Source organism: Aplidium turbinatum, chromosome 2 (genome assembly GCF_918807975.1).
Source record: "Aplidium turbinatum chromosome 2, kaAplTurb1.1, whole genome shotgun sequence".
In the NCBI taxonomy this organism is placed as follows: domain Eukaryota; kingdom Metazoa; phylum Chordata; class Ascidiacea; order Aplousobranchia; family Polyclinidae; genus Aplidium; species Aplidium turbinatum.
In genome coordinates, this window is record NC_137473.1 from 31,369,547 (window position 1) to 31,441,635 (window position 72,089).

The 72,089-nt window shown below is 37.8% G+C and overlaps 2 protein-coding genes across 2 annotated transcripts in view; one reads left to right on the forward strand and one right to left on the reverse strand.

The window, feature by feature from the left end:
• Positions 1–27,676: 27,676 nt before the first annotated feature.
• On the forward strand, positions 27,677–58,152 carry LOC145764747 (histidine ammonia-lyase-like). Its single transcript, XM_082576411.1, has 14 exons — positions 27,677–27,856; positions 28,009–28,102; positions 36,971–37,058; positions 38,037–38,061; positions 38,472–38,549; positions 39,797–39,869; positions 40,241–40,471; positions 40,609–40,797; positions 45,192–45,434; positions 45,726–45,865; positions 48,058–48,202; positions 48,560–48,750; positions 55,851–55,990; positions 57,419–58,152. The coding sequence occupies exons 1-14, from the start codon at positions 27,725–27,727 to the stop codon at positions 57,600–57,602; spliced, it is 1,953 nt and encodes a 650-aa protein (XP_082432537.1). The 5' UTR covers positions 27,677–27,724; the 3' UTR covers positions 57,603–58,152.
• Positions 58,153–68,812: 10,660 nt separating this feature from the next.
• The window catches only part of LOC145785947 (ras and EF-hand domain-containing protein-like), a 20,012-nt gene continuing 16,735 nt past the window's right edge, over positions 68,813–72,089 (reverse strand). Inside the window, exon 6 of the mRNA XM_082597644.1 lies at positions 68,813–68,902. Within this exon, the coding sequence (XP_082453770.1) occupies positions 68,822–68,902 (81 nt within the window). The 3' untranslated portion in view covers positions 68,813–68,821. The remainder of the gene's footprint in view (positions 68,903–72,089) is intronic.

Here is a 72,089-nt window from a genome sequence, read left to right on the forward strand (position 1 = left end):
TGTAAACAGACCAGAGTAGGCCTACATAAATTGCACAATCACTAAATGCCATATAAATGACAGCAGATTACGAATTAACAGTTTGCAGTTCACGTTTCTTTGCCAGTCTTTGTTGAACAATTACATCATTTTCCTTGCAACAAAAATTATTGAGTAAAGAATTTGTGGATGCCCAGCAAGTCATGTTTGTTATTGTTGACACGCTGTGACCATTTTCACAAGTGTTTGTTGACAAGTAATCAACATCGCAATCCAAAATAGCACATAACGTTGTTTGTAAAACCACCTGCTGTTGGTTCTTTGAGAATAGAAATTATTTAGTTGCAGATAGTTGCTCCACAATAAGATAATTTATTTGAACAATCTTTATAATCTTATCATCAAGGTATAATAATCCTCCTCTAGTGATTGCACTAATACTTGTACCATTTACATTCGACATTGCACAAGTCATGCGTTCTTTGCATTCCTCATATTTCATTTTTTACTAGCGGTATCACAACAATATCCAGCAAGGTAGGTAATGACAGGCAACACAGTTTCACATTTCACACAAATAAGGACAAAATATTAAAAAGTCTGGTGGACAAACCGGTAGCTTTTGTGTCATTAAAATTAGCTGTTGACAATTAAACCAAATAGCATTTTCATAATATAAACAACCTTTAATAGACATTAAAATACTAATAACAAGCTTGCACTTTAATGCAAAATCACTTTTACTTGGTAAGGTACAATTTTCAGAAGACAATAACAACAATTGTAATACACTCTCCAATGTGGATATGGAATTTACATGCAATGATAAAACGTAATCACTAATGTTTAGGCAAATTTACTGAGCTTCTGTATACGGTCATGCTCAATTGTTCATCTAAAACCGCTGCACTGGTAACAACAGGCACAGCTATAACATGGCTCTTTATTTCACAAATCAATATTTTATCACGTTCGTCCACAATCTGCCATGAAGAATTGAATTTGAACTTTTTCCTCACAGATCTTTAATTGAAGTCAAACTGTCTTTTTCCAGAGCAATGGTAAACTCTTCTTTGCTGTTTGCAATTGCTTGAGAGAGCTGAACGTTATCTATTGTCTCAAGTTTGTCATCATGATTTGCTCTTTTGGATGTGGAAGGTTTGCTCAAATATGATGCGCGATTTGGTAATTGAGATGGTATGGCGCCAGGTACTAATGTCGAAACTTTCAAATCATAGGACAGCTGTTTTCCTGTTCTTACCAAATGCAGAAACAGCCTTTTTGATGTCATGTTTGTAAAAGAAGTTCACATACCTAAAAATTAAAAATATTTTTAAACAAAACCGAAATTGCATTCAGACTCATTAATTTGCATTTACTTGCTTTTGTACATATTCCTCATTTTGCAGCTCAGCCATTTCCCAGACTGCAAATCAGACGTTTTTTCATTGATTCAACGTCCACAGACGTTAAATCGAAGTAAAGAAACGAGTGATTTGCTGTCTGGGTTGTGAAAGCTGTAATCTAGCTAACAGCTCAGCAGTCTGCCAAGAGTAAGCAGCTAGCAAGCATCTAACAATGTAAAAATGCTGTTAAAAGGAAACATTTGCTGGCTCAAAAAGGCATCACACTGTTTCGAACAATTAATCTATATCTAAACAAGCAGAACAACGCTATTCAAGCGTAAACTTAAAGTGGTTGTTTCTTTTGCCAAGTTGCCCGCTTGAAAAGCTATTTCTGTGTTGGCCTACAGAGAACATTACAATACATCGAAAACACGTTAGAGTCTAGAGAGGATTACTAGAAAATTTCGTGAGAGCAGAGAAATCAGAGCAGAGAAAGCAATGCCATTATTTATGAATAGGATTTATTTGAAACAGTCAAACTAAACTAAATGGTTCAGCAGTCAGACATTACTTCCCAGACAGAAAATCGATCGTTTTTTCACATTGATTCACCGTCTGCAGACAATTCAAAAAAGGACTGATTTTCTGTTATGATTGAAACAATTAAGTTGACAAAATAAGTTGAGAGTACATACTCGACTTGACTTTGTTGGAACAAAATCCTTTTTGATAACATAGAGCCACTTCTTTTTTAATTCCTCATCTTTTGGAAAGCTGAAAACTTGCACTTTTAATCCACCATGATAATTTCCATTGCAGTTGGGAACACAGCACATATAAGGCATTGCAAACTTTTTGTTGTTTTCTCACCAGAGTTACAGAGTTTATTTAAAGATACATTCTAGCAACTAAAACACACCAAAAAACCAGAGCAAAAACTAATTAACCAGCAAAATTTAGAAAATTTCTACAAATTTTAATTTTTCAACACAAAGATAGTTTGGTCATCCATCGCTGCCTTTCCTTTTAGTTTGCATTTATAACTAAGTTATCCAGCATTCACAATACCTTGCAATAAGGTAACAAAAAGAGCCTGAATAAATGTGTGAAATACTCTAATTATTTAGTTTTCAGAATTATTAACCTGCTAAGTAAATACTGCTATAATTTCAGATTTCTGTTAGATATTAACTTCTCAAATCTCATCCACTGATCAACAGTCAACACATTACACTGCATTGCGCCTTGCGGGTCTTGCGAATTGCGATGCGGTTAGGAAAAGAAAGCTTACTTAGTGAGGCGTAACGATCTACCAGTGATGACGTCAATACGCAATGAAACGGCCTTCTACCTCTAGGTGGCGTTGGTTACACCCAATGATGACCAAATTTGAGATATTTAGCATAAATACTTTAAAGAATACACACAAAATTTGTGTTCGATCTTAACGCTAGTCCGCTAGCCAATGGCTAGTGAAAATTTGCGCGGACAAGTAGAAATGTTGCAGTAGGCTATCTAGTCCGATTGGCTAGTAAAAATATTTGCCGGTGAAAAGTTTTGGTTTACAAAATGGCGGTTGGTGACGTCACTCTGAAATACTGCAAAAATTTGCTTGCCAGAGGCGAAATTGCACGAAAAAGGCTGTAAAGTGGGTCAATGAGCACGTGACTACTTTCTTCTCGCAACTTTGCTAGACACGACACGTGTTGAGCACTCCTGTACAGAGGTCAGAGAAGCCAGCAAGCCAAAACACTTATCTTAAATACGTCATCAGACAAGTGAAAAGTCAGCAGGCTAAACTGGTCGGACAAGTGAAAAAAAGTTAAGATCGACCCCTTGAAATTTTCAAATGAATATGAAAAGTGTTTAAAGTAGCTATGAGCGTAGCCTACCGTACCTTAAGGTAGGCTTGCATTTTGTCGGCTTACATTTGATGAGTATGGAGTTCTTAGACTACACTACCTGAGAGATTGTGAGTAATATTGCGTTTTTGACAATATATTTGCAAAGGCCAATTTTGGGCAAATTTTTTCGCCCCCCCAAAAATGTTTTACTCTCCTGCGGCTATGATTTCAGGGCTCTCTATGTCAAGGAAATTCAGTTCTATTCCGAAATTTTAAGGACTTTTAACACTCACTAACGCCATTGGCTGTCATTTTAGATTTAAGCTTTGTCTGTCTCCTGATTTATATTTTAGTGAAAAATTGCTCATGCGTCTGAATATCAACCTGGTGCATCAAAACGTGGAGCTGCTGCTTGCCTGCTACTTCAGAAAGTGAGTTAATGGTACATTACAGATGTTCATGTTTTTTTTCCGCTTTGCAGGTGGTAACTACGTCGGCAAATCATACTTAAAAAACATTAGAACCTTCTAATTATTCAACTGCTCAGTTTTAATTTTTAAAACTTCTTTGCTTTGCTCTAAACGCTTCCACATACATTTTGTGTGCAGAAATAGTTTAGTTTGTAAAATAGAATCATGTTTATTAGACCAATTTATGATGATTTTTAAAGCATAACCTAATGCAGGGTTTCCCAAACTTGTTTGGGCCATGGACCACTATTTGTGAATCTGTTTATTCGCGGACCCCCAATTCCAATACAAAGGTAAAAATGAATAAAACCGAATTTTGTTTATTTAAAAAACTGACAACATCAGTGGGACGGATGGAATTACTTCTTATTGCATGAGTCATCAATTCTGGGAGTTATTTGTGAAAGGCAGACTCATAAGTCAGGGTCCACGGAAAGTCTGAACCTGTAGGCGATTTTGTCTTCATGTTGGTAAGAGCTGAAAATGCTGTCTCACACATGTAGATCGTGGCAAAAGGCAATAAAATTTTAGTTGCCTTTTGCAATAGCAATAGGTATTCCTCCACAACACTCAACCACAAAGATGCAATAGCTGTTTGATTGAAACTAAGCATTAAAGTTTGACCAGATGATAATTCGTCTAATTCTTCTTCTTCGCGTCCTGACAGATCAGTCTTTGTAACAACAAAAGGGTTTAAAATCCAGTCAAAATTCTCATATGTCTCTTTTAAAAAGTACCGGTAGCCTACTTTTTGAAATGTGCAGAAAGCAATTCCAAATGTTGTATAACGTCAGAGAAAATCAACTTTGTATTAATTAAGAACTGCGGCAATTATCTTTGACAGGGTACGTAGGCTACTGTACAACGTATATGGGTGACTTTTTAATTTCTTGTCATATCGCCACGGACCACCTGTGCAGTCGTCGCGGACCACAGATTGGGAAACCCTGACCTAATGATTAACCAATATATAGAACGTGTAGTTGTTTGGTTTAAGTTCACGATCTAGACTTGGCTTGTTACCTTGTTCAGTTTTAAACTGACTATTGAGTAACGTGTGGATGTTCATTTAACAGCTCGATGGAAAATAAGAACGGTTGGAGGAAACGATTGTACCGAAACTGTGTGGAGAGTTATGCGACCTTTTGTGAATGACGATCTGGCCGCTCAGTTTAATTGGACTGGAAAAAATGTAAAAACTGCCTTTCTTGATCTGAAAATAAAAAAGTGTTATTTGGTAAGTTTGTATTTATATAATTGTATATTTACGTAGTTTTACGAGCTATCGTCAGTAGGCTAATAAGTGCTGCCAATGCTAACACCATGTATACTACGTACGATGGTGGAAAATGCCAGGCCTCTTTGTTTTTATGAATGTAAGTTAAATATAAATCAAATCAACTGAGGATTAACAAATTGGAAGTTTTATCAGGGAATGGAATATTTTTCTGTAATATAAAGGGTAAAATGTGACAACGTCCAGTATTAGATCAGCTTCTACTATTTAGCCCTCCCTTTCCAATATCACATGCGTGGTTGTTGTTGCAGGATAAAACACGGGTTTCGGCAGCACCTTATCACAAAAGATGTTTCAATAATGCTGAGTTTATTACTGATGAATTACTGGTATATACTGTATATATCACTTATATTATCGAAAGCGTTACGTAACGTTTGGCTTGAACCTCCTCTCCCCAATATGACGCTAACGTAACGCTTTGCATTACCCCCCCGTCGAAGGCGTTACGTAATATTTGAACGTTCCCTAATTACAATTTTTTGACGTATTTTTTATATTACTACCCGTCTTGCATTGGAGGTTTATACCAATATACAGTAGCCTACATTTAATTGTAGTGAACCCCGCTCATGTCCACATTAAGGACACTTGCCATCGGTTCGATCCCTAATAATGAGGTAATAGTGTAATTACGTTGTGGTGAGCGAAATTGTTTTCACAGAGAGCTCATTTTGTATTATTACAGATGTGATTCGAAGGCAAGCCAAGGCGACGGACAAAGATATCGAATCTGCAATGAAGCAATATTTGAAAGCGGCTGGTGACAGAAACAAAAAAAAACAAAACCGGGCAAACAAAACTTCCGGCGCAAATAAAAATTCCGACAATGGCTTACATGAACGCTATCTGTTTTTTGATTGTTTGTTGACCTTTTAGTGTTCACTTTTAATTTGTTTACTGTTGTTATTCAAACGTGTTTTCGAAGGGGTGTTTTTCCGCCAGTCCTAATCCCTAACATTGCCCCGAACCCAAGCTCTTTGGCGTCAAAACGACCTGTTCCCAGTTTTTTTTCATATTTACCTAATGGATGTCGAAACGCAATAATCACTCATGATTGTTGATATACTGCATATATCCTACGTGAGTTTACGTTTTTTTCATGCAATGGTAGACTATGTTATGAGGGTTTGAATTTTGTGTTATCTGGCTTTGAAGGTTGCCAGCATGACAGCCACAACAAATGTGCAAACGAAAATGCGTTGTGGTCGTCGTTCAGGCGGCTCTTCCCCATAATTGTGGTTACTAAAAACTTATTAATTTGAATTTCTCTGCTGGCTATGTCTTTCTTTATTACATCATAGAGTACAGTGGAAGCAATAAGTGTTCTTGATGTTGCTGTGTATTCTCTTCCAGTGCTGTGATTTTGACGTATTGGAATACCTACGATATATGCTTATTGCTTATTTGTAAAAACCCCACAGCTGTTAAGTGAATTTTGACAGTTTTCGCGCAAACAATAATTTTTAAGGAAGAAATTCTATTAAACAAAACTTCCTTGGGTTTTCGAAACTAGTTATATAACTTTACAGTTATATATGACTATGTATAGTCATATATAACGACATATAACTAAATATAACTATATGCACTTATAGTTATACAGTATAACTATAGTTATGATAGTGTAGTATGTAGTACACAATTGGTTTCTAATCGGGAGTAAACTTTACTTACCCTTACCCTAGGGTAAATCTTGCAAGCAAAAATTTGAATCACACCCATTGTAGTTTCGAAAACCAAGAAAGTTTTTTTTAATAGAATTTCTTCCTTAAAAATTATTGTTTGCCCGATAACTGTCAAAATTCACTTAACAGCTGTTGGGCTTTTATTAAATAACCTCATGTTTATAGTCTAGCTTTGCTCTCACATGGCTTGGACGTGTAAATTGTTTTGTTATTTGTATTACAAATGATCGTATAAACCGCCATTCATTAATTACTGAATCATTTTTTAGCATTGTAGGCTATCACGAAAATGGAGCTGTGGGAAGACTGTGTATTAAAAATCTTCATTGTTTTTGTTGTTTTACATTCTTGAATTGCGTCTCGCTTTAACCACAAAAAGACAATTAATACACAAAATGCTACCAAAACTTTTACTGTTTTGTTTTGGTAATTTCGCAAAACAACAGCTGCTGATGGTGGCCGAAAAAAAGGGCTTCAGCAGGGCGGCATTCGTCAGCCAAGCGAAAGCGCGCGCAGCCAGAAAAACGTGCCAGTAAGTTTAGCGAAATTCGTTGACGTACAGACAGCGCGCCGTTAACTGACTTGAGCGACTTTCACGTTCGGGGCGCCTACGCGCCGCTGACTTTATTGTCGATTTTCGTCAGCGTTACGCCGGTTAAACGATGAGCAGATCGGTGGCGGCTGGCTGGCGATTATCGCTGGCGCGTCGCCAATAACTTCGCTAGCGTGTAGCTGGCTAGACGCCAATCTTTGCTACTTGGGGCGTTGATTAATGATTTTATTTGGGAAAGAAAGCCAGAAGTAGACATTTTTTTATTCAGGTTAAAGTGAAACCACTCTACGTTGGACTGAAATTCAAACTAACTATCAAGTTGCCTTGCAAAGCGGAAGATCAAAGTTTGCAAAACCGGTCGTAAAGTTGATTTTGCCCAAAAATTAGGTCGTTGAAATCAATGCTTAATTACTCGTAACTTTCACGTGATATAGGCCTAATTTTTTTTTGTAGTCAGAGTGTAAAGATGGAGGTTTGATATTATTGAAATGAATCGCCGGGTTAATACTTACCGCCGGTTAAATCTCTAAATTGATGGACCGTGCATTATCGTAAAAACTGTCCGTCCGCGCATTTGCCACTTTGACTATAAGCCTATATGATAATATATGACTTTGTTTTAGAGCATCAAATTTATGCTATCTCCGTAATTAATAACTCGTATGTAAGTTTTTACATGTATTTTGAACATAGGCGCCTAAGCCGTGGGGGCAACTTTTTATGCTGTATTGATACATAAAACAATAGATGAAATAGCGATCGGCAGCAGGAAAACATTCTTTGAATGCAAACCGCAACAGCTTCGCAATAAATAATCACTAGAACGAGTAGCGATGCTACAATCCCACACCAGACAACAAAATCTGTCATTTTTACATTGATTTAACGTCTGCTGAATCAATGTAAATATGATTGATTTTGCTGCCTGGGACATAGCAAAAATCTACCATTTTGTGTCGATTCAATGTCATCAGATGTTGAATGCACCCAAAAAAAACAACATAATTTGCCACGTAGACGGAGCGGGCGTTTAGCTTTATGAGCTTGCAAACAGACTTGATGTCGCTTTCGAAAGTCGAAACCTTTGCACTGCAGTGAATTGCGCGGTGCCCAGGAATCGCTCGCTGTGAAAATGAACTTGAAGTCTCGGCCCGAGGTAACCACTAACCAACGCAACAAGGGCTGGTACAAACCGCATTGCGCACACGCCGCATAATCAACGCAGTAACGGACTCACGCAAACTGAATGGCGCACACACGACCGTTGCCATAGAATCCCGATCAAAGGCGAATATGCGCATCATTTGTTTCATCTGCAACGCGAAAACGGGCGTTTTACAGCGGTCAGTCATAAGTTGCGATATTGTAGTGAAAAGGGAGCAATGTCAAGTCGAAAACTTAACCAAACGTCTCTCCGTAACTATTTTTCAAGGGCTGCTTACGGATGTCAGCAACTATATATATTTTCAAGCGTATATTTTCAAGCGTATGATCAAGTTAGTATTTGCATTCCATTTTCAAAACATTTTCATTCCATTTACAGTGTGCCTTTTAGTAAACCTTTTCGTCTCTTGTTTCATGCTAATAAATCTAGTTCGTTGCTAAAATTTATGTTGTGCTTAGCTTAAAGAGTCGCAGTCCATCAACCGCTAGCTAACGCAGATGCATGTCATGTGTTTGCTTAACCGAAGTGGTCGAGTTTTGTTTATAATAATTAACGGTAGGTCGAACGTAGCGATAACTCCGAGTGTGGCAATAAAAGCAATCCTAGTGTGACGGCATAATTACGTCATCCATCTGCGTGACATTTGCTGAATTTACGTTGCTGCTAGTGAAACACGCTTTCGCCCCCACGGCCAAAAAAATAGTTGGGCGCCTATGATTTTGAACAATAACACACTCGAACAACTAACAAAACACTTCTGTTTATCTCATTAACCTGTATTGTTAATCATGAAAAATGTTGTTTTGATGTAAAACACATATTTTGAACGAACCCAGACAACAAAAATGACGGATTTTGCCGTCTGCGAAGGCACTCAAAGGTAAACACTGGATAAAATGCAAGAATGCAAAAGAAACGATAGCCTATTGTGAAATAAAATACAAAACTCTAAATAAACAGAAGGATTTTGTTGGATTAAAGAAGGATTATCGTTGGATTTTCAAAAAATTGCCGAATAGGGAACTAACTGATAAAGACTGTATCCAAATAGGGAACTAGCCCAATCGGACTAGCCAAATAGGACTAGCCGAATCGGGCTGTAGCCGAATAGGGTAATAGCCGAATCGGACTAGCCGAATCGGACTAGCCCAATCGGACTATCCGAAACGGGCCATTCCGCACAACAGATGCTCATCACATGTGGTGGACAGCGTTGAAAGAGATGGGTAGCCTACATGAAAGCAATATTACAATCAAGGAAAACAAATTCCTAGGTTCCAGTCGAAACAAGGTTTTATGATTCATTAGACTTCAGCCAGAACTAAATTTGAGCAATAATCTGGGGAACTAGCTAAAAGACCTTGTAGTTTGTTGTATTTTTGACACAATTTCGTTTTTTTTGTTTTTTTTGACACAAGTTCTTTTTTATCGTTACATTGCTGTCAAACAAAGTTTACTTTTGTATGTGGTTCTGTAGTAGCCTATCAAGTGAACGTTTAATGGTTTGTAAATGACAAATTTGTGCAAACAAAATCATGATAACAATTCACGTGAAACTGTACAGTACATTCCATTTACGGAACCTGCAAATCATATTGCTTTTATTCTGAAGTAAATTATAGGTTGCGTTTTATAGCTGCAACTGATCAAACGTAACCTACTATTGCTTTTAATTTAAGCAAGACTACGTCTTATAGTTTGTCAGTTCGTATCATCCTGCAAAGTTAGTGGACAGAACATAAATGAGCATACAGCGTTAACACCATCTCGTTAACACCACGATTTTTGACTGGGGGGGGGGTAGGGTTATGAAAAAAGGGCACTTTTGTTGCTGAAAGGCCAATTTTTTTTAAGTTTTAAGATTAGATATAGCGACAATGCACATCTATCGGCTCATTATGGAGTAATGATACAATAAGTGTCCGGTATACAAATAACAATGGCTCGGAAGGGCATCATGCTATGTCAGGGCTTCCCAGAATTTTTTGCTCGCAACCCTTTTTAATTTTCTAAAATGTTTTGCGGCCCCTTACGAAACGACGAACAGTGCGAAATATACATTTATGATATTTATTGAAAAGCTTAAAGGCATACTAAATGAAAAATTCAAACCGGAATTAAGCATTAAAATGAATAAACTGAACATTCAAGAATATATTTCAAAAACAGTTACCGAAAAAAAATTGTTTTCAATGGCGCTGGCAAGGCCCAAAGTCCAGTGTTTCATTTATTTTCCTTTTTCTCAAAATGACCAAAACGTGCAAACACTGCTCGAGAATACGTAATAAAAGACAGCAATAACAAAAGCCACGTTACCCAATCTGAGGTTTTGAGCAAACTGTCTGCTGTTTTGATGTTGAAATGTGCTGTTTTGATGTAGCCTACATACATACATAGCCTACAGTCAAATCGCCCGCAGTAACAATTATTGCGTGATCGGTTGATTGCTAGTCTTTTGTTACGTTTTTGTTTTGTTTTGTTTTTCATATGTTTACCCTGCATTGTGGGAAAGCGGACTTCCGACATACACCTGACCCACGCTGCAGCCGACTGCAATGTCTGTTTCCGGTTGTCTACTCTACTTGTGACTTAAATGTGGTACTACCCATTACTCGAAATCGATCACTGGGTAGAGGCAATTATCGTAAAGTTTCTTGCCCAGAGAAACAACACCAAGTGCGGGTGGCTGGAGTCGAACATGCAGGCTCTCGACTGCGAGCCCAACGCGCTAACCACTCGGCCATTGCTGCCGATGTACAGTCGCACGCTTCGTTGCTCAGGCCCAATCTCGCTTTGAAAGCTCTGACAAAAGCACGCGCACAATGGTGGTCAGACCGCAATGGGGCAAAATTTTATTGAAAATCGTTTTATGGTAGCATGTTAAACACAAAGAACGTGGAAAATCGCCAAGTCAGGTTTTTCCTTTACTATCCCTTTAAAATTAAATCTAACGAAAACCAAAAACAATTTATTGTTCTCAGTTCAGTTTGTTTTTATTTATTTCTGATTATAACAACGAAGCCTATGGGCAACCTACTGGAAACAAAACAAAAAAGCAAACACATTTGTTCAGTGTGATGGGTGTGATTGCCTTCTGCTACAAAGCAAGTCCACCCGTGACTCAATGTTAGTTAAAGCTGGTCTGAAAACGGTTTCAATGTTGCTTAGGTTGAAACGGTAGGCGAAGTGAGAACATTTCAGATAAATGATTTTGAAATTTTGGTTTCCAGATGTTCAATTTTTTGATGAACGCATCAATTTTAGATTTCAATGCAAAATATTAATGTTTTCTCCTAGGAGGGACAAATTAAATTCGTTTAGTTTTTCAAGCAAATTTGACATAATTTCAAAAGCTAGATGTAGTAGTAGTCTAGGATTTTTTGGTGCATGTTTTTCTACTGGGAGCATGCCCTTGCTTAACCCCAACCTCCATTTAAAGACTGGAGTGGTGTTGATGACCGGCTGCCTCTGCACGACAACTAACGAGTTCGGCCGACCCGGGTTTGACTGAAGTTTTCCTTCTTGAAGGATGTTGCCGTTGTATAGCCGTTGTAGCTTGTAGCTATCCTCCGTCTACGCCGCCAACCTACCTGGTACGGGCATCAGTGTCAGAAGTGAGGGCCAGAACTACCAGCAGGACGTGTTCCGGTGCCAACGGGCCCACACCTGGGGTAAGGTGCTACCTCTCCTCCTGACATCGAAGATTCGAAGATGTAGTTTAATGTCATACCCAGGACATTCTCAGGATGCAGTTTAATGTCATTAGATGTGATTGAGAAAATGGTGGACCAAGACTGAATTTTATTCTGTTCGAAAGATCACGATTTCGGTTTTCAACGTTAATTGGCTAGCCTAGCCATTTTAAAGCTTTGACTTTTGAAAGCCACCTCACTTCATCATCATCATCATTTTCAGCCTGTGAGAGCCTACTGCAGAGCGTAAGCCTTCCCCTTTTCATGCCAATTTACATGATTATGTGCTAGTTGGTACCAATTGGTTGTATAGCATTGTTTGTCAATGTCGTCCCTCCATCTCACTTTTGGTTTTCCTTTCTTTCTTTTGGTTTCTCATGGTGTCCATGTTGTTAATTTTTTAGTCCATCTATTGTCCTGATATCTTGCTATATGACCTGCCCAGGCCATTTTAGTTTCTTGATTGTGCTTAATATATCTCGTAATTTCGTTTGATTTCTGATCCATTCGGCAGTCTTTTTATTTCGCCATGTTAAACCCATCATGATTCGTTCATGTGCTCTCTGCATAGTTCTTAGTTTAAGTGTTAATTTCTTTGTAAGGTTCCAAGTTTCTGCACCATATGTAGCGGTTGGAAGGATGCATTGATCGTAGACTTGTTTCATGAGAGAAAGAGGCAGTTTTGACTTAAATATCGAACTTTCTCTTCCGAAGGCTTGCCATCCAAGTGATATTCTTCTTTTGATTTCATCTTCTTTATTGGAGTTGGTTGTAATTTTTTGGTCAAGATATATTATAGTGATCAACTTTTTCGATAGTCGCTCCGTCCAAAGAATATTGCTGCCGATGTCTGCCAGTTTGTTAAACCTCACTTCACCTCACTTCACGATGCAGTAAAAGAGTTTTTAACTCCGATTCCATTTCACATCATAAATTTTCAAAAATACGAGCAGCCTATATTGAGTACTTATAATAACGTTAATAACTGTCACAGCATCTATCTCGCACAGAAGTGTTAATATGCACTACCTTGTGCAAATTGGTATACTCTCTGCGACCCTTGAGGGGTCGTGACCTCCAGTTTGGGAAACCCTGTGCTATGTTATAATGATGCAACTAACTGTGATACAAAATTTTGTGTCGTGAATATTATTTTGAGGCAAAAATGAAGTAGCCTACAATTAGGCTAAAAGCGAATAGCAGAAATTATTATGGGCCTATTGCAAAATGTGCTGTAACTTATGTGACCTTAAAATGACATCACTGCCCTCCCGTTTCCGGCGCCCCTGGCAGCTCCCACAGGACAAAAATTCAAAATCGCCAAAAATTGATATTTTATACCTCATTAGAAAGATAATTTTATGCTTTCATAAAAGAACTGTGGTCCAAAAGTGCCCACTTTTGCTGTTATGATTCATGGAACTGTCATAAGTTAAGATTTAAATTTTTAGCGAAAAAGCATGTTTTATCATTAATTAAGTGACGTCTATCAATTCTGTACCAGCTACACAGGATCGTTTTCTTCCGAATGAACCCAACAAAGCTTAATTTATTGATCTGATTTATGAGAGTTCGAAGAAATGGACAGCAATGAGCAAGTAACTACGATACCGTAGCGGTGATGGTGATGCTGACACTGAAATTGTGGAAACAGCGATCTTTCTGCAAGCAGACGAAATCCTATTGTTGTAGCCGACGACACAGACATCATTGTTATGTTACTCGATCATTGGAGGGAAGATTTTCAAGATGTTGTGTGTTTCCAAGAAAGGGCTCAGAAGGGATGGAGGCTGGAGCATGACAACTGTTTCACCAACACTGGAGACAACCAGAGAGCATCTTCTATCTATTCATGCATGGTCCATTGGTCCGGCTGTAATACTGTTTCGGCTCCATTTGGAAAAGGAAAAGCAAGCTTTCTCAACCTTGTGAAAAAATCTGATGAACTGAAAGATTTATCCACAGAAATGAGCGATGTTTGGGCAGACCAATCTAAAATTGCAATGTTAGCATAACCAATCTTTGTAACAATGTAGCCTACAGTATGGTGGAAAGAAATTTGACACCTTAACAAAACCACATTAGTTTTAAAAGTAGCCTATTGGCTAAGTCAGTTATTGTATAAATGTATATTTCTCACTGAAGATCACTCTATATTACTCTAGTACAGAAAATTAACGAACCACATGTATTAACAAATCAGTATTTTAGCACGAATCTCAAAAACATTGCATTTGTGCATAAGAATGTAACACTTTAACTAACGCAGAAGAAAGGCAATTTAAGATAATTTCCCTGGTCTTTTAAACATCTCTGTAATAAGTTATTAGTTCATATACGGTACCTTCCATTATTAATTTTACTTTAGACATAGAAAGTTCGGTATATGGAGATGGCAACCAAAGGCGTGTTGGAACCAGAAAAAATGCCACCAACAAGCAGAGCAGCTTATTACCATGCTCTTCGCTCTTCTTCATCAAGTAATCATACGGAAATTGTTAAGCAATAGGTAGAGGAGTCAAAAATCGTCAGATTCTTAAAAAAATCGTCAGATTCTAAAATCAGTTTGAGGAGTAACTTCGGAAGGAAAATTGTTATCACTTTGAAAATTATTCACTAGGGGGCAAGATATCGCGCTGTCCCTTCGGTTCCCGTGTCCCATCGGTCCCGCACTTCCCATACTAATATTTTGTTGCAATTTCTGACGTAATAAGCCATTTCTGAGGTAATAATTTTGTTTCGCCCACTATTGACAATTCAATATTAGCCAACTACCCTGCTGTTGATGAGTTGGTTGCCAGGGTTAAAGCAGTGACCATTAAAAACAGGTCAAGAAGAGCTAGTTTTACTTCCATTGGCCAACTTCCGCAGCCAATTGTAACTAGATGGGGCACTTGGTTGAAAGCTGCTTTCTATTATTCAAGAAATCTACCAGAAGTAAAAAAATTTGTGGAAGGCTTTCATGATGGTGGTGTCTTGCTGCGGCGTGCTCAAGATGCTGTAAAAGCTCACAATTTTGCTACTCACCTTGTAGAAATAGAGGAGCTGTAGGCTACAGTGCACTGTTTGATATATTTCAGAAGATGGAAGACAGCCGTTACACCATTCAAGAAGCTTACAAGAAAACAGGGATGTTGTTCTAGATATCCCTGACAAGAAAATGACATCCTTAACTTTGGTGTTGATGGCTGCCAAATTGGAAAATATATTCAAGCAAGAATCTCAAGGAATGACATCAAGTGCATTGTGAAAATGGGACGAGATGATATTTCACCACATTTATATAGCCTGCTGAGGAACTCCCAAGCAACTTCTGTACCAGTAGAGAGAAGCTTCTCTATTTTAGGAAAAATTTTTGGCCAGAGACTTCAAAGGCGATAATGTGAAACATTACTTGATGTTGAAGTATAATACTGCGGAACCCTCTCACTAATATTTAAGGACACTTCATATTTATCTTTTGCAGTTTTTTGAGTGACTTTCATTATCTGTTCGTTAGCTGTGGTGTCATTGAGTCTTCCACATTTTTCTTATATTTCATTCAAAGAAGAAGATATCCTTACCTAACGGTTTGATTTCTAATGTGCTTTGTATTTCGCATTTGAATTGCAAACGCAGAAAGCTATTAGTCAAAATTAAATCAAAATTTGTAAATTATAAAGTCAAAATTTCAAGTTTTTAGGTCAAAAAATTGGTTGCCTTAGTTATGACAAAACCTACCCATTCTTGGCAAAGCAAGCAGTTATTGTTTTGTTACCATTCATAACGACTTAACCTTTGCGAGGCAGGATTCTCAGCTCTTGTTACAATAAAAACAACATCGAAATCGCATGGACGTTGAAGATGACATGCGTGTTGCATTGTCAAAAACTCAACCACAGTTCAGTCGTTTAGTTCAGGAAAGGCAACAACAACCATCTCTTTAAATTTGCTTACGTTGAAAAAGTTTCGGCATGGCACTTTGGGTCACCTTAATATTCAAATACTGCTGACATTTCTTGAACAAACCATTCATTTTCTTATTTGAGCAACTGTTTAACCTGTTATTTGCCCAAGGAGTCACAGCGGCAATGCAATATCACACCGCACAGTAGTTGAGTACGGTAGCCTAGCATAATTATTACAATAGTCAATTATAGTACTGTGATTGAACTGACTCGTGCGAAAATAAATTTTCTTGCAATAGTCAATAGTATGTTAATTGAGTTTCAGGAAAAATTTAGGTAGGGATCCGCAGAATTAATAATTTGTCTAAAGGGGTCCGTGACAACAAAAAGGTTGGGAACCACTGGTCTAGAGTCTAGATAGACAAATAACAAAGACAAATAATAAAGAACAATAAACAAACTTTTTTTAAAGCAGCCTAAGGTTTATGCCGGAAGAAAAACTTCATTGTTATTTGCAAGTAGTCTTCTTGCATAGGCTACTTTTCAAAAAAATACTAAGTTATCTTGTTGACGAAGCATCGGAGCGGATATAAATGCAATAATGTTGGTTTGCAGTTATGAGCACCAAAATTCTTCCACAGTTTTTGAATGAAACTCAATGCGTAATAACTCTTTTGATCTCAAATCAATTAGGTCATCTTTACCGAGATCGTCATCGCTAATGTTGTTCAAGTCAAAAAGAAAAGGATTTTGAATCCATGTATCAACTTCGTTCGGCAGGTGTTCTAAATTAAAATAACGTTGAAATGAGATTTGCAGGGTTTCAAGTGTGCACAACATTTTTCGCTCGTAGAGATCAAAAGAGTAGACTACATTCTTTTTGAGTTCCATCCATCAAGATAAGATCTTCTAACATTGGAAAGTTAGCGTAATTATCTGCTTCCAATCTGCGTTTCCAAACCGGCAACTTGGCTAAAAGCGCTTTCAGTTTTTCAGCTGCATCAATTATTGTCACACCTGGTCCTTGAATGCCACGATTAACATTATTAATATGACCGAAAATATTGGCTAAGTAGGCCATGTCGTATAGAAAACTTTTCCTCTCGAACAATTTTGAGAGGGGACTTCCTCTTGCTTTCAAAAGAGTTGATACCTCATTTTTTAGCTGCTGCAGTTGTTTTAAAACTCCTCTAGATAACCAACGTATCTCAGAATGATACAAAAGTACTCCGTAATCTGACCCTACTTCTTGACAGAGCGCTTTAAAAGTACAGTGGTTTACAGCTCTGCTTTTGATGAAATTAACGACTTTCACGCAATTTGTCAGAATTTCTTTGAGACTTGCTAGTAAAGTTTTTGCTGCTAAGGCGTACCTGTGCAAGAAGCAATGGGTAACAACCACGCGAGGAGCTTCGTTTTTTATTAAAGCAGCAAATCCGGATTTGTTCCCGAACATAGCTGGTGCTCCATCCGTGCATACTGCATATAGACCAAAGTTTTTTTTTCCAAAATTCATCAAGGTAATCAGGACCCCCAAATGCTTTCTCACAGACCCCCAAGGGGTCTGCGAACCTCAGGTTGGAAACCACTGCTCTAGACATACTTCGTGTTCGTGGCCAGCCCGATAGGCTAACCAACAAAACAAACTGAAGTACGGTAGCCTAAGGCATTTTGAATAAATTTATACAAAAACGTTTAAATGGTTGGTGCGGTCCATATTTCAAAGAAGGGGTGACTTGGGAAGATCGTTAGAAGAACCATCGTTAGTTTAGAACTAATAGTAGTAGGCAGTGGCGTACGCAGGGGAGGGGCCATTGGGCCATGGCCCCCCTCTCCTTTAAAAATGTTTTAGTAGTTAACGACGTAGATTAAGGCATTTAATATGTTTTGCATTGCTCTGTCAAAGCAATTACTGTAACAATGTTGTTTTATAGACTAAGCCAATATGAAATACATGGTCCAATCCACCTACCCCACCCCAGGTATGCCAATGTGGCATAGTGTTCTGTAAGCCTATTATAGTGATTAGTGAGAGAGAAGTAGATGAAGTCTAAACTAAAACCATACTGGGATATCATGAAGACGTCTGGGATATCAATGGCCAGTGGCGTAGCCAAGGGGGGGGGGGGGGGTTGGGGGTTACAACCCCACTTTGGCACGCGTGTGACGTCACGATATTGAGAATGATGCTTTCAGTCTCTTTATGCTTGGGAATGATGCTTTCAGTCTAAAAAAAACTTGCCTAATTTTAAACAAAACTGCATTAAAAGAGCGAGTTTTTCCAATACCAAACATTCAAACATCTCAGCCAGGAATTAACAACAAGAAAACATAGAGACTTGGCTTTGTTTCCGAAAAATGCCAAAGAAAACATGATCTTATCCTTTTGCTATGCCACCTGACAGCACCGTTTTACAGGAATATTCATACCCACATTTTTGTTGAAAATGCTCTCAGAATGCACCAAATTCAAAGTAATTCTTTAAAAATTTCTGGGGGAGGCCCCCCAGACCTCCCGCCGCTGGGTGTCGTCTTAAGCAAAAACGCCGTCGGGCTTCGCCGCCGGTCGTCAAAACCCCTCCTTTTAAAATTCCTGGCTACGCTTCTCTCAATGCCCCCCCCCCCTTGAGAAAATCCTGCGTACGCCACTGGTAGTAGGTCTACCTTAGAGGCTTAGATGATCTGCTTTCTTGACAAAATGGTCAGCTCCGCACCGTTTTGTCGCTTCTACTCTTTTATGGATCTCTGGTATGTTTGCCATATATTATTTTTCGTTGTGATGGTCAGAATAAAAACAAACTGCAAGCCCAGGCTACTTTTATTTCAGCGATGTTGGGAAATACAATTGGCCCATTTGTAAAATTTCATTTGGAATCTTGTGTTAACTTCCCCACTTCTCTTACAAGTTTTATGCTTTGCCCTTAACCAAGACGGTCTTGCCTTAACATATTGTCCAAAAAGTATAGGCTGTGGATGACATCAGATGCTCTGCAAACATCAACAGTCATACAAGACTGGCAATACAGGCTACAGCTACACGCGTCGGCACTTGTTTGCTCTATATAATAAAACAGTTTAACGTATTTGGGCCAGTCATAAAAATACCTGCTGATGCTTGCAATGCATCTGAGCTGATCTAGATACAAAACCCAACAGAATTTTTTGTCAAGCAGACACCTGCTTTAATGTCTAATGTGGCCAATGAAATAATATTAACATTAATCTTCAAGTAACAAAAAACAAATAACCTACGGTCTGGTATGTATATAAAGCTGGGAAGTTCGGGTTTATAAAAACAACACATGCTTCGGTATCTATATAGCCTACCAAGCAGCTGCTCCGATACATAGGCTACAGTAAAGCATGACCCAACTGCGATATCTTTGATTGCAAAGCTCCGATAACTGATCTGGAGATGAAACAAAAATTACGCACACAATCTGTGGGCCACGTCTCACGTGTATCTGGAGCATCCATATTATTTTCTTTTTGGTTTTACAAATTGCTAAGATGGGGATTCATGCTTGGATATAATGAGGCAAGTGTATTGTGTCGTCGTCACCAAGCAGTAATCTATGTTATATGTAGGCCCGAGCCTACAGTAGCTGCTAATATGGAGTTGCTACAATCAGGCCCGGATTTAGGGGGGGGCAGAGGGGGCAGTTGCCCCGGGCCCCCCGACTTTTGAAGGGCCCCCCTATTTGGTTAAATTGTGATTTTGTGCTATTTTTTTTTCCTTTTGGCCTTTAAAGTTTCTGCAAAATGCTGTGCAGTACTGGAGTGATGCTACTGTAGACGTAGAGATAATTTTTCGCGCCGTAGGCGCGAAAAATTTTTGTGCATGGGGGCCCCCCGATCTAAAAGTGTCCCGGGCCCCCCATCAGCTAAATCCGGCCCTGGCTACAATACAAGTGTGGCTCTTTGCCGTTTACAAAAAAAACAAAAAACGGAGCGATTGGCCTCTGACTGGTTGGCCACCCCTGTTGTAGAGCCTTTGAACCAATGATGCAGGCCGGTCACCCAGGTTGACAGTGAAGTTTCCGCTTGCTGTTGAAGTGTTGTTGTCTGCGAAAATCTGTCTTCAAAAGGAAGTAAACTTTTGGTAGCCTATATTGCTTTAATTATGATTACAAATAACGTGTTTTCAGCAATCCACTGCATGCAATTCTTTGTTTTTCAGAATTAATTGGTTTCTGTGGTGGCATGAAAACCACTTATTAGGAGCGCTCGCCTTCATGACACAACTTGTTTTTTTTGCGTAAAGCCCTTCAGGCTAAACTTTCATAGAAGAGATTTGGACAATTCGGCCAATCCAACTCATCGTGCTGCTCCACAGGTTGTTTTTTACTTCGTACCTGCGTGAAATCCGTTCCTATTGGTCAATTTTATGTTGATATGGTGGGCGTGATGAATAAAAACATGTTCCAATGTTTGTATGCAAACTACCATTGGACTACATTTTTACACAAGTTTAGTTCGTCTTTTGAAGCATTGCGCATTTTGAAGAACTAAGCAGTTGTGGTGAGTCTACGGCTTAATTTTTTGAAGTACTCATCACATTTATTTATTTTAAAAGTTTTAAGCTATTCAGAAACCATTAAGGCTAATGGGATAAATGGTGCAGACATAAGACGATTGCTGGAGCTTCGTTACTTTATGAAGGTTGCAATTGGCTGAACCCATCGTTTAGATTAATTTGGTACGAGCAGATTTGCATGGTGCAACAGCTTAGTAGTTGCCTACCATGAGGAAGTGGATGACTGAATTTGACAAACACATAAATAAGTACCGTATTAAACAATGAAAACTATTAATACTACAAAAAGTGCTCAATGCCAAGCAAAAAGCAAAGCAGAGCGAATTAAATCAAATATAATTATTACTATCTAAACCCTTGACAGTCTGTTTCACCTAAAGGAGGATCATCAGAAGGTCTTTATTCACATAAAATATGTAATAAATGTTTGCTTGAAGCATTAGACTAATTACAACATTATGTTATTTATTTGAACGGAAGAGTGGGGCATGAAGCATTACATAGGACAAAGGTTTTAAGAAAAAAACAGCTGCGTTTACGTGCCTAATACAACCCGTGCGTAATGACCCAAATTTATTGCCACTTTTATAACACAAAAACAAAGAATAATGCAACGCCTAGCGTTGTTTACTGGATAATGGTCACCGCTAGTCATCTAAATACAGTATAAAAAGGCTTTTCTTTGTTTTTTTCAAGATATTGAAGTTGGTCGAGTTTTATGGCAAAGTTAGGATTATGAGAATAGAAGCAGAAAAGTTGTTGCTGCTCACATTACTAGTGGTTGCATAAAATTTGCAGAAATTTCAACCAAGTATCAGAACGACGGATAAGACCTGAGCCAAATTAGGATTTTGGTGGGCCCAAAACGATGTGGTGATAATCTATTGCACTCCTTTGACTGATTGTTTCACCATGATTAAATAAAATAGGCTACACAAACATTTGGGACTCTATGTTTGCACCTTGAAAAGATCCTGAAACAAATCCGTTGGTTTTTTAACGTCATTTGCTTCCCGACACTGTCTGATTAGTTTTGGTCTAGACGGGCTTATAATTACCGAAGCAAAGCGGCTAAGAGCAAGGAACAGGGCCACGCCACCCTCAATAGTACGATTGGCCTAGTTGCCTATACTTAGAACTTTGTCTTCTCATTCCCGATGCTTGGTATCAAGTGCAAAGCCGCTGATGTTGTTCTGTTCATTTTACTCCGATTATAATATTCAGTAGCTTGCAGCTCAAAGCAAAGCCCACTTGAAGTGAACAATTACACTTTTTTTGAAAAAACAAAGAATCGCGTCTCCGACCTATTGAATAAAACCAATTCTAATTGTGCTGTGCTACAAAACACGATTGTAAGCTATAATATTTAGTATGCTTCGTCCATCAGCGTATTATTTTATTGGTTTACAATTGGCAATGGCTGTTAGTAAACAAGAATTTTACGTCGATTGCCTGAAGCATAGTGCTGGCAACAAAGAGAATATTTTGTGATGTTCAAACAATAGTTCCCTCAAGGAATTTTCTCTATGGCTGCTTTTGCCAACACAGTGCACCATTCTTTAGTGGAGTAAAAGATTACAACATAGGCTAGCGTACAGACGGAGTCAGAATGTGGCGAATTTTGCTCGCTATGCCCCATTTTTTCTAAAAAATCTTCATCGGTTAATGTTTATATTTACCAAGTTAGAGAAGCAAACTTTGGTAAATAACATCGTTGCAGCATGCTTCTTTGCAATCTTTCGTACATGATTTCTATAAAGCTAAAATCAACCAGAGATAGATAGAAACAGAGATAGATAGCCTGCTCTCAAAAACCATCCAAACCGGACTGGTCGAAAACTAGAATCCACAGACTAAAAAGTTCGCCCCAAAGTGCAGGACAGGACGCAGTGTAGCGAAGTGTTCCAATTCAAGGACTAACATAATTTTGTTTTATTGGTTTTATTATCTTTATCCTGCATTGCGGGAAAGCGGACTTGAGCGCTATGCATCGGTATACGCCTTCTGACGTAGCCTACACCTGACCCACGCTGCAGCCGACTGCAATGTCTGTTTCCGGTTGTTTACTCTACTTATGACTTAATGAAATTGGTACTACCCATTACTCGAAATCGATCACTGGGTAGAGGCAATTATCGTAAAGTTTCTTGCCCAGAGAAACAACAGCAAGTGCGGGTGACTGGAGTCGAACATGCAGGCTCTCGACTGCGAGCCCAACGCGCTAACCACTCGGCCACTGCTGCATTACTACAAGCAAATACGGCCATCTTCGAACACGAAAAATAGCCGTGAATTGGTCATTACATATCTAAAATTAACAATGACTAATCAGGAAACGGATGTTTATGAAAACGCTTTAGATATGGTTTCATTCTATACTTGTAAGTTATAGCTTCTGTAGTGTGCATCATAAGTCAAATATGCTTAGCCAATGTTAGCCAATAAGATATTTTCGTTTTAAGCTGTTGTGTTCATCAGTAGCCTAGGGCAGGGTTTCTTAAACTGGGGTCCATGGACCCCCAAGGGGTACGCGGACTAGTTTTAGGGGGTCCATGAAGGCCCAATGGAAATCTTAATGTATAATTTCAAAAATGGAAGAAATTTTTCAAAAGAAAAGAGATTCAGTTCAAACAGCGCTGATGATTTCTATTTTGGCGTTTGTAGATAATTGTTATCGCATTGTTCTTTTTTTGTTACGTACGTTTATTAGGCTATGTCACTTTCCACATTGTTGATTTTGCCGCTTTCAGAACATTGCAAAATTTTATTAGTTGCAGCTAAGCTAGACGTCAGCTAGGCTAGGTTAAGATTGTGAAAGGTTTATGCATATTTTCTTTTGGTAAAGAGAGCCATGGCTGCTATAATCCCTTTTGCGACTACATATTTATGTTACAATTTTGGTAAAGAGGTCACTTTCTTCAATCACAGACATATACAACCAAGCAACCACACGGCATTTAACATAATCCATTAAAATTGAACATACACTATAAGCTACAAACGTTTTCGGCCATACACACGTTAGCCCTTATTAAGTAACAAAAAAATTACTGCTTATCATATCTACAATGAAAATGAATAACTGATCTAAACACTAAACATATTTATGTGAGTCAGGATTCCTAACTATCACAACAAAGAGTTAAAACCGGTTGGGTGCAACTGCAATGGATGACAAGCGTGTTGCCACTGTTGCCCTAACGAAGACGAAGCCACAATTTCATGTTCTTGTTGAAGACAAACAGCAGCATCCTTCACATAAATGAAATTAAATCGAAGATATTGAAAAACAATCCGCATTCGCTATTTCTTAAATTTAATAAAACATAAATTTTGTTACCTCAAATCAAATAGAGTTAGGCCTACTACTCTCTTCTAAACCCTTGACAGCCTGTTTCACCCTAAAAGGAGGATCATTAGAAGGTCCTTATTCAAATAAAAATAAATTTTGTTACCAATTCATTTTAATTGATGTACAATTAATGCTGATCAAAAAAGTTTCTCGGACTAGGCCATAAAGGGGGTCCACGCAAACCAAAATTTTTTTTAAGGGGTCCGCGTTGAAAAAAGTTTAAGAACCCCTGGCCTAGGGCGTGGACGACACTGGACGTCGCTATAATAGCATCTGCACTGGAAGCCAAACGCTAGCCATCTTGGCACATACTCTACCAATTTTTATCACTGCACATCGTCTTACCATATGCCAATGGCATGAAAACTATGAAAATGCAAACTTAAGCAAAAGCAGCTTTTCTGGTTTCCTCGCTTTTGGTTTTGCAAGCTTGCTATGCATCACAGACCACAGTTTCATTAAGGCTACTGTGCAACGTCCATTTTTTTGTGTAATTGAGAAGAAGTGATAACTAATCAAGTTTCATTTTGATGAGTAAATGTAAAACTGATGAAAAACACTTAAAAACTATTTTTGAAGCCAGTCAAAGCGCTTGATTGATTTAATGAAAACCGCTTCCCAAAGAATATCCCTAGTGTCGCATCAGCGTCTTACACCTTCCAATACCAGTTGTTAAGCGGTTGAGGCATCGCCAATACTTCCAGGGTTCACGCTTTCCGGGAGAAAAAGCCTTCTGTGGGAGAAAGCACCACATTGACCATTGCCAGCCGGCTGCCAGCTCTTTCTTCCACAGTTGGACCGCACATTGGCGGCGACCTCATTTTGACCCAGTGGGACAACTCAAGCAAGAAAACTTTTTCTTAAGGCTTCAATCGCCTGCGTGCTGGAGTTTGGCCATATAATAGATGTCTTAAATCCATGTCCTGACAAGATCTTTCTTTTTTGCTGGTCACGCTTCTTCTGATTTTTGGAGGAGCAATTCCAGACAAACTGGGTAGCAACGTGATGGTTTGCGACAACCTGTGATCAAACGGCAGCTTTGGTTCAACGTAGGATCGATTTTCTTGGCATGTACCGAGCGTTGCCAAACTGGGCAGGCATATTATGCAGTCGCATAACATAAGGCAAAAGCAGTTGACCGCATTGTATCCGGAAGGGCACCACAATCAGAGTTTCGTAGTTTCTGTAAGATATTATTTGGAGAAGCCACCTTAGCTTTTACTTTTTCGATATAGGACTTGTACAGTGGCGCGGTAACTATTTTTCTCTATAGGGATGGCTGAAGCTGCCGTAGTGTTGTCAGCTTCTAGGGAGTGAGACCCCCAGACCCCCCTTATGTGAGATAACATTTTAAACTGGTAGTAAGCATTTAGTTCCCCTCCTGAGTAAATACCGACGCCAAACCCACACACACACACACACACACACAGATTGTAAATTGTAACAAATGAAGAACGGCAACAACAAAGAAGCTGTTCAGAAAATTAAAATGAAAACGAACAAATTAGAAAGTGATACGAAAACGACAGTTTGAGGAAATGAGTTCTCACACGCTTCCGAAGATTACTTTTTGCTCAGGTTTTTCTCTATGAAGTGTGTCATGAGTTCTTCGACATCGACAGTGTCCAAAATGTTTTGGTGGACAATTGGACATGCATTAATGCAACATGAGTAAACTAAGTTTTTTGTGTGATTGAGCTTCTCAACCACCTTTTCAAGCGTCTTAGAGTAGAAAAAGAACGTTCTGATGATGTAGCTGAAACTTCGAGGCAAAGGCAGAGCTTCACGAATTTTCGCGTTTCTTTGAAAAGATCTAGTGTTTGAGGGTTTAGTTGTGATAGTATCTCAGCAACCTTTTGAACGGAGTTTGCGGTTTTTCCACTTACAACATAGCTGAGCAAGATAAGTTCCATTTTTAGGCGATCTTTTCTGATGGTTTCGGGTAAGCTGATCTCCGTATCAGATCTTTCCTCACCTTTTGCACAGATCAGAAGGGCCTTCTCTCTGTTGGCTGCTGTAAGCAGATCTGTCTGGTTGAATCTTCGATCAAGCTCAGCTCAAGGGCTTCGATGTATTGCCGTTTCCACGCTCCTTCTCCAGCAGACGAAAAAGCATCTGATTCCTCTGTGTTTCGAAATCTTGCTGGTGTATTGCTCACTCGGGGATCCTTTGGCGTCTTTAGGTTATTGGTAGACGCAAAAACGTTTGCTGCTTCCATAAGCTTGGAAACGGATTCATTTTTTCTGAGTTTTTGATCCGCTTGCGGAGAACGGTGATTCCAAAGCTGAAGAAGGATTGATCTTTTTATTTTGGAGCTGTCTTGCGACGGCTTCAGCAAGGTGAAAATTCACCGCTGCAGATAATCGCAAAATAAAGCCACATCGTGTCGCAGGCCCGGATTTAGGGGACGCATAATGTGCAGTTGCCTCGGGCCCCCTTTTTGAAGGGCCTCCGACGTGGAAAATTTTGATTTTGTGTTGTTATTATTATCATTTTCTCTCAGCCTTTGTTTCTGCAAAATGCCTCCTTTTTCTTTCAAGGTTAATATTTAGTCACAAGGTGGTGACTGAGCTTGGCGTAAAGGCATTAGCGGTGTGGGTGATTTTCAAGTTACCTTGCAAAGTTTTTCGCGCTGAGGGCAAAAATTCTAATTTCTAATTCGTATTAGACTAAATGATGATATAATTTTCATCCGAGTCAATTTTTCGAACATCTTGTGCACTTTACCAACCCTTACTTTAATTTCAGGTAGGCCTATCGCCAAAATTTCTAATTTGCACAACTGTGTTTTTCCAAAAGTGTTGCAATAATAAACTATCGCACAAGAAAACCGCAACATGATGTCATAGCTTCCATGTCACCTTCTCTCTCCATCCACACTGAGGTTGTTCAGGGTGATGCAGCCTGCTAGCGCTCATACGTCAGTGTAATTTACTCATCAAGTCAAGTTATTTTGTTTCAACAGCGCCATGAAGCAGAGTAAATGTAATTGTCAAAACAATGCATTGTACAACTGTTGGTTAGACTATGGCACAATCAGGATGGTAGCGAAAGACCATAAGCAGTCGTCCAGTCAGCCACCACCCCATAACAGTAAATCTAACTACACAATACATTCATACACACAGCAGGTGGGCAGAGGCAGGCACATTACTTCAATGAATACATCATCTGCCAATGACTAGCAGAAACATTTTATTCGATTCAATTATAAACCTAAATCTAGTTCGCATTTCAGTTCAACTTTTTGTTAGCTTACCACAAATTAAAAAAATTCTAATTTAATAGCAAGATGAATGTAGGCTATTGCATTAGGCCTAATTTTTCAAAATATCTGAAAAAAGTTATTGTTGCCTAAGTCCGCAGACGATGCTGGAGTTCAAGATATTTTTAATAAGTTACGCCACTGACCATTTGTGATCACTGGTTAACGTACTCGTATTTCGGCAAAAACAAACTTTTGCAACAAAGACTTTCAAGCGGATAATTTACATTTTTTTAATTTTGTGTTGAAAAATCTTAATTGTAGCGATTGTGTGGCTTAGCTGCAAGCTTACTCATTAACTTGCAATGAATTGCACAGTGTAGGAAGTGGCGTAACTAGACATTAATGCCATGAAAAATTACAACAAAAATCAGACCATAAGTTGACTTATTTTAAGTAACTATGCATGGTTAAATTTGGCAGTCTATCCATTCAAATTTCCTTGGACTGGTCCAATATAGGCAATAGCGTCAAAAATATGCAAATCCACTGCCTCTGAAGAATGCGCGATTGTTTCTTAAAAGTTCCCGTCGCTCCTACCAAGGTAGTTCTTTCTTTCAAGCAAGTTTTTTGACATTTTTATTTTACTACCCAGGCTTGAGCAAAATCCTTTTCAAAGTTTTTGTCGGAATAGTGTCTATACTTTATTATGAGAGTTTATGTGAGTGTGGAAGAGACTTGGATTGCTGTTCCCTGTGCTGATGGAAGTGGAAAAGTTTCTGCATTGATTGATGAAGTGAAGAAAAGAAGCAAAGAGGCTGGGGTTGAAGTTGAAAACAAGGTAGGTCTATCTGCGCTGTTTGAAAAAACATGAGGCTAGATTTTGCTGTTGAGTGCACGGACGCTGTAAAAATTCGACTAAGAGCCAAACTCTATAGGCTTTTCAAAGAATATTAAACTAGCGCAGCCTACAGTTTTCACTTTGCGTTTCAGGACTATGTTCTCACTTCCGCCAACAATCGAATTCTATATAACAGTAAAGACAATGTTTGTGACGTCATCGACAACGAGCAGTTTCTCATAATGTGTAAGTTGTAATGTTGTTTTCAAGACGGTAAATCAGCTGAATTTTACATTGATTTAACGTTTGCAAACGTTGAATCAATGTAAAAAGCGGCTGATTGGCTGTCTGGGTTTTTGCTCCATCATTGCAGAAGGCCTATGCACATTTGCACAGTAGCATATCGTCAGACTAATAAAATAATGGCGTAACTCATTTTTTCTTGTTTTGAGATAATCGAAAAAAACTGTCTACACGGTTGTTTTTATCATATTTATTGTACAGTTAAACGAAAATAGCATGTCGATACAAGTACAATGAGCATGTATACTTTGATTTGCTTCATTTTGCATCCCATAATGTGCTGGGATGACTTAGGCCATTTTCCGAATGCACAGTCATGACTTAGGCCATTTGATATTTTGAGTTTATCAATATGAATTTTTTAACGGTGACACAATAACAGTAATAATATGACTAGAATTAAGAGGAAAATCCCTAATAGCAACTCCAATCTAACGATAGGAGTTATATTTCATGCTAGACTGCATATTTCGCCCAAAAACAGTTCAGAGTTGGCAAGACAAGCTGAATAGGCTACATTATGAGGCAAATTATCAAAAAAGGAGTGGCACCCTGTTGGATAACATGTTTCATAGATTAAAGATCATTATATTTCCTCAATTTGATTGGAAGATGGCTTGAAAAAATAGAAATCGATGTAGTGTCACCTAAGGTTGGTTATGACCGCTGTGGAAGATCCTCCCACTATGCAGCCTCACATAATGGGACCTTGTACAATACCTTTCCACTGTTTTCATGATTCAGGCCTCTAAGATCGTGAACCGTGGGAGCTCCAGCTTTCTTTCCAGGCCTGATACTCAACAAGCATCATCCATCGATTTTCATAAAATCACTGTGTTGCATCCTCTGTACATTGTTGGGATGCGGTCTGATCCTGGCATTCTGGATAATTCTCTCGTCGTAAAAATGTCGTTTACCAATTTTCGCTCGATAGTACTGTGCATGCTATCGCACTCCATTTGAGTGTGACCAGCCACGAGGTACTTCTGAGTAATAGTGATGCCATGCTTCCATGCAAGGGCACAGTAGGCACTAGAAACATTAGAGTTTCTATTTTAATATCCACATCCATCACTCCAAATAACTATCTCCTCCAGACCGGGGCTTCCAGAAATTACCCGTTCGAAATGACTAAACTGCAAGAAAGCGAATACTGCACTGCGTAAATCACCTTCTGTTTCATTCCAAATAGAGCAATAAGCATCTTTTGATTCAAGATTGAATAGTGAAAATTGTGTACCTGCAGCTTGGTTTTATAGTACATACTTCTTGCCTTAGTTTTGGGACACAGAAGTACAGCCTGTAAATCCATTGTCCATACGGATTTTACTGTGCTAGCGGATTCTTTGTCTTTCATCTTCTCATCTCTAGCTTCATTCTTCAACTTGATCTGGTTATCGTATTGTTCCTTGGTAATATTCCCGTGTTTAAATGAAACACACATGTCGCACTGATCCCTTCATGGTATGAACAGAGCACCCGGCAGCCAGTTGCAACCAGTTCCCCTGAAGCTGCACGTTTTGATCTTATTGGACCGCAGTGCATATGGAGCTGGCCAAGAGTGTGTGCGTAGCCCTCGCGTAGTTACGACCACCTTAAACAACCATACAAGCGAATGGCCTTTGTCTCAATGTGGACTTGGACCAAACAAAGCCCGATGGCGATGATATCACTGGTAATGGGGGCAGGCTTGGTAGAGTTGGAAGCCTCCAGCCTGGTTTCACACATTGGCGGTAGATCTATGATGATCATCTCCCAGTGCCTTTTGCCCACGTCTTTTTCCATCATAGACTGGGCCTCCAAAGCCACATACGACATCACCATCCAAAGCCAAATTCAATTTGAAGACAAACCAATACTCGGACACGATGGAGCCGACGATGAAGACGGAGAAGTTCTCATTATGAAATACTTCACTAAAATAGGCTGTGCTCAATGATCGCATTCCTAATGATTCAGCAAGCTCTTTGTATTGTCGATGAAGTTGGATTATGGTAATTCCACGATACAAGAATTTCTTCTTTCTGTACGTTGTGATCTTTCTGCAGTCATGGGCATGTACAGTAATGGACACTACATGTAGGCCTAATGGGAATCTACAGTAGGCAAGTCAATGGGAAATTTCGACAAAAAGTGATTTTCCTCTTTTTTATTTTAGCACATTTACCTACACTTAAAAGTCAAATCAAACGTATTTAAATCTATGTTTTCCTATATTCTCCTCCCATGTCAGTGAAACTCAAGAATGATGGCGATGAACCAGCAACGAGCTTATAAAGTTGCTAAGTGTGATATTAATCTGAGAATTAATTAAGTATCCAACAATGGCCTTCTACAAAAACCTGCCATGGGTGCAAGAAGACTCCGAGAAACGGTGCATTCAGAAGATCTGACCTGTATCACAGTGTGAGGTGATAAGTCGCACAACCAGAGTGCTAAAAAAATGAAGCTTTTCAAAGGAACAGAAAGAAAACAGATTGATTTAAGTAGGGTAGTTACTTGAAAATGGCCAAGATTACGATACATGGAATAGAAAAAAACATAATTATTTTGTGCTAAATTAATCGTCTAGACTTGTGATGAAGTGGAAGCTCAATTTCTGTACAATTTATATCGTCGTCTGCTGAATATCTGCTCTGTTGGTGGAAAGCTTTACTTTCAGCCAACGATTAAAGAGATTTGTAAAATGGCCTAAGTCATGCGTTTGAGTTAGGCCATTTGACATTTTTACAAAGATACCACTTTCTCGTTAACGTAGGCCTTAGAAAATTATGTGACAGATGCGCTATATTTTAGGGACCTAAAAAACACTAATATCTCAATTTCGTCAAAAAGTGAGTTACGCCATTATTTTATTAGTCTGACGATATAGAGTTTTGCTCCAGAAATGCCTCAAATGATTTTTTTTGCAAAACTTAAAACCAGACTTTGGCAGTTAACAAGCCCCAAAACAATTTAGTATGTAAATTGGGTCGGCGTAATTGCTGAAGGAAAGGCGGCCGAGAGAAAGGAACTGGACACCCGAAAGTGGTGTAGCTAGGAAATGTGCCGCCCGGGGCGGATTAAGATTTCGCCGCCCCTTCAAGAAAAAGCATGTGAAAATGCAATTAGCTTTTTTATCAGATTATAATCAAAATCTCAAAAATTGTAGTCTGAAAGTGCCGCCCCCCAGACGTGCCGCCCCGGCGGTCCGCCCCCCCCCTAGCTACGCCACTGACACCCTACTCTCGTTAGTGCTGAAGGCTTTGTGGTGCCTTACCAGTGATGAGCACAGTACTCCAAGTTGTACTTTTTAACTGTATTTCATTTATTTAGTGTTTGTATACTGCAGTCAATAAAGATCGAAAAGAATGCAATCATAAAAGTAGTTTTGGAAAAGCATTCTTAAGGGAATAGCATCCTTCCATTGCAAACATTATTCCTGAAGGCAACCTAAATTTCATAACGAGTAGGTAAAAAATATCAATTACAAAATAAGTTTTCATCTCAAAAACGTGATGTGATGAGCAAAATCTAACAACATATTCGTGTTCAGCGCCCTCAAATTACCCTACATCTATTGAAAAACTCCATGCAAGAAAAATAGTGTTGACCAGTGTAATTATTCATATTAACCTAGAAATAATGGAATTCATAGAATCATTCATAATTTATGTTCACGACAAAACAAGAATTATGTGGTTTAAATTCTTTATCGTGGACTTCACATTGATGCAGTTGACAGTTTAAGACAGGGGTGTCCAACTTTTTTGGCCAAAGGGCCACATGCGGTTTATTACGAATGATTGCGCGGGCCACTTGAGTGTTTACTGCTAAATTGTAATCTTAGAAACGGCTGTCTTATAATTTCTAATTAAAACTCTCACACCAAACTTCTAATCTTAGAAATGTGTATTATCCTCTTTTACAACTATAAGAGCAATAAACATACCAAGCTATGGTAAAGTCAACAAAGTCACACGTCGACATTTCAATGTGAAGTTTGGGATTGTTTTTCTCTAACAAGTTTGGCAATATTCGGTGAGTTGGACGATGTAGCAATGCGAAGCGAGTTTTCCATATGGAGGTCAGAAATTAGTGACTTCACAGGGGATGTGACATAGTTCATCCACGAAAAAACCTTGCTCGCACAATTAAATGCTGCCGAATAATGAGGTCATGAAAACTGCCAATCCGTGAATCTTCTGATATTTCTCTTCAGAGACATATTTTTTGTAAAATGTAAATGCTTTTCTTGCTTTTTGTTTCCCATTTGACATATTCTATATCACTGCAAAGTGCAAAAGATATTTCACTGCTAAATGCGTTTTGCACGCCAGCACGAGTCTCTGATATCAGCTGTACCTTACAAAATTACTATGCTCACACTATTTTTTTTATTTTTCAAAACGAACATCTTGAAACTAAAAGACATACATAACATTGAAATAAAAAAACATATGTACAAAGTTTATATGAATCAGTATCCGTCTACGTATTATCTTCTTCTTCTTCTTCTTGTTTTACGGCATAAGGGAAGGAGCTAGTGTTGGTCATCTGCCACCGCTTCCTGTCATCGTTTACAGCAGAGGTCGGCAACCTTTAGCATTAAAAGAGCCAATGTTCCCAAGTTTCTTCAAATTAAGACATATTCGGAGCCATAGCATGTAACTGTCGAGTTGGCCACTAAAACCAAAGGTAATTATAGCCTACACTTCATGTAGAATTTCTTTCAATTTTTGCTTTGTACATGCGAATATTCTAGAATTTCAACAAACAAAGCCTGACTATTAAACACAACACTTTTTAGTAGGCTACCTACGGGCACAGTAGGCCTATTGGGTAAAAACATACATTTTCAAATAATCATTTATTTCACCCAGCTAATGCGATATTTGCTCCTGAATTTCACTGCACAGCACATCTACATTAGCTTGATAAGATGACACTTTGAGTTTCATCTGGGACTGCAAGCTCTCATCTGTTAGGCGTGAGCGTTGTTCATTTTTTAAGTAATTCATGACCGAAAAACTTTGTTTGCATAAGTATGTTGATCCAAATATCGACAGAACTCCAAATGCATATTTTTTTATGTTCATGTAAGAGTCAGGTATGGCATTCCACGTATCGAACACGAGCTTGTCTGGTTTTTGAAGCTTTTCAAGGTCACTCCATTTGTGGTTGTGACGAAGCGTGGCCTTCTGGCGAGCAAGATCTTCAAGGTCAGCTCTCAAGCTTCGGAACTTAGATACCCACACATCCTTGTCAGCTATGTCGGCCAGTTCAAGTTCAAGACTAGATTGACTTACAGCTGTGAATGCAGTCATATTCAGCAGTAACTTTTACAGTATCACTCCATTTTACAGTATCACTCCACTGTAAACTTTACAGTATCACTCCATGTCTTACTGGAACGTCCAGGCTTCTTTGTACTAGCAACTGACACATCTCGGCATTGATTTTTCCATCCGCTGCTCCTTTCAACATGGCCAAACCAGCGGAGACGGTTGAATCGGAAGACATCTTCAATCTTTCGCAAGCCCAGCCTGGCGAATACTGTGTCTGAGCTGGTGTAGGCCTACTTGTTTTATTTAATTACAAATGCTTCATCCATTCATCAGCACAACACAAGATATCAAACAATGAAACAAGCAACAACTATTTCATAAATAGATCACACACAGAATTTGGAAAAAAGTCCATGCAAGTATTGGGACCAATGATCTGGTCAAAGGCTCTAAGTAGGCTGAAAAACTTATCATTTTATTGTTTCAAAAAAGATATCAAACCGTTAATTTTACAAAGCTACAGTGCTTCGTAAGTAATATGTTACGGAAATCCACTTGTCAGTTTCATATGCAATATAACATGTTCAGTCGGAAACTTGAGTAATCTCTGCTTGCTTTTTGGATCATTGTGTTTACATTATCTTAAATATGCTTTTTGGTGCGTATGGTGAAGCGCGGGAAACGTTTTAACGTTTTATTTTTTTTCTCTTGTATTTTAAATGGCAAAATCGTCATTTCAGTAGGGTGGCAATTGACTAGTAAACCAGTGGTTCTTAAACTGGGGGGCGCGCCCCCCTTGGGGGCGTGTGAGGCTCACAAGGGGGGCGCAAGAAATTGAAAAACTCTGCATAAATTATAACTAAACATGTCTTCACAACTACGCTGGACACTGTGGACAGTCAATTGTTGAAGATGACACTTTGTGTTACAGTGGCACAGTGTTTGTAGAGCGTGTTGTTGTCACATCTCGCATTCTTTGTGATGTTTTAGACGTTGCTAAATGTTTGCGCGACACCTCTCTCGTAACACAACGGCTTTCTGACACAGCAGCCTCGAGCTTTAGTTGTAATAATAATGGCAACGACTGACCAACAAGTGACAGAGGCTAAAAGTACAACAGTATCCCCAACTCTGATAGTAGGCCTACCATGCGAAAATTATATTTTTTAATTTTAGCATTGATTTAATTAGGTTTGTTTTTAATTAATCAGTACTATTGACATAAAATGAGTGGGGAAAAAGAAAAAGTATGATAAAAATTATCTGAAGTTTGGCTTTATAGATGCTGTAGTAAATGACCAAGTTGTACCACAATGCGTCATATGTTTCTAAAATCTGAGCAACGACGGTTTGAGACCAACTCGTTCGCAGCGTCATCATGAAAAAAAAACACCTTGACTACCAAAGTAAACCTTTAGCTATTTTCCAATGCAAGAAAGACTCTTTTAAAAAAATGAAGATCGCAAGTAGCGAGTGCTTTCGCCAATCGTCGTCGGCGGAAGTTGTAAAAGCGTCTTTCAGAATTTGGCATCGTCGAGTTGGCCTACCTCGTGGACATTTTCGAAGCCCTTATTATGATAATTTAAATCTGCTCCTCCAGGGCAAGAATACAAATCGCATCAAAAATTATGATGCCATCTATGCTTTCATAGCAAAACTGGGGCTGTGGCATCGACAAGTTCAAAAAGGAAACGCAGCTTCATTTTCCAACCTTGATACTGTCCTTGAGAAAACACCAAATTGAAGTGAAGGTATCCACAAAAAAGTTACATCCTTCGCATTAATGCAACTTACCTGGAAATAAATTGCTGTTCTGCTTAATGTTTAATGATTTTGAAACAAGGTGGGGCGCGAATTTTGTTTGAATTGTCAAAGGGAGGCGTGTCTTAAAAAGTTTAAGAACCACTGTAGTAGACCGTATGGTTGTCTCGTTGGCATGGGATCTTGTGCAACTTTTGCATTGTGTATATTAACTTACTTGCATATTTCAAACATGCAGCCTACTATAAAATGTTCCTGTTACTGACAAATAAACCATTGATTGATTGATTGATTGATGATCGATATCTCAGTGAAGCAAGAAATATAACTGACTGACTCTTGAAGCACGAGTATGATTATGTAGAAAGAATGTGGATGTAACAATGTAGAAAATGTGATGCGTAACAATGTGCACTGTGATGCAATAAAATTAACTTGAACAGTTGTTCACTCCTGCACTAGAAACTATATAAATAGGCCAGGGTAATAGATAAAAAAATCAATAAATCCTAATTTCTCTCAATATAAGTTCGCCATAAATTACGTGGGCAATTAAGTTGATAATATAAGTCATTTCAAAAAATACTGCGCGGGCCACGGGTTGGACACCTCTAGTTTAAGACTTGAAATTTAAACAGTAAGTTACAAGAATTATTATCATGACTCCGACAAATCTAAAAATACATCTACAAAGCAAATCAATGTGCAATCAATGGAGATAGCCCACACATAAATGCAGATTTTATGTTCACAGCAAAATGTAATTGAAAGCAGAGTTGGATCCATTGTGATTGAATGTTATTATAATTGAAAAGTTTTGTTGTTGTGTAATGCAATTACAATTTTAAAACATCTGGCCCAAATTACAATTAGGGCTAACTGCAACATCAGCACCATCAGAATGCCTTTTCCAATAACTCAGGGGTCACCAAACTACGGCCCGCCATGTGCTGCGGAAATAACAGCTGCACTACAAGACAACTGTTAAGGAAAAAAGTTACCAAACTTTTTGTAAAGGACTGACGTTGCTGTTTATCATTAGGCTACCACAAATGGGGACAGCCTTGGCTAAATTTGGAAAGATGTATAATGTTTTTTCAAAAGCACGATGCCCTGTACTGTAGGCTACCACAGCAGGGGATAACTTTCCAGCAACCTTTCGATTTTCATCACAACTTTGCTTTTCCACCGCTGACTTTGTTATTTATTGTGCTCAATTCAAGTCAACGGAGATTCTAAATAGTTGTATATCTTTTCGCAATTTGCATCTGGCCCGCAGCTGTTAATCTCGCAGTAATCCAGCCCTCAAAGAAAAAAGTTTGCTGACCCCTGCAATAACTGATGACTTTTATATCGCAAAAAGAACCTGTTAGGTAGGCCATCCACACTTTCAAATTTAGACTAGGTAGCCTATTTCGCATGATCATTTCCTTCATAATTTGGTATGATATTTAGCCAGTAGGCTATGTAGGCTATTCAGATGACCACTTATCATTTTTTGCTTATGTATAGGCTTATGCTTATGTACCTTTCATTAAGGTGATCAAGATCATTTTATCATCACAAAGTTTTCTATGGTTAAATTGTGGCCTGGTCCTAGATGAAGGAAACAAAAGTTCAGTTTAGTGAAAAAATAACGTTGCTGACAGCTCAAGATGACATATATAAAATATCTTGCTATAACAAATGCTAAACTACAAAGTCACAGTTGAATAAAAACATATTATAGTATCAACATTCCTCATAGCCTAATACGACGTTTCATTGTTTTATGTCTACCTAGGTGAGCCTACCAAAGTAACCAAGAAAGACGAAAAAAACGTCGACGCAAAGAAGTCTTTGCCTCTTATCAATTTATTAGCTGAAACAGTGTATCCTTTTCTTGAAATTTTTAATTATTTTGTAGTTTTATCGAAATAGGAAAGAAACTTCTTTTGCTCAATAGCTACTTAGCCTATCATTTTGATCGCTGCTTGTTCTGTTTTGGTATAATTTTATGATAATTCTACAGGTCCTACTTTGATGTTAAATCTGTTTATACTTTTTACTAAAGATGAGATCATCATATACACTATAGCCTAGTCTTGATATGATTTGTACCAGATAAAATATTTAACCTGCAACGCGAGTGTCCCGTAATGAAGGAACCAACACCTACAACTAGCCAAAGACGCAAAAGAGTTCTGTTGTTCAATTTGCACCAATTCTTGTAAATTCGAGTTCACTAATTTTCCATACAATCATGCATCAATGAAGAGGTTTCTTCCTGCGAGTATTGTACTGTCAAACAGACCTCACACCACATTATGATAGACTAATTAGTTATCGAATTCAACTTTGTTCTAAACAAAATACCGAAATTTTCAAATCAGTTTCCACAGCTCATGTTAGTTCACATTGTAGTTTGAGGGATTTATACTTTAAAAACTCGTGCCCTGGTTACATTTAACATGAGCAAAAGGCAGATTGATCAACACTCTGCCACTTTCTCAATGTTTTTAGACTGAATCAGCGATACTATATTATGTGCGCAGCGTCATACTTGCATGTTCTTTTTCACTAATTCTATGTTTATGGTTATTGGTTTCTAACTTTCAAGCTTGAACCCAGCCAATCAATTCAATGCTATGAAAGTAATCATACCAAGCTCTTACATATATTATACAGTAGATGTTTCAACCTATTTGAGTCATAACACTGTAGGCTACAGACTATAGTTTAATTTAATTCATATGAATTGTTTTATACTCTCTAACTTCTGTAGCTGTTGTCTATATGTTATTGTATCTATTTAGATTTTCCAAACAGTTACTTCTTTTCATTTTTCTTTAACGTTTGTTTCGATGAAGTCTGAATCAAGACAGCGATATCCAGGTAAGATATCCAGGTATCCAAGTAGCCTATATCCAAGTAAATTGTTTGGGCGTTAAGCTTATGACTTCTTAATGCAGTAGGTAACGTAACTGTGACGTTGGTTTAATCAAACAACACTCTCTTAGTTGGCCATCGCAGAATAGTTTATCTTACGTCTGAAATGTTCGTGTGGTAAGCCTAGTTCCGTTTCGTTTGTATAACTATTTCTGCAATTAAAAATAACATCAAGCAAGAGTTATTCGACAACAGACCTGAATACAAATAAAAGAATATAGCCTATTTGTAGCCTATATTAATCAAGTCTTTCTGTTCTGTTTCTGCGTCGCTCAAATATTTAACAGACGAAAAAAGCACAATAAATTGAATGATCTGGCAAATTGAAATAATTGTGGTGTAATATTCTATTACAGACTACTGTGGTGTTGAACGGTAACTCTTTGACAACGGAAACTCTTTATCAGTTGTCAAAATTTTCAACTAAAATACAAGTAAGAAAGGCTTATGCAATGTAATAGACATTTATTGTATTTTGTATTTAAGTTTCATTTGTTTAGTCTAACATCCCATCTAGCAGAAGTTGCCATTGTTAAATTGTTAAAACATCTAGCTGCATTAACATCTGGTAGAAAAATAAACTTTTGCTAACTGGGATAGTTTGTGGTTTTGATGAACATACAACTTTCTAGTTTAGTTCGATAATATAGGCTACTTTGTGCATTGGGCTACTGTAGGCTACTACAAGTTACAATTCTGAGTAGGTTTAACTTAGCCATGTCCTACACGCATTCCAGTAGCGTACTGCGTGTAGCAAGCCATCCAACCTATCGTTGAAGACGGACAGAGGTGACTTTTATGCTTATCACAATCTCCCCAAAGAAAAAAGCGCTACTTTGGAGCTACTAGTTTTAAATGCATTCTTTTTACATAAACAGAGTAATATTGTGTCGCAAGCATAAACTGAGTTTTTTATAGTTTTGTGTATGTAGATCAGTTTTGTAATTTCAATTTATGAAGAACATCAGTCAGTTGGTTACTTGAAAAGGGCTGACATGAGTAAGGCTGAAAACGTTTATAATTTTTAGTTTATTTTCATGTTATTATATTATGTTAAATACCATCTGGTTGTTAGATTTTATTTGTCTGTGGTTAAAAAAAGTCACCTCTTTATCGAAGTTGTGCTATTTTTACATTGTAATTTTCCGGAGTCAGACGCAGGCGATGCATCATTTACTTCTCATTGTTTATACGGATCGTTCGGTAGCGGATACAAGGGGCTGTCCGATGCTCCACATCACAAAACAAACAAGAAATTTTTTCTGATTGAAAGAAAGACTTTCTTTCTCGCACAGTCACCTTGAATTAACTTAACAAAGAAGGTAGCCTACATGGTTAGCCTACTTCAACGACGGATTTCAGGAGGGCAAAGGACTTGGCAACCATTTAATTAAATATCCCCAGAGTGGCTGTCGCCTTAATCGACTGTGGCGGTGTTAATTGGACTGCCAAATGATTTAACTTTTGAGCCATTTAAAACTTCAAACAAATTTTCTGGTTTGATTTTGTAGTTTAGGTTTTGTCCGTTCTAAAATACTACCCTATGGTACCTACTTATTTTATTATCTCCAAAACATATAGTTAATTTAATTATTTAATTGCTACGACTACCAAGGTGTTAATAGGATTAAAGGCCTATTCTATTCAGCATGATATCTTAATCTTGTTGTTGTCTACCAAGATTGCTCAAGAAGCTGTGCTTCGCATAAATCAGTCAAGAAAGTTATTGGATGAGATTGTCGCACAGAATCGAGGTTAAGTATTTTTAATTACTGGAATTTTGTCATTTCACTGCATCAAATGTCACATGCCTGAAATAGGCCTACAGCAGATTTAACCAGCGATCTAAATGTAAATAACACAAGCAATATAATTAATGGTTATGTTAAAAATGTAAAATGGATTTATTTCATCCACGGACTTAGATTTAAAAAAAGATATAAGTTAATGCAATGGTTTCCAATGCTCCAATGCATGACACTCAAAACTTGAATTTGCTGACTTGCCTTGGCTTCTGCTTGTTTTCTTTACAGCATCACACAAATGTGTAACACTATTTGTGAAAGGAGCCGCAACAAGTCTTTTTGCAATTTGATGAGTTGATAAAGGAACTCTTTATTTTCAGTTGTTTATGGAGTTTCCACTGGGTTCGGAAAATTTGCTCATGTCACAGTTTCCAGGGATGATCTGAACGAACTGCAGGTCAACTTGATCGAGTCTCACTGCGTTGGGGTTGGAGATCCCTTAACCCCGGAAAGAACTCGCATGATGTTGGCTTTAAGAATAAATGTTCTATGTAAAGGATACAGCGGAATTTCCATGAATAACCTCAACATACTTGTGAAAGCTTGCAATGGTAAATTAGTTTTAATATTTAATTTAAAAGAAATGTTTATTCAAACGTCCGAGTAGACGATAAACTTTAGGCACTTAAAATATGAATTTTACACAAAACAAATGCAAAATATTTAGTTATGCTGACTCGTTTTTTAGCACCTTGCCTCCCGTGGATTCCTGAACAAGGGACTTTGGGAGCCAGTGGAGATCTCGCTCCATTAGCTCACATGGCGCTAGGATTTATGGGAAAAGGAAAGATGTGGTCACCTAAAAGCGGATGGGCTGATGCGGAACATGTAATGGAAGCTCACGGTATAGAAACGTTGCAGTTGAAACCTAAAGAAGGTACTTTAAGATTTTTTCCGCACTATCGTGTATCACGCTTAATTACTGTAGGCATAAACCTTGTTCAGTAAAACTTTGCCAACACAAGAACCGATGATGAACACAAGAACAGAACTTTGGCCAAGTGGTCTATTTCAATCATGTTTCTCTATCTGACGCAAACCAATTATTGTGCCACTTTGTAGATTATGTATCTTCTACCTTGTGCCGAGATGGCCATGTTAAAAGTTAGTTTTGTTTAAAAACATTGAAAACCCGTTCACATGCAATACCTTGCGTTGTGAATTTCAAAGATTACTTCTCAATAAAAGTACCACTTTTGGTTTAGCATTTGACGCAATTTGGTACACAAAATGGAAAATTTGTAGATTACTGCGGTGTTGTAATTTACAGTATAAACAATAGCAGGGTTGGATTTCGCTTGCTTTGCTCGCTCAACCACATTTTGTTAACCCAAACAAACCCAAGTTTACCCAACCCCAAAACTAACAAAATAATGTAATATTCCAAAGTAAACACTGTTCACTCAAATAACCTGGTTAATTACCAATTGGATTGATAAGTTTCATTGTTAATAGAGATAAGCTATATAGTAAAATATGCGTGAAAATATTCTTGGTGAAGCGAAAGTGAGGACAACTCAGATAAATTATGGACAAATTAGACACAAATTATACTATGCACACTACACAGATGATATGGTCTTTGTCTTTGGTTTGTTTGGTCTTTGGGTATTTGGGTATAAACAAGGTCTTTGGGTATAAAAAACAAAACCACTTCTTTTTAGGGTATATTAATTCAATGTTCAAGAAGTGGAACCAACATAAAACACAAAAGATTTTGTCGTTGGGTGGACAATAGAAAATGTGATCTCATTTTTAGAGCACCTCATTGAAAATGCACACAAAGTCTAAGCATTTCATGTTTTATAACATACCAGCCAGCCCGTGAGCACGAAGTTGTTCATGAAAAGCAATACTATTTTTTTCTTCTTTTTAGCAACTCGAAAAATAGTTATCCACAATCAAATCTCATATACAAATTACTGAAAACAGTAGAAGTTCGATCCAACAAATATCCATTGCCGTATAGGCCTACAATACGTTACTGTACGGAAGACATGCCAAACCAATACAAATAAAAATTCCATGGAATGAGCAAAAATCGCTGTAAATGTGCCTGATTACACTTGAAGACTTTGTGTAGCTATAAAAACTTCCACAAACGTATTCTTTATTCATGTATTGCTAGATCTATAACGCAATTGTTATCTATGATAGAGGTTTTTTGTGTTGTCGTTACAGAAAGCCTTGTATCATGTCATTTCATTCAAAAATACATTTTTATATCAGCAGTGTTTGCAAAACATAAAATTTAGTCTTCTTTCAAACAAAGAAATGTGTGACCAACTTTCAGGTGTATGTGCTTGCGTAAAAAAACATTTAGAACATGGGAAATTCCACATTGAAACTTTAATTCGCGTGATTAGCGGTATGCTGCTTGTGTTTGTGGAAATTGAAGATTTATATTTCACACCATGTTTTTTAGGTAGTAGACAGATACTGAACTGGATGATCATTTATTTTTGCTATTGTTACATCACAATTTTATCACTGAATATAGCTATGAATAGCTTTTTGATAAAATTATGCAGGCTACTTTTTATCAACATTTATGTTATTTTTACTTGTTATGTCTTGAAATTTTTGTTCATTTGCTGAATCTCGTTGAAAAAAAGGTTTCCAATTATAACGTGACGTTGAAGCCGTCGTTTTCTACATAACTAACATCATAGACAACAAAGTATGCTAATTAGGATTAATTATTATTGTTTTTCAACCCAATTACTTTTTTGTCTATCAATTGTCTACGGTGCAACAAAATAACTTTACTTCCAAGTAGCTAACAAAATGTGAATTTCAATCTTATGCAATAAAACGAGACTACAATGGCTAGACACAGCTTGTACCATACACAGATGATAGGCAACAGGGTCTTTGCGTATCAATAGCGTCATTCAAACCCAATTATTTTGTTTTGATTCTGTCTATAGTGAAGTAAAGTTGCTTCTTTATAAAATAACCAATAAACCGTGTTAGCTTTATTTTATCAAAACCGGATTGATTCAATTATAAAAAAAATCACACAACTGGTAAGTTTATATTACTTATTAGGTCTATACCGTAAAACCAGCCCATTGCAGCATCCAGATAGCAAACTCCATCACTTTCACATTGATTCAACGTCTGAAGGCGTTTTCTGTCTGGGGTAGTCGCTGCTTTACCACCTCATTCACGTAATAAGCCTACTTTGTGTTTTATAAAATATATTTTATTTTTGTTAACTTTATTGAATCATTGTTTCTTACAAAATTGGTCCAAACTACAATTAGCCTACATTTGGTCAGTTGTATGCATGCAGGGCCGTGTGAGCACCATCTTAGGCTTCCCCGAAATTCACTAGTTGGAAGTTATGTCGAGTGATGGCTTTTAAAGGTAAGACAAGAAAGAGTTAGGTTAACAAAGCCGCACCCAGGCCTTTCTTGGCAAAAGCATTTCGGTGGAGTGGGAAGCAATGTCGGAGACGAAGTTTAGAAGTGGAGTCCACAAGGTCTCAAGACAGGGATGTCCGACGTTTTCTTCGTAGCAGTTCTTCGTAAAACAATTCTTTGTAAAATCAATTCTTTGTAAAACAATTCTTCCAAAAGCATTTATTCGTGCACAGGCCCGGGTTTAGGGGAAGCAGAGGGTGCAGGTGCCTCGGGCCCCCGACTTTTGAAGGGCCCCTCTACGTGGAAAAAATGTGATTTTGTGTTTTTTTTTTCTTTTAGCCTTTGAAGTTTCTGCAAAATGGCAGTGCAAGATTAATGCTACTGTGGACGTGGAAGTGATTTTTTGCGCAGTAAGCGCGAAAACTTTTTTTGCACGTGAGCCCCCCGATCTAAACGTGCCCCAGACCCCCCATCAGCTAAATTCGGCCTTGTTCGTGTATGCAATTGAGATTTGATGTATACGAAGACATGCTTTACGAAGAATTGTTTTACGGATTTCATTTCACCAACAACTGTTTACGAACAATTGTTTTACGAACAACTGTTTACGAACAATTTGCCTATAACCCAAGACAGGTTATCTGCACTAAGTATTCTATGTGTAAAAGTGACAAATTGAAGCAAATAAATTGTGATGAAATTTTGGATTATTTTGCAATGAGGAAGGCTAAATGTTTTTTTAGTTAATCTAAGTATTTTTGGTGATAATAATTCATTTCTTCTGTGTTTTAAACTAGACTATTTAGTGAGAAAATACTTGGTAGGATTTATGCCAGTGGTTCCCAAACTGTGGTACGCGGAAATGTTCCAGGTAATACGCAAGAAACTCTCTTAATATTGACAATAGTTAAAATCAGTGGTTCTCAACTTTTTGCAGCAAGGGGGTCAAGTTTGAAACCAAAATTTTGTAAAGGGTTGCAAAAAAAATGCAGTTTAATGTGAAACTTGATGTTGCCTTTGACTTTTAAGTTTCCCAAAACGAGGGGTAGCCTTATATTGAAAGATGTAGTAGGCCTATTCAAAAGCTGTTTAAAATGATGGTTCGTCAATTGGTTGTGATATTTGAATTTAGTTCCAATCATTTTGCTGAAAAGTGCTTTACACATGTTAGTTATGTGGAACAGACGCATTTTCAATGCATTGGCTATCAATTTAGGATACTTTACCTCTGAGATTCGACTCTAAAAGTGAAGCAGATGATTACATTTATATCAACTTCACATCTGACTGCAAATGACCCTTCACACATTCGAAGCAGCTTGTGTCAGCTTCAGATCTGACTACAAATCCAGCAGCTCAGGCTGAAAATCATTGAGATCGGTAGTTGCGTCTACTGCCACAGGTATTCCAAATACTTTCATCAGGAGCATGAAAGAATTGATACCGTTAATGCGACTTTCAAATTCATCAATCATGTCGCTGATAGCAGTAGTAAACCTAATGTGGCCTACTTTCGAATGATCTGTAGACTTTTGTTCTGGCTTAAATATAACATAACTTAATCACCGAGCGGCAGTGAACATGAACACGTCTCCATATTCAGTATTAATATCTGCCAGAAATTTCTTAAACTTGCAATGATCAATGACATTTCCACTAATTCTATTTACAGTTCATTTTACGATTTCCATCACATTAGACACCTTCAGTGACTTAACAATGATATTTTCTTGGTGTAAACTGCAGTGGTGCGACATCACAGGACTAAGATTATTCTCTCCACGTCACTGGTAAGAGATAACGAGTCCATGAAGACCTTGATTCTTCCCTAACATGAAAAGAAAAGCTAGTGACATAATTTAACAATAAAAACCTAATTTCGAATAATTTCTGTTTCTTCAAGGTATAGCACTGATAAATGGAACCCAGTTTATGGCTGCTTTAGGAGCAGAAGCACTCGAACGAGCAAAACGCATCGCTCGCCAAGCTGATGTTGTTGCTGCAATGACACTTGAGGCACTTCAGGGAACGAGTCGAGCTTTTGACGAAGCCATACATTCCGCCAGACCCCACAGAGGACAACAAGCTGTTGCCAGTCGATTGAGAAAGCTGTTGAAATATGGAGGAGAAGTATCAGAAATAACAAGTAAGAATGTGCTCATGCATTATTTTGCATTCGTCATCACATGAAGGGTTTTGTTATTGTATTGTTGGTGCATCTTTTGATTTTGCGATTGTTTGACTTGTCATAACTTTTTAAGTTTAATCTATAATTACACCTTGAAGAAATCTGTTTTCAGCCAGCTAGCTAAATATTCTGGAACTACTGTATATAGAAATGCTAATGAACCTACTTAATAATTTGTTTGTTTGTGATTTTTTTTCCTTCTTATTCTTTAGTTATACAGTAGGTAATTTATTTTGTTGATACTTTCAGCCAAGCATAGAAACTGCAGTCGCGTTCAAGATGCTTACACCCTAAGGTGCTGCCCACAAGTTCACGGAGTTGCCCATGATACAATAGAATTTGTGCAAAGTATTTTGGATGTAGAACTCAACAGTGCCACCGATAACCCGGTTAGTTAATTTTGCTGCATTTACACAAGTTTTGAAATAGGCTAATCAAAATATATCATATGAGATTGCAAATTGATATACTTGTCTGTCAATGGCCCAGCTGACAATGTGACAAGACTAATCTACTCAACAGGAACTTCCAATATCCAATTTTAAAACAACAGATGTTTCAAATCATATCAAAGTTCGTCCAAAGATAGCAACTACATTATCAGTTGTTGATGTGGGGTCGTGGGGACAAGTTTGATTGATAATAATCGGCGTGATAACCATTTTTCGAAAATCTAAGATCAAAACTATTTCGTAGCACCTCGAAATTACGCATCTACTTTGTTAATTAATGAGCGTTCCTAACCGATAGGTGACCACTGACCAGTGGCCACTAACAAATTTAATTGTTTGCCTGCAATTACCGCGACTTGCATTTTGGCGACAACATCGCAGCCTATAGTTTCTGTTTGAAATATAAACTACACAGTATAGCCCACTCAGAGGTGGGCACCCGTTACTTTTAAAGTAGCGCGCTACCCACTACCGCTACTTAGGCCAAAGTAGCGCGCGCTACCGCTACCAGCTACCAATTTACAAAAGTAGCGCGCTACCCGCTACCGCTACTCGGACCAAAGTAGCGCGCGCTACCGCTACTTCTTCCGCTACTTTTGTCTAAAATGACACTAGGAAACACTCAAGTCCCTAGTGACGTAAAAATGACCTTGAAAACAAATGTTATCATTTGTTTACGCTGTCATTTTAACGTCGTTATAGAAAACATATTCTAAGGGAAATTTATAGTTACGCATCTTTCAAAAACACGAACATTTCAAGATGAGAGTCATTAAGTCCATGTTTTAACTCGGTATTCAAAAAGCTCAAGGACTTGCTCCTTGTCCGAAAAAAAGGCGTCCACAATTGTTGCTTCCTTCTGCACCGACGTTTCACGGGATGGCGCAAACACACCAAAAAATACATTCTCGGAGTCATGACTGGTGTTGGTGTCACTCTTCTCGGTATCAACCTGGCTTGATGTCTCCCGCAACAGTCGAATTACATCCGTCTTGACTTTTTCTCGCAGTGCGTCAGCATCATCCGTGGAAACGTAGTGCAGAAATTGTAGCTACGACGTCTTGAAGGAGGGATGAAGACATGATGCCATAACGTATTTCATGTTGTTGAAGCACTTGTTGAATCGTTTCTTCACCCCTTCAAGGACTTTCACTTTTAAGTCCTCACAGGTCACAAGATCACTGATCTCGGTCAACTTCTTCGCGCAAATTGTGATGGTTGGAAGCAAGACTCCGTAATATGACATAGACTCGCCCTGGAAAATGTCTAAAGCCTGGAAGATAGGCTTCATCACACGGAGATATTCGCCGAAGAAGTTGACGTCAGCTAGAAAAAACCGAAACTTTGCAACCAAGCCGATTATATAGCTGCTTGACCACGCCAGTATTGCAAAAAAAAAACAAGCATGTTTTTCAATTTAAATTAAAAGTAGCGGGTAGCGGGAGTGCGACTGAAAAAAAGTAGCGCCTCTCCCGCTACCGCTACTTTGGAATAAAAATAGAGCCGCTACTGCAGCCGCTACTCCAACTAAAAAGTAGCGCCGCTACCGCTACTTTTAACAAAAAAGTAGCGCCGCTGCAAAAGTAGTGCGCTACTGCCCACCTCTGAGCCCACTCCACAACAGGTGAACGAGACATTCCCAAGCCTGCCGTAATGAAACTGTAATTTGAACATAGCCTATATTCCATGGTACTTTTATTTCACTATTCTTATATTTACATTCAATCAGATAGTTGTAATTGTTACAGACAAACACCATTCTGCAATCTTTAAGGATGGATCAAGACTTTGAAAACGCAATTTTGTTTGGTTCCTAACTGACTTCACACTCTTATAGCCTATACAAGTCATCGATTGGGTCCAACAACTTGAGTGCAACTCAAGACTTTTCTACTCACGATTCCGCTTTCTCATGCCTTTCTTTGAATATGTTCAGATGATACAAAATCGCACAAGATTGATATAATGCAGCCTACATGTCAGGCATAGGCTACTGTAATATGCTATAGTTGATTTAAACTCACTGTACTTTTCTGTAGGCGCCAGTTTTAAGGTTGGACAATTACATCATTCTGAGTTGGTTGTTACAATCTTACCAAAAATCTGTAACCTGTTCGTTTTGAAAACAGATGGTTTTGATTGACCGCGGTGAAACCATATCTGGGGGAAACTTCCACGGAGAATATCCGGCCAAAGCTTTAGATTATTTGGCGATTGGTATCCACGAATTGGCTTCCATCAGTGAGAGGCGGATTGAGAGACTCTGCAACCCTGGTATTAGTTTGATGCCATCGAATTGAACTATTTAACTGTTAGCAGTTAAAACTTAAGGCTGCCCTAGTATTAGTTTTTTTGATTAATTTGAACAATTGTTTCAAAAACTGCTTGAAGAGGTGGTTAACATGGGCACAGAGAGTAGGAACCACTTTTTATGCCTTGCAGAAAAATATGTTATCCCCTATTTCTTTGTTAATGCTTGTCAAAACAATGCATTTAAAAAAAGTGGCCACCTTTCGGTTACATTTGTTCCTGTTGGCACAAAATTGGCAAAAGTTACGCAGCAATTGTGTTTATGATTATTTTGATGCGCTTTGAAATTTATTATCCTCTGTTTTCCGCTTTTTGATCTAGCTTACAGCGGCCTGCCGGCATTCTTGGTTGAGGAAGGAGGTCTAAACAGTGGATATATGATGGCACACTGCACTGCAGCAGCTTTAGTATCAGAAAACAAGTGTCTCTGTCATCCTTCCTCTGTCGATTCCCTGACTACCAGTGCTGGGCAAGAGGATCACGTTTCCATGGGTGGATGGTCAGCGAGAAAGGTATCAACATTGGTAAATTTTCAAAGAAGGTTTGATGTAATTCAACATTTGGATGATTGTCAACATTTGATATAGAATTAAAAAAAGGATTGACAAGGCTCAACGCCTGTGTGCTATCTATGTTCATTCGGGATGACGAAAAAGAGTTAGCTGGCTTCTAAGCACAAGATATTTCCTTTACATTTTGCTACCACGTGAAAAATCTTAGTTAATTGACCCAACTGAGTTGCTATTCTTAAAAGTTAATATGCATAAATTAGCCTAAGTTAAGAATAAGTAGGCTAATGATTAATAAAATAAATGAAATAGATGCTGATGTTTCAACTTCTGTTCTGGTTTTTCGATGTTACTGAAGATGAAAAGTTGTATGAGGATTATTTATTTAGGATACAACTGAACGATTAAATATAATAAGCAGACGAAATCGATCAGGTTTGGAAACTACTACAGCTTATTGCAAAATTTTTCGCTCCCGTATAGGCGGCTTTTTTAGAATCTAGAAAAAGCACAAGCAGGTGAAACCACAAAAATTAATTAACCAATAAAATCTACTGTCAAAATATTTAAAACAACAACTTCTAGTTGTAAAATTGTATAAGAGATGCAGCTTTGCAACTGCTAAGCTGTAGCCCAAAGGTTTTTTTTTTTATGTTTTTTCAGGTTTTTTGACCCAGGTCCCGCTTTTGCGTTTTAAGAAATCTCAGGCCCCACCAGAACCACTACACTATTGATTCTCAACTTTTGCTGTGGCGGAACTCTTTTGGTGCCATCAAAGCGATTGTGGACCCCTAAAAATTGTTATCTGAAATTTTAGTATACTTTTTGGTGCCATATCTTATCTCGTAGCGGAAACAAATATTTCATGTTTCGAAGCGACACATTCGGAAGAATTTGTTGAACTCGCGGCACACTCATGACGATTGCTTACATCGACGAAGTTATGAGCTGTATGTTGGTACGCAAGATCAAAAATCGGTAGCGCTGATTTAATGTTTTTTTTTGTAAAATTTACAGAAAATTATTAAATGTTTGCGATATTAACAAAGAATTTCTCCTTTTTTTCACTTATTGTGGATATTTCGTTGTAGTCTAATCACGGTCATGTAAAAAACTATAAGTGCTATTACGTTGCTGATTAAAGTTTGCATTTTCAAATGCATTGATCAACAATCAAACATCCGACACGGCCTGATCAGCTTCAAGTTAATTTAAACACAAAAGTACCTACCATCTGGCTCAGACCTGCCTAGAAAAGAATGGATAACTTTAAATCGCCTCCGTACTGGTGTTGGTCGCTTCAAGCACAAAATGTTTCACTGGGATGTGTGTGACTCATCAGCCTGTGTTTGTGGCAAACCTCAAACAGCACAGCACATTATACATCATTGTTCAACTCTCCAACCTACAGGACATGTAGGCCTACACCTAATAGACTCCAACACCGAAATCAGGGCCTCCGAGAGAGTCAGCACCAGTCGGGAAACAATGCGAAAAAATGGGCTCCAAAATATCTTTTAGCAAATATACAACTAATTTGTATCCTGCGTTGCATGTTCGTGTTAAGCTGAAGTCAGCCTACTTTTCTCAGGATGAAAAGAACTTCCTTCAATGTAAAAATTAACAATAATCACTGGATTACACTTGCAGCAAAAATGCCATTGTGGCAAACGTCTAATGCAAGCAAAAATGCCATTGCTGTCTAGAAAGCTTTGTAAACACACAATTGGCCAGTGACGGCTGATGCTGTTTGTGAGCAGTGAGGCTGCAATTAATAATCCGGGGGCTAAGTCCGTTTCTGAGTTCGCCGAAGGCGAACGATTTGCGGGGGGGTCATACCCCAGAAAAATTGAAAAATCACATTAAACTTGGTGCGTTCTGAGCATGTCTTTACCCCAAATTTTGAAAAAAATGCATTCAAACTTAGTTGAAAAGTTAATGTATTTCAGCTTGGTCTTGGCTAGCCTAGCCGTTGCATACAAGGCTCAAGTGATTTTGAGACGCTCTAGGCTGGACTAGCACCTCCTATAACCTGTTGAATACCCTAACTCTACTTCTAACACTTCTACATTCATGGCTCAACGCTACTCTGCGAAATAAAAACTAACTTTAAAAAGTCTGTACAGTTATTCGGTAAATGGGGGCTGCTTTCCATGCAGCCCCAACAGATTCAAAAGTTGCTGTTCTGTGTGCTGTAAAATACCAAAAAAGGTGGAGTTTCAAGGACAATTTTTAGCCAATCAGAGCGCTTGAAATCCAGAATCTCGGGCTGCAGAGAAGGGTAGGCACTTTAACATTACCCACTCGTCGAAGAGTGCCTGCTTTTCAGTGTGAAATTGCTTTGTGTTTTAGTCACAATTTTCCTTATAAACTCCATTGATTGCAGTCATTAAAGTGCCTCTGACAGGTAAATAAATTCGCTAAATTTACCTAAGATACCAAAAAGATGACACTAACAAACTTCCCTGACCAGCAAATCGTAAAAAATATCAACAGGCTACTAAATTACACGCTTGCAAACTTTCGTTGACATCGGCGAATCTGGCACTCATTCAATTGCGAAAATAAAAACGGCAACACCGCTGTGACGTCACAGTAAGCGGAAGGATACATTCTTTCTCTGTGATGACTTGGTAAAGTATGGTACGGCTACTGCAAAACGTGAATGTGTGGGGCTCTGTTAGTCTAAAGCATGTGCAAATTAAGAATTACCGAAATGAAAAAGTGAACTTATTATTATTACCAGGTTTCGATCAAATAGGTTGAGTTTACTTTTATCAAACAGCATCTCAATTCAATTGAAATTGCAGTTTCATAGGGCTACAATTTTAATACTTTTTTATTTGTCCTAATCTGGCTATAGCCATTTGCAGTGTAACAACAGTATCTCACAAACAGTACCTTTAATTTATGCTTGAGGCAATGCCTACAAATTGCTGTTTATGTGACATTGTCAGTGACAAAGACCGTGTGCTTTCTTTTCCTACTTTCCCACAAAACAAGGTACTGAGAAGAAAATGGTCAAAGTTTTCTTTAAGTGTTCGAAAGTGGGATGGGCCATACAAAACTAGTCGTATATGTTCACTTCACTGAAGATGATTTTGTTAATACCACTCAAGCAAAAATGCCTACAGGCATGTGTTGGAGTGTATACTACAAGGTGATGCTCTCGGAAGCAACAATCGGATTGTGATGCCGTCATGCATTGTTTGGCGAATCCAAAACAATTTTCCAGATCCAGATGGCCGTTACACAGGATTTCAATAGCCAACTGAAGGCACATTATGAGAGAGAAAGAGAACTTTTATTTATTTTTGAATAGTGATGATGAATTAAATATGAATGATGATATGTACGATTTCTTCATTTTTCACTTCAAGTATATTTTAGGTTTTGTAGGAACGTATCCAGTACAGTTTTATTAAACTGCAAAAAACAATAAATCTTCGAAAAAAGCAACCGCTTGTACCAACTCCGACCAAATTGTGATCCACCAATTACATCTAGGAAGCGTTTGTTTCATCCGTTGCTAACGACGTCCACTTAAGATGACGTAATACCACCAAAGTTGTCCCAGAGCAGTGAAATATGGAGTTTCGCTTGTGGTGGCGCTGCGGAGCAGTCGTTTGATTAAATTACGCCCCAACCAGTCGAGCTACGAGGTTAAGATTAAAAAGTTCGTTAAGTGTAATTCTGCGCTAGGAAATGCTTTAAAAAGTTACTATACTTGGATCCAACCTGTCAGAGGCACTTTAAGATCCTTCTTGCACTCAGTTCAGTTGCAGAAGAAAAAATAGTATCAGCAGAGGGTGGGAATCGAACCCACGAAATCAAAATTACTACTCCTCTGCCCTAACCATTAGGCAACGCTGGTTGTAGCGAAACATTCAGTTAAATTTCTATGTATCAAAATTTTTCGATCAGAATATCACGTGTCGAGTCACATGACTGAAATCAGCTGAATCGCGAGTACGCTTTTCGACGAGTGGGTAATGTTAAAGTGCCTACCGCAGAGAAGTTTTCCCAAAATCCGTGTTGCCAAACAAAACTTTTAATATTCAATTTTCGATCCGCAATTCGTGAAAAAAGTAACCGGGTTGGACAAACACAGAGGAAAACATATTTTCCCTCTTCTTTTTCTTTTAGGTGGGGCTGCAGCCCTGCAGCCCCATGGCATGAGCCGCCAATGCAATTCCAATGAGCCGCCAATGCCTACAGGCAACGAAAATAGTTCAACTAAGCATTTAATTCAGGAGTCTCCAAACAATTTCCCACGCGAGCCAGATTTGATAATACTGAAGTCGAAGTGTTCGCAGGCCAACAGCTACATTAATTTTCTAAAAAATGCAAGTTGAATTAATATGATTTGTGTGTGTCTGCAGGTCAAAAATAACACATTGTACAACAACAAGCGCAGGCCATACAAAAACGTCTCACGGGCCGGACTTTGGACATCAATGATTTAATTCAACCCTTTCCGGACTTTTTTCCATGCAAAGTTACGGATCAGATAACATTTTGGACGTCTGAATTTATGCACGACATGTATTGTTAGGCTTTTCAATCGGTTTTGAGTCATAGCCTAGTGGAGCGCAAACAATTCTTTATAAATTTCAGTAATTGCTAAAACCACGTTTTCAAATCGCAATCGTTGGAGGTAGGCTAGCTACCGGAAAACAAATAAATTCATAACAAAACTACTTGGAAAAACGTTTCGAAACTTGCAATCAATGGTTTTCTTGTATAAAGATCATGGGGTAGTTCGTTCTGGCTTGCAGCTGAAGTTTGCTGTGTAGCTAATTTCTGTTAAAAGTACCAAGACATCTAAAATGTCATTGTTATACAAATGGTTTAAATTTGTCCCAGATGCCTGCAAGTGCAACTGCACATCAGACATACGATGAAATTTTCATGGAAATTCAAACTCATCGACGATATGCTTGAGTTTGTTGATATATTTGTCAATTTCAGCAACTATCGAATCCTTGCAATGTACGATGTGATTACATTTCGTTTGAATGATTCAGCTAATTAAGTGGAGTTATAAAAGCGTTCTGTCCCCTGGAAAAGAAAATCATTTTCTTTTAAATTGATAATTGCAATAACAACATGTTCCTTTAATTTCATTAAATTCATCAGTAAATCTTGTTTAGGACCGTAATCCACATAATGCAAAGCAGTCACGAATTTAAAACTGTTAGTTGTAGGCTACTTTAGCACTAACTCAGCTACCGATGATTCCATGAAACTTTTGTTGGTTTCAACTTAATGCATTTAAGTAAAGTCTTTAGAGCTTCATTTGCAAAAGGGTGATGTAAAGCAGTGGGTTTGACTGCACCACGCCTTGATTACCCTTTCGAAGTCAATTTTCTTTGCAAGATGATAGGACAGCTTTCTTTAAATTTTTCAGAATTTTGCCTCTGACTGGGCTATAAGATAGCACAAGCTTACAGTCGATCAATTACTCCAAAAATGATATGACATTTGAGCAACGCTTTAGGCAACACTATGAATTCCAACTAGATTTAAGCAACAACATCCATAAATAAAAAAATAGACAGGGTTTACTTTCTTTAATCGTGCTTGGACTGGTACTTTTCACTTTCCCAGATAGGTTGGATACAACATCATATGCCTGGCCAACGCAGATTTTGAAGTTAAAGTTCAGTTGTCAAGCAAAAATAGTTCACGCGTAGCCAAAGCAGCACCAGTTTTCAAGCTGAAACTACCAATATAGTCGAAACCGTTCAGTGATACAGAAATAGTTTCAGCTTCAGATTTTACGTCTTGAAGCTGTTCAACATCGCCTACCTTAACACGAAAATGATTTGTTCTTGATAAGAAGCATCTGGAGTGACATTTACAATGATTGAAAAATACTTGGAACTACGCACTTTATTTAAGAATTTGGTTATTATTGATTTGGTACATTTATATTTTAGTAGTAAAAATGGGCCCCCCGCAAAAGTGCAAAAACAAAAAACTACTCGTTTTTCCTTTATAATGTTTTGCTAGAGGAGAAACTGGCTCGACTTCCCCCCTCTCGGAGCCTCTGCACCGATACAGTGCAATGGTTGCAGCAGGGGCGTTGACACGGGGGCCTAGGTGATACTTTTGGACCCGGGCCCGAAATATTTAAGGGGCACGGATTTAAAAAAATTTTCCGCGACTTCAAACATTATCAAGATCTTAATATAATCAGATCTAAAGGAATTGCCAACAGAGGTTAAAACAGCCATTTCAGCAGTCAGATAGTAAAGTACCGGGCCCACTTCAGCTTTGTGGTAGTAAAATATCCACTTCAGCCACCAAACAGCAAAATAAGAATTTAGTCCAGTACAGTGATTTCCCTAACCACGAATATTACCCGAAACACGAATTTCAAAATAAACAGGCTAATATTTGTTCAAACTCAAAAATTAAAATGGCTCAGCTAAGAAGATTGCTCGCACTATTTCTGAACTAAAAATTAGACCAAAACCGCTTTTCAGATTGCAGCAATCAGCAAATGTTTGACCGAGGCCCAAACACCTTTCCCAGATCAAATTGAAAACTTTCTGACTGTCTGCACTACCTTTGCTGTACCTAGAATGACCAGTGAAATATCAATGAAATCGGGAAGTAATTCTCTAGCGCCATGTGACAAATGAAAGTTCAAAAAAGCAACCGCTAGATGAAGATGGTAAATTTTGCAGTTCAAGAAATTTTAAGCTTGCACAAGATTTGTTAAATGACCATGCTTAAATGACATCAATAAAAGTTTGTACAGTATGTACACAACCTTTATATTCATAACATTGTCGATGAAAGGGGCCCGAAAATTGGTACCGGGCCCGAGAAATCCTGTCAACGGCCCTGGGTTGCAGCAGTTGAGAGTTGTTGCCTGAATTACTGCCTCATACGCAAGAAGAACAGTTTGATGTCTCACAAAAATTAAGTTGAGCATAGCCTTATAAAAAGATTTAACTCCTTTATGTAAAATTAACTAACTTATTTTAGTTAAAAAACGGCAAAGAGTGGCTAAAAGTAAAAAGTGAAAATAATTGCTAAATAAAATATAAAAATGACACTGATAGAGCCAAAGATATGTTTTCACTTTTCAGGTGTTGAAGGTGATCAGCCATGTTGAGTACGTCATTGCAATAGAATTGCTTTGTGCCTGCCAAGGTATAGAATTTCATCGACCTCTTCGCTCAACTGACGCTCTGGAAGCCGTCCACCGTCTTGTTCGAACGGTTGCCAAGTAATTAGCCTACTTTAATTTTCTTTATTTCCTTGCCTAAACAGCGCACAATTGAAACCCAGACACATAGGGTATAAACACATATTGCAACACCAATAATTTTTACGCTTCTGCGACAACTAGCCTACTTATTCTAGTTTATTCGATTATAGTTATGGTTATTTTAGGCCTACCATATTTTCATCGCCTAAAAAGAGGACACGTTTCGCCAGCGAGTAGAGTACAAGTAGAATGTTAGCCTACGTATGAAGAATCTTTTTTACATCCTTTTTGATAATTATAGAAAGACGTATCCAGCAAAAAACAGACACAAAAAACAGACAAATTTGTTTTTCGCAAGTCGATTTGTTAGATTTGTGCGACAAAATAAAAATGTGATGTGATAATGTAATAAAAAAGTGACAAGTCAGGCAATATCTGCATGTAGCCATGCATTAACTTTTTTCAGAAAAGAGGATTAACTTTAACAAAATCATAAACTTACTTGCATGCAATATAGCCTATAATTGAAGTTGTAGGCCTATAATAATGTATGCAGCTGTTAATGAGATGCTAAAGACAGACTCAACTAAACGGCTGTTATCTTCCTTGTACTATTGTGACTGCATCATAGATTAAATTCATTCTACATTTGCACCTACATAAGTTGTAGGTATCCATGCCACGATTTATTTTAAAAATAATTATTTTTAAAATACTTAAGCTATGTTACGCACAGTGCACATTGGATATATTTTTCGATTTGTTTCACTTCACAAATTAGCCAAACTATTAAGTTGGTAATCATCAACGTCTACAAGCCCTGAATCAATACAAAATAGATCAGGGTAAAACAATAATTTATTGTAAAAGTGTGAGAAGCTTAAAATGTAAATATGTCAAACTCTTTTGCAAGTTTTTGCGTTTTTAATGTTTTGTTTCTTTGTGATTTACTCCACTTTAATTTTTTTTTTTGATTTTGTCCCAATTTTTCATTTTCATATAGGCTATTTGTTGATCAAATCTCCTCAAATGAGGAAACTTCCTTACAAGTCGATTTGTAGTTCCGCTCGCACTCATCGCTGACCACTATTTGGCTACTTAAGACAATCGCAAAGCAATGTAGTATGTTTCAACGAACGTCTAATATTGCTTAGAACTGCAGATGAAATAGTACGGCCATGTTTTTTTGAAAATCTATAAATCAGCATGTTGCATTGGTACAGAAATGGTTGGAAATTGCGAAAAAAGTCACATAACAATGGTTCAATGAAATCTTGTTGAAAATGTGAGCAAGAAAACTGAAAATGTAAAAAAATACGACATTTGAACATTTTTGGGTATCCTCAGAGAACAATTTGTTTTTCTTCAATAAAGAGAACAAATCATCTTAAAAGAGAACATATGGTAGCCCTAGGTTATTTCATACACCGTGTCACATGTTTCTAGGCCGTACAACAAGGATCGTGTGCATTCACCAGACATAGAAGCTGTGGCAAAACTGCTCAAAGATAACGAAGTATGGAAAGTTGCTGAAAATGAGTTGAATATGGCAACACCTGTAGGGTCATACAAGTACTCCATGTCTCCTACTTCAAGCGTTCTGTCCAACTATGAACCACAGCGGTTTTAATTGTGAAAAAGTGCATTCCTAAACGTATTGTTGAATGGTTAAGACACTGATTTGACAGCTTTGCTTCGCAATGTATTAACAATCTGTAAGGCGAGATTCACATCGACCATACAAAACTGTTTTCAGCATACAAAAAAATTGTACAAAAAATGATGCATGTTTGTTTCATTTTATCATTCACACCAGGAATACAATTTCTGGTATAAACGGTAAAAGGAAACAAACGTGCGCCGTTTTTGGTGTGACGTTTTTCGTATGTTGAAGACAGTTTTGTATTTTCGGTGTGAATCTCGCCAAAGTGTAAATAACATTTGGGCTTGGCAATGCGCATTCATTTATATAGCCGAGGCTGAAAGCATTGATTAGCCAACTTTGATTTTCGTTGGTGATTTGCTTGTGTTTTGACTTCAACATATTAGGCTACGGTAGGCTACCCCATATCATGAAATATTTGTTTGTACAGTAACCACGTTATAGTGTGGTGTTGGCCTACGTTTTGGTGTTAATGATGGAGCTGTAGCCTACACAATATAGCATGCAATTCTGCTGACTTCGAGTGGTAGTATTTTTTATTACAGTGTCAAGCCAAAGTCAATTATTTTAACACATCTGCCTTTACGGCAGCAGGGCATCGAAAAGAAATTAGAACTGGTCGGGAAACATTACGAAAAATGATCTCCGCTAAAAAGAACAATTTGCAGCAAATTAAAATTTGCAAGAACTTTGTGTCATGGTAATATTCGCTTCCGCTGAATATTTTTTGAGTAAGACCGAACTCATTTAGAGTGTCGGTTTCAACCCTATCTTACGAGCTGTTTTCGTACGCGGAAAGCACGTCACGGGCTATCTTAGCCCGTGCTAATTAATCGCTAATAACGGGAGCTATGAAAATCACAGAGCCAAAATATTTTACGTGATAACACCCATGTATATTGTGCGTATAGAAATTAAATTTTTACCTAACAAATTTATTGAAATAAAGCGTTTGAGATGAAAAGACGTCAGAAAGTCGGTTTTTATTCTACTTTCCCAAAAATAGCTTCAAAATTGAAATTTTTGGATTAGGCTATAACATGAAGTAATGCTAAACTAAACAAAAAATTACTTTTGATTATAAATATAAGACATTTTTTGGCGTTTTTATATTTCAAAGTAATTGCACTAACATTTATATTGCACTACCATTATATTATATATATTTAGCATTGCACGAAAATGTCTAGCCACCTGAGACGAAATAATTGTTGTGAAGGACAGGAAGGTAAAAAAATGACCAGTGTAGGTTTAGAAAATTTGCAAAGAATAAAACCTAAAAGTCAAGAAATTTCACATTTCCAGCATATTTTCTTCTGAGGAATATTTCACTACTAGAGTGGGGCGTCTTAATAAAACCCCATGTCGCTACAGATAGGGTTAAGTCCACAACAGTGCTTCCTAGAGAAATAAAGACTGGTCGGAAACATTAAAAACTATTGACCCCACTTCATAATTTGATTTGGTGTGGCACGTGACCAAGTGCCCGCCTGGTTCCGCTACTGGGCGCAATACGTCAACGTCTATAACTATTTAGTATACATATATTTTTAAATACGCATATACAGGCTAACAAAAAGTAGAAACACAAAGCATGCAATCAATCTCTTTGCTGGCATGTTGTGATACAAAGTTGTGAGTCACAGCATCAAATGGAGACAATTTTGAGACGCATAGATCAAAAAGACCACTGACTGTAAGTGTGGCTGTTCAATCGATATTAGAGACATGGCCGAGCGCAAATGTTTCTTTATTGGCTTACTGGTTCCCAACCTTTTTAGGCTTGCGGCACCCTACAAAAGAGAAAAATATTTTGTGGTAGCCCAAAGTAAAGTTTAAGAAACATATTGCAAAAACAGTGTAAAACTTTAATATAGGCCTACTGATCTTTCCTTGGTATGCAAAATGAGCAAAAAGCCTAGCCTACCCTCAACCACTGTAGAAGTAGCGCGTATAGGTCACGAACATTTTCACGAGTTTCAGCTTTGAAACGCTTCGTTCAGCTGCACTTGCCAAGGGTATTGCAGGCATTACAATATGCAAATCTATGAAGCATTGGGTATATTGTCTGAAAGTTTTTATAGAACTAAAATGATAGCACATCTATAGGTGTCATAGATTTTGTAGTTATTGCTGTTAGTTCGCACCTCAACTCATTTGCGTCAAGATGCCGGCTTGATTGCACCATGGTTTTGCAAACAATGCAACAAACTCTTCCCACGGTTTCCACATGTAATATAGGCTGCATTTTTCTAGATGAGCTCATCGAAATTGCGGTTTTAATGCACCATAGCAACTTTCTCGCTTATTACCGTATGTAAAGTATAGGCCTGCAGTTTCTACGACAATATTCGAAACACAAAGCCATCTTTATTAAAAAAAAACTATAAAAAAGTTAGTTGTGCTGTGCGCCCAAGGCGATCGCCTAGTTGGTCTAATGGACGCACCGGTCTTGGCGGCATCTCCGGGTGTCGCAGCTCCACGATTGGGAGCCACTGCTTTATAAATTTCAGTGGACAACATCTCTGGAGTAGCATCTACAATTATTCTACAATGATTGAAAAACAGCCCAGCTTAAATCTCCCACTTTCTTCAAATCCATGACATTAAAGTTGTACATCAACTTTTTATCCGATAAAGAAAGTAATAATTAACGTATTACATTTTCGCTTCTTATTGCAGCTAAATACTTTGTCTTAATGTTTTCTCATAATCTAAAATTGTTTTAGAGCTGTTTCCACTATAAAGCCAATTTGCTTTTAGTTTATATAGAAGACATTGGTACCTACTTCAACGCAGCCTACACATTAATTTCACATTATTTTTTCAAGACGTATTTCTATTGTCTAAAACAGCGTTTCTTAACCTTTTTACTTTAGAGCTCACCTACAGACATCTGAAAATGTGGTGTCGCACAGGGCGAGCAAAGTGAGCGCGAATTTTTTTTAGACACCGGTATTTTTCTTGAATTGCTTGCAAGTTTTTATTGCATAGGCCTCATAGTTGTATTATCTTTAAAGTACTGTATGCTCAATGAGCTAAGCAAAAAAAGAAGCAAAGATTTGTAAAAAATGACATTTCTAATATTATAATAATTTCAAATCATAAAAAAACTGCACAACCTTCGCTTGAAAATAATCTGACTTCTGACCAATAAAATATCACACTATTTGACAAACCGAATTATCCGTTTTATAGGGTCAGAGAACATATACTTTCTATTCGTAATTCTAAAAATAATAAGTTGCTGTTTTTTGAATATTTTATCAATTTCCCTGGGGCGCATCTGGCTACCTTCCGCGGCGCACCGGTAAGGAAAAACTGGTCTAATAGTTCATTGCTTCCCAAAAATTTTTGCTCGCGACCCCTTTTAATCTCCTAAAATATTCCGCGACCCTTTACAGTTAACACGACAAACAGAGCGAAATAAATACATTTGTGATATTTATTAAAAGGCTTAATTCGAACGAAACTAGAGTAGCATCAAGCTACCGGTGTCCGACGTTTTCTTTGTAAACGGTTTTTCGTAAAGCAATTGTTCGTAAGCAATTGTTCGTAAAATCTATTCTTCATAAAGCAATTCTTCGTAAAGCAATTCTTCGGGCATACAATTGACCGTAATACTAATTGTTCGTAAACAAATGTTCATAAAAGTTAGGCTACAGCTTTAAAAAAGAAAACAGTTACAAATGTTTACGAACAATCAATTAGGGTAGCCGATATGCTGGAGATGTGCTAATTGTGCTTAAAGACGTGCTGTACCTGTAGAGTGTAGACGAGCAGATACAGTGTAGAGTCCCTGATTCAGAATGGCATTACAGTTTGTGAGCAGCGAAAAAGGAAAGCCAAAACTTTTGTATAGTGGCCAGCTTTATTACAAAGATTATAGTGCACTTAACCCTATTTCCTGTGGGGGGGGGGTCGGTGGGGACTTGGTACTTTTCAAAGCAATATCATTAAAGAACTACGCAATCCACAGCTTTGAAATTTCTTGACTTTTCCAAAAAATTATTCAAGTATTTATTCCGCTTTAAATAACGTTGCTATTGTCTATAGTTTTAGAGATATGGCAGATTTTCATAACATACTCTGATATTTTAGCTAGCTGCTACATAGCCCTTTTGTTTTCAAATTATACGGATTAATATAGGATTACTGAGCGCCGCCGTGCGTGGAACTGCGACGCAGATATTTCATGAGTTGGCTTTGTTGTAAAGCATTCAACCGTAATGATTCCGCCTTTTGTTTGCAAACTCGAGTTTTGAGTTGCTTTGATTAATCTTTTAATTACATCTGAGCTGCTTTGAAATTATCAGAGAGCATCCGATAAGCTATGCTGAAAAAAATGTAATTTTACGTTGTTTTCTATGGCGAATACATTTTGTTTCTAACTTATAACAATAAGCAGTAGGAAAATTCTTGACAAAACTCTGTTTATCTCATAAAACAAACAGACTGGTGTGGAAAGTTTCTTGATTTCTTGTCGGAAAGCAAGGAGTGCGTTCTTGTCCCGCCAATAAACTTTTGCATGTACCTGTACAGTGTACACTTATATTCACATGAATATTTATGGATGTTGTGAAAATGTTTTATGAAAACGAGAGATTGATGGATACTGAAAAGAACTTGACACAGACTATCTAAACTGCTTGGCTTTTGTGGAAAAACACGCGCAGCTGAATTACTGTGCTTTGACAAGCATTGTGCAATGTGCATATTGTATCATCACTGAATCTTTACCTAAATGGTAATTTTGCAGTTGCTTGAGAGATTACAAAATTATTTTTTTATACGAGGATTGAAAAGTTTTGATATATCTCAGCAGAAACACTATTAGGACCAACTCAATAATTTCAAACTTTTCATTCAAATGTTGGTCTTCAAAAGCTTATTTTCACAAAACGGTGTAGGCCTATACCTTTTTCTCCATAAATTTGGACGTTTGTGTCATTTGGAGCAAAGTTGTTTGTTGGGTTGAAAGAATCTGAAATCAATGCCTCGTTTTTGTAACGTATCGTAACGTAATCTATCAGTCAGCGCTTTTGTGCCTTTTTGTTTTCGAATACATTTCCGTGACAAAAGATTGGCTTTTGTAATAACGCCATCAACCATAGAGTTGCATTCTCTGACTGCATCTCAAACGCTATACCATACTCAGCAATTTTTCTAAAGCATTGTTACACAAAATGCGTATCTGACAAAATAAGGAAAATATGTTGAATTGAATTATATTTTATACGGATCGTTTTCCTTGTCCTTGAAAAAAATAAAGAACGATTTTTATCGTTTGGCATAAAAATATGTATAGGCTATTGATGTTCACCTTGGTTTGCATAAAGAAAATCACCCCAAAGAATTGCTTGAAGTGATTTTCGCAGCTTTTTGATCCTTCGCGATGATATCAATTATAGTTTCTATCAGATGAAACCTGTTCAAACTATTTTTTTTTAAAACTATGGTTCATTCAAGAATATATTACTTTGTAAATATAGCTTACTTCATTTTTGTGTTTTTACTTCGATTTTTTCACAAGCAAGACTTTACACAAAACAAGTTATTTGCAACATGAGTTGATTGACCATAGTAGCCTAAATGGACCAGAAAGCTGTGGCCAAAACTTGATTACTTTTTATCAAAATGTTTGCACATTGGAAACAGCAATCACTTTGTTTCAAATCAGCAAATCACTTTTTGTCATTGGTTCAACGTCTGCAGACGTCTAAACTAATATGCGACAAAATTGGTTTTCTGGGTCTTCGCCGAAGACTCTTCGGTTCGGAAAAACATCATTATGATGTATTGTGACGTGGTCTATCAGCCAGCAGTAGTTTATGCGTCTTTTGTTTTTGGATGTGTGTCAATTACAAAAGATGGCTTTTGCAGTTACGCCATCAACCGCAAACTGCATCTAAAATGCTATTTCAAAATTTGAACAGAAAGAAATCTTCTAATGCATGCATGTCCAACAAATTTGAAAAAAAATGTAGAAAACGTTATTTTGCAAATCTAGTTAACAACATGAAAAAAAACACTTTAATCATTTTGACACAAACGTGTATTTTTAAAATATCAATAACCTTCAATTTTGCCCAAGGAAAAAGTCAACACTTTAGTGATTTTTTGTTTTTTTACGACAATGACACTCGGCCTGAAAAAGATTTTTTTCTATTTTTCGTATCGTTATGCCACGACTTTGAGTTTGTCACGCAGAACGGGAGTTCCATTTGGCACCATTTCCACCATGTGAAAATTTGATTGATCTATCTTGCGTAGTTTTTGAGTTACACGAGCTCAAAGTGATAGTGCCGAACCGACCCCCCCGTCCGCAAGTCAACTGGCCAAAATACGTCACAGGAAAAAGGGTTAAACTGAATTTTCTGACTGGTGACATGCCAAGCTATGGCGTGCTCAGTTGTTGCTTGCTCAGTGTCATCATTTGCCAACTTCAGCCACTTGCTGAAATGTTGCTAGCTCAGTTCTCACTTGCTCAACTGCCATGTGCTCAGTTCACAACTGCTGACCAGTAGGAAACTCTTTGAAACCTTCCTGTTTTGAAAAGTCGAGTGCAAGTTGAAGAAAAGGCAATGACATTCCAATAACACATCACTGATGAGTATATGTTTTTAAAAAAAGCCTTTAAGTCTTTATGGAATACTTAGTATGGTACACATTTTGTTTAAAACTTATTCACACCAATCCTAAGCAGTAGCGTAGCCTCAATAGGTCACGTGCCCCCAGCCATTTTGAAGTTGCAGTAGCCTAATTCTTTTTTTTTTTATTTGAAAAAATAAATTGTAACGTTGGTTTGAAACTTTATTGAATTACGAAGTATCAGGTGTGTGAGTTGCAGGGGGTAAGAGGCCGAGCCACTTAGATTGCCCAATTCATGCAACCTGAAACTTTTGTGTTTTGAAAACTCGAATGCAAGTTATAAAAATAGCAGTGACTTGAGAAGAATACGTCACAGATTAAGTCGATGTTTTTAAAAACATTGTTACCAATCAAGTATTTACAAACCTATTTATGACATCATTATTGTTTTTCGATCATAACTCATAACCCAAACAGCAAAATAAGTCATTTTTACATTGCTTCAACGTCTGCAGACGTTAGGAATTTGGGATGGCTCACTGGAAGTAGTTTTGTTTGTTTTTTTGGTTATCAGCGAAAGTTAGCATTTACAAAATTGCTGGAGTAGGCTAGAAATTTGCTGATTTAAGTTGTGCAGACTTTACTAATTTTACTGGAAAAGATATTTTTATGAGTTTCTGCATTACTGAAATCCTTATTCTTGTTGGCTTATAGAAGCCAACCACACCCATTGTGTGTAACATCTGTAAGTTTTTATCGTTTTATTTTTCACTATAACTTTCTTACATGAGTTATTAGGCTATCTAGTTTAAGTTATCAGCGCAAATATTAATGACTTTTGTTTAAGTCGAGGTTAAGAAAGACATAAATATATTTTCTGATAACAGAAATTATAGCTAAGAAATTTTCTGTGACGAAACAAAAAGTAGAAAAATGTGTAGCTGGTAGGCTTGGTTTGGCTATATACAATAAAGCAAAATGGGGCTACTGTCGACCCAGGTGCAGGGCCAGATTTAGGTGATGGGGGGCCCTGGGCACTTTTAGATCAAGGGGCCCCCGTGCAAAAACCATTTCTACGTCTACAGTAGCATTAATCCAGCACTGCACAGCATTTTGCAGAAACTTCAAAGGCTGAAAAAAAATAACACAAAATCACAATTTTTCCACGTCGGGGGGCCCTTGAAAAGGGGGCCCGGTGCACCTGCACCCTCTGCCTCCCTAAATCCGGGCCTGCCCAGGTGAACCACTTGCTTGAATAATAATAATCATAATTTATTTAACACCAGTTGATTGCAAAATAGTGTCAAAAAAGTTTCCATAATTGGTGATTTTCAGTCAACTGTCGCAGTTATTCCTGGCTGTGCTTTGTAAGAGATCGAACTCTTCGCATGAATAAGTTTTGATAAGATTTAGATAAGATTTAGTTTTGATAATATGCTTGAATATAACTGATCTATTTCTCACCGGTGACTAGACTAACTTTTAGTTGCAGTTTTCACAGTGTGTTGGGAATGCTCGCTTTAATTTAACAAAGCCAACTTAAGTCTGATTTTGGTGAGTTCGATTTTATTTTGGAAAGTTTTTACAGTAATACAAAATTTCGTTTCTTTTCGACAAAAAATTATGTTTTATCTATCATTTCAAAATTGTATCAATTTCATTTCGTTATCCGCTAAAAATATGAAATGCAGGAGAGCACAACGCAAGTGCTTGGTCAAGATATATGAACTAAGTTATAGTTTCGCGTAGAATTGTTTCAAGCAAAATACGGTGCATTTCAAAATTCTGCATCTGCTACATAATTCCTTTGCCTTAATTTTCTTTTCGAGTTAAGTTTCTCAAACGAAAAATGTTCTTTGCTATATTCGCTCCAAACACCTCAAGTTTACAACGATTTGATCACGTTTCATCAAGAGCAATCAAGTTTTATTTCCAACATGTAGGCCAATCGCAAAATTGTAGATCAGCAACAACCTTTGTGTCATCGTGGAACCCTTTGATTTATTTTCGCATTTGTCATGAAACTCTCCACAACAAAAATTCAGATTAAAACAATAACGTTCTCGTCAATAGCGTAACAATAAAGAAGTGACGCAACAACTATCAATGTTTTTTTTGGGCTATTGACTCCACTCAACATCTTCTTTAACTAACTGGCCTACTTGGAGTGTCAATGCGGCACGGTGATCTAAAATTTTGGAATGACGCATGAATATTGTACGCTGAAGCAAGAAATCAATTTCCCTGAAAAACGAGAAACCCTTTAATTTAAACTCACGGAACCCTACTACATGTTCTTCGGAACCCTGTTGAATAGCGCTGTTGTAGATCAATACGGTCCTTCATGTTGTTCGTGAATATTTCAAGATTTGTTTGCGAGTCAATGACGATGCTGGCTTAAACCACTGATGTTAAAACCATAATTGTTTAAAATGTTGTTTTATGATAATGCTGATTAATATTACATGTAGGTTATGGTTGAAACGCTGCATCAACATCAACAAGGGTGCGAGGCTTTGAGACATTTGCAATCATAGAAGTTATTAACCCACCACCATTGACCTACTACTTTCTGACATAGAGTAAAAGTAAATCATTACAAAAAGTAGGCCCATTATAATGCAATCTTAGCGTAACTCTCAAGAAATTCCTTTTGTAGGCCACTCCTCAGAAAAGATTGATCAAGCATAGCGTGCGATAGATCATTTGTGGACAGTAAATTGCATTCATAGCCTTATAGGCTATACAATACATCTCCCACTAAATCAAAAAAGTTTAAGAATTTTCAACCAAAAAACGTATCGTCAATTATATTTACCCAACAATCTTGTACTTCTGATCATGAACATAATAACAACTAACTTGCTATGGTAAACCCTGGGGTGTGCAACGTGCGGCCGCGAAGATGTGCCAATTTTGAATTGTGTGCGGCCCGAGAAACGTGTTTATAATTTAGTTTAGTCTGGTACGTGTGAACAATGGAGTGGATTATTGTAGATTTCGCACCTTCTGTTAACCATTTTAGAAATCTCCCACCGGCCACCGCAAATCCATTGTATTTAATTATTTTGAATGTAAAAATGTGTGGTCACATACAAGGCATCATGAACAAATTACGACTTTGGAAAGCTCACGTACAGACAGGAAATCCTTTCCACTTTCCAACTTTGAGAGACAATGGAATGCATCGCAGAGAAGAAAACTGAATTTGCAGACCAACATGAAAATTTGTCGTATGAATTTTTGGCTCGTTTCAGACTTCAAATCTCATGAACATTTGTTTGGTATATTCCCTTCGCCATTCACCGGGTACCTTGCTTTCAAATCCGTTTTCTCTTGAAGATCAATCAGTTCAAGTTATATCTGCTGGTGATTTGTTGATGTCTGTGGTGAATGGCGAAGCGAATATACCAAACAAATGTTCATGAGATTTGAAGTCTGAAACGAGCCAAAAATTCATACGACAAATTTTCATATTGGTCTGCAAATTTGGTACCCGGTCATTTGATCGACAGGACGTTTGGTCGACAAGACATTTGGTCGACAGGACGTTAGGTCGACAGAACGATTCATTTTAGGGTTAGGGTTAGTTAACTAACCTTAACCCTAACCTAACCCTAACTCTAACCCTAACCCTAAAATGAATCGTTCTGTCGACCTAACGTCCTGTCGACCAAATGTCTTGTCGACCAAATGTCTGTCGACCAAACGTCCTGTCGACCAAACAACCGTACACCTGAAAGCAAAGTATTTAGAAATGAATCTTGGCGATTTTTACCGGAAACATTTCAGCTAAGATGACTTTCCACATTTGAAAAAATCCATGGCTTCAAAAATGGCTCTTTTTGGCTCAACGTATTTGTGCGAACAATTTTTTTCTAAAATTGGCGTCATGAAATCTCCCTATCGATCGGTTCTGACAGACAAACACTTGGAATATGGACTTGAATTGAGAGCACTTCCATTAAAGTTAATTTGGAAAAGCCGTCTGGAAGAGAAGTCAGGTGCAAACTTCTCACTGAACTTGTTTAAAGACGGTGTGACAATAAATTTGAATAGCAGTTTTCTTCAGAAATTTATGCGTCTTAACTTATCATTTCTGCAAGGAGATAATCCCTAATAATGCCATAAGAATAACATGAATAACAAAAACACTACTTTTTTGTGTTAAATAAACGTGCGCCCGCAGTTTCACCCAGTTATTTATATCTGGCCCTCCTGTAATAAAGGTTGCACAATGCACACCCCTGATTTAGGCTACAACGCAAGCTTATATTAGCTTTAACAAACTAAATAAAACAGCTAAATAATGTTATTTTTGAACCGACCTCTATGTTGAAAAGCATATCCTAGACAAGTCAATCTTCTTTAAAGTTAATAGTCCAACACTACCCAGCACTTTTAAGACATGAAAATAAGCTTGGTAACGAAAAGAACAATTTCGTTATTTTCACTTTTTTAGGTTAGGCCTACAGAAAGATATAGAAAACCATGTATTATGAAAACCATGGCTTATGTAGGCCTATATCAAGCGCTTCATAAATAGTTTAAAACATGTCCTTGACGGTACAAAATGTCCAACTTTCGCACTTTTGTTATGATTTTTCTTTAGATCCTCCGCAGCATAAGTTGGGTCGGTGTTGATCAACTGCTTGTTCGGTGAGTTGAATAGCAAGCTAAAATAACACAAAATTAATATACATTAGGCTGATGTTAGATAAATGTCCAGTCAACACGTTTTTTCTTACATGAACCAAAATTAAAGTTTTAAAATCATATGTGGAATCAAGTTTAACCTACGGATGCGACTGCTCGACGATAAGTAACGAAATAAAGAAAACATTAGAAGCTGGTAAGATTTGGTTTCTCAGTAGAATGTTGAAGATCTTTGGAATAAAAAGAAAAGTAATGACACAATTCTGGAATTGGCAAAAACAGAAAAAAAATTAATAACAACAGTTAGAAAGCGCCAGATGAAATTTGTAGGTCTTATTTACAGAAGTAGAGATGTGAAAAAATTAGCACTATTGGGCATGTCACAAAGGAAAAAGAGCATAGGTCGACAAAGATTAACTTATTATTTAAACAGCTTGAACCAATGGGCCACTAATATTGTTTCTAACCCGGGTTTTTTGGCTATTTTTTGCTACCCGAAACCCAGGTTTTCAGACAGAATGTAAAAAAGATTTTTATCTAAATAACTTCAATCGATTCAGCCAAGCTGTAGGGGAAGATGAGGTAAGTTGAGCCACTTTTTACTTAAACGCTTCTGCTGAGAAAACCGCTTGGTTTACAATAAAAGTGAAAGTAGCAGCGTAATGGTTGATGATTTGGCCTTAATTTAAAAAAAAAAATTTTTTCATAACTCATAAGAATATTGAAAAAAAGCATCATTCAAACACAATGTCATTTTGGCTCAACTTACCTACCCTACGAGGTAAGTTGAGCCGGGGTGTGAGGTAAGTTGAGCCACTCGTTTAAGTTTAATAACAAAAGCTGTTGCGATGGTATATATAAAATGCTATGCAATACATGTGTTTACGAAATTATTGCGCAGCTATTTGTCCCCGAATTGTAACATGGACTGTGACGCAATGGTGACGTCATCATTTCGATGCACTGTCACGCTTGAGCGACAATCACTCATTATTTTTTCTCTATTCACTAACTCGTGCTTTCGCTAGTTGGCGAAAAGGTTGTTCGGCCTTTTACGATGTGCGAATCTATCGGACGGACATCCCGTATTAGAGTGTGCAGTGACTATTCCACATCACAATTGAACCCGTCTCTTGTTGACAATATGTAATCTTCACTCAACATATGTGAAACTTGAGTCAAACGTTAGGAAGAAGACAGGTTGTGTAGCAGTTAAAACACAGCTGCTACCAGGAAGACAGAACAACATGTGAAAAGATACATTTATTTTGTTGTGACTGTTCGACTGTGAAATTGAGCACTTCCCAGCCGACAAATCCGCCACTTTTTTGTTGATTATACGTCAACAGACGTTGAATCAATGTAGAACTAGCAGATTGTGTTAACTGAGCTGCTGAACAGAAAATAAAACGATGAATTAATACAGCACAATCCTGATTAAATAAACCTCCAATTGTTAATTTGCTAAATCAATGTCCGTTGTCTGTCAGGTCTTAAGTTATTCAATATGCCACTGATCAAGAGAGCATGGAAACCGGAATTTCTGCTGACGGCGGAAAGTTCCTCCAATTGTTGTCGGGTAAGGAAGCTTCTTCACGACATCCTCTTTAAGAAAAGCACACTCATCGTCTTCCTTAAAGACAAAGGACAACTTTTCCTCGGACTTTCCAGGCACTTTTCTTAAAAACTTGGTCTTAATTTCTCCATCTTCATTGAAGCATTGGATTTGACCAATGTAATGCACAGGTCGAGTTTTCCCTACGAACTGGACAAGAACAAAATCTCCTTCGTTGTAAATTGCCTCGCCATCATTTACAGCAGTGTTTTTTGCAGTATGATTTGTGGGCTTATCGTCTGCCACGCTCAGAGACTCTTCTGAATCTTGAATTGAAAATGCAGTTTCTTCTGTGTTTATGAAATTCAAAATTTTTTTTCTAGGCTTCTTAGCAAGTCTCCCTTTCTTTTTGTTAGCTTGCGCTTTGGAAATTTTTTCTTGCCGTTCATTAAACTTCTGTTCTATGAGACGTTTTTCCGGGGTGTCAGTTAAAATGGTTGTTCTTCCTCGCTTTCGACTCTGCTTTTCCTTTCGAGGAGGTGCTTTAGGAAATGGAATTAAGACAACAGGAGGTGTATAATTAGTTGCGTTGTAAGAGCAACTTGGCGCCTGTGTTTGTACAGCATGAGGCGAGTCACAGTTATGTGCAGCTGCAGCAAGAGAGTGGCTGTTCGAAGGGGCAGGTGAATTAGTGTTGCTCGATTCAGGAGCACTCAAATCTGCGGCAGGCCTGGTAGTAGGAAAAGCATTAGCTTCCACATGTGAAGCAGCCGATGAAGATGCATGTGCTTCCTCCAAATTAGCAAGCATGGCGCGATTTGTCAGCTCACTGGGGTCAAATTCTTCTTCAGCAAATATGTCTATGTTTAAAGGGCATATTCCTGTGCTCCTAAATCCTGATAAAATGTTGCTTGGGGACATTGCAGACAAATATGCCGAGTTGACCAAAGCTGGCAGGTTATGGTGCTTTAACCCTTTGCTTTTCAACGTTTTTTTGGAAGTTAACTGCTCAAGGGGGGGCCGTTTTTGGATCAAATTCAATCAGCTGTTACGTGTTATCCGCTGGTGCTATTTCAACAGAAGTTGCACTGGTGTGAAAAAAAATCATTTGTCTATAAGTTTGAAAAGTCATTATTTTAAAATTTTAAATGTTAAACTTGATATTTCAATTTTTGCAAAGGTACCCAAAAACGACAATTTTGATTTATCTTGCCGCTATTTAATTACCGTGCTAATCCGATTTCATGCAAAGTTCTGAATAACAAAGAGCTCGAGCGAACGCACGAAGTGTGTGTGCGGTGTGCCGAATCATTGCATTGATAAAGATTTACTTACGACTTGCGAGCAAATCTTATTGTAAGCTACTCACTGATTCTAAAATAGTTACAATCAGAGTAATATTGTTACACGAATTTGAAAAAAAAAACTGCGTTTGTTGTCTTACATTTTTGTCCTAAACTAATGCATTCCCAAACTCATGGCCAGCTTGTAGTTTTATGGAACCAAACTTCTCATAAGTAACAGCTTAGCCTGCTTGAATAGCTGTTTACATCTTCGTTTGTGTATTTTAGGTCTACAATTGAGTTTGTAGTATGAATATTTTTAGTAGAGAGAAGACAATTGAACAAGTTGTTGAAATTATCTGAAATTTC

What these genes read in the sequence shown, in the direction of transcription:
- LOC145764747 (XM_082576411.1), top strand. Translation starts at nt 27,725, where the DNA reads ATGAGAGTTTATGTGAGTGTGGAAGAGACTTGGATTGCTGTTCCCTGT. An exon ending in GGGTTGAAGTTGAAAACAAG is followed by an intron (nt 27,857 to 28,008) that starts GTAGGTCTATCT and finishes TTTGCGTTTCAG; the next exon opens with GACTATGTTCTCACTTCCGC. An exon ending in ACTTGTGAAAGCTTGCAATG is followed by an intron (nt 40,472 to 40,608) that starts GTAAATTAGTTT and finishes CTCGTTTTTTAG; the next exon opens with CACCTTGCCTCCCGTGGATT.